The sequence below is a fragment of the Sceloporus occidentalis genome, unplaced genomic scaffold (assembly GCF_023333645.1).
Source record: "Sceloporus occidentalis isolate IW3139 unplaced genomic scaffold, rSceOcc1.0.p SCAF_68, whole genome shotgun sequence".
NCBI lineage: Eukaryota > Metazoa > Chordata > Lepidosauria > Squamata > Phrynosomatidae > Sceloporus > Sceloporus occidentalis.
The window spans coordinates 2,605,378-2,677,466 of NW_028317048.1; the positions used below are offsets into that span (position 1 = coordinate 2,605,378).

Genomic DNA, 72,089 nt, shown 5'->3' on the forward strand with positions numbered 1-72,089 from the left:
TGTCGCTTATAAATGATCAGGCAGTCAAAACTCCATGTTTAAAAGCTGTTAACACGCGTGTTCCTATTCGGACTGCAATGTTTGGCACAGACTGGCGCTAAAATGGTTAAATAAAATGTATTAAAATGCCTTAGTAAATCTATACTTTTGTTCAGCATGTTTGGGTTTTGTGGCGACTATGGGGTTAACATTTCAAAGATCCAGTTTGGAAACAGCGATGCGCATCTTAGCCTCAAAACTACCGGGACAGACACCAGCGTACATTTTCCATTTGTACCGGCTGCAGGGTTTTATTTGGTTCCCAATTTTTTTGCACACTAACTGATGATTTATATATTTATTATCACATCTATATTATCTTTATATATTACATATGTATTTAAATATATATATGTATCACTCTTTAAGGCAGGCATATCCAAAGTCCGGCCCGCGGGCCAATTGTGGCCCGCAATCCGGACTGATAAGGCCCCACAGATAAGTTGCCCAAATATAGATCTTACGGATCCCCCCCCAACACACTGACGGGCAGACAGGGCCACAGATTCCTATATGCTCCCTTGTCTGCTTTATACATGTATCCTGAGACAAGGGAGCATATAGGAATCTGTGGTAGCAAGCTGTCATACACTTCATTAACCCCTGACTGTCCGTGACTGTGCTATAATTCCATTATCTGATGACCTAGTCTATGTGCCGCAGTCCAGATCTCAGTTTTGCCCTTCACATTAGTGCAGGCAAGTTTTTTTTTCAATTGAGATGAATACACTGTAAAACCTCAGTTAATGTCAGTTGGTCTAAATCAGTTCTAAATATATTTGAACACATGTATACTTGGTGTTATGTTCCTGTTCACATTTTTTGAACTTAAAAGTTGACAGACAGGCTTTATTACTTTGTGTAATGTACTTTACAATGTTCCTGACATATTTCAGCTTCCTTTTTTTTTAAATATATATATATTAAAGGCAGAGTGATTTCACACCTGTTTAGATTTGTCATCCAAGTCACAAAATGAAAACTATGCCGTTTTCAATAAACTTTGCATAAAATAGTTAATTTGCGTTTAATTTTAATGGTTCAAAGAACGTCAGGCAAAATGGTCGACCCTCCGACTTCATCAAATCTGACACTCTTCGAAAAAAGTTTGGACATGCCTGCTTTAAGGAAAGCCCGACTTGTCCTGAACTAAACCCGATATATAACTTGTAGGGGGAACTAAACGAGTTAGCGAGAAATCGCAGCTGAATAAAGATATAGCAAATACACGAACATTGCTCTGGTCCTTAAGGGGTTAATATGCATTTTTTTCCCTTTTAAGAATGCATTTTGAATGGTTCTCCTTTCTGCTGCAGGTCCTCCCTTTGACCTGTGTTTTCCAGTCAGTCCTGTCACGGAACTCAAAGAGCACTTAGTGAAATGAACTCTTGCGGTGGAGCTCAAGCAAACTCCGGGTAAACAAGCACCCGGCTCCCCCGCCCACCAGCAATCGCTCTTAACACTAGTCCTCCACATCCTGGACCCAAGAACAACATCTCGGCTTGTTTAAGTCTCCCGTTTCGCCGTTTCCTTTATCTCCAGGTACCATGTGACCTCCTGAGTCATATGACCCGCTGACGTCGGGACGCTTTTCCGCAGGTTAGCACTGGCTACTGGCAAGTACAAACACACACTCCCTTCCACCTTCCCTGCTCGTGACGTCACGAGTCCCGCCCCGCCCCTCTCCTCCTCCTCGAGCCGAGCGCGCGCAGGGTGGGGGAGTGCGGCTTGCGCGGTCCTTGTGTTGTCGCAGCCGGTAACGGAAAAGAAAGACAGAGGCGCCATGGCGGAAAACGCCGGCCTAGAGAACCACCGTATCAAGAGTTTCAAGAACAAAGGGCGCGATGTGGAGGTGAGCTTAACGAGTGGCTTCCAGTGCTGGAGAAGCCGGCGGTGCACTGCTACGTTACGTACCAAAGGGCCCTCACTGTGACTGATTGGGAGCTACACTGACATGTGGGGCCTCGGTCGGGATGACACCGTGGTAGCGGGAGGAGGATGAAGCCGCTGCTCTAGTGGGTCACACAAGGCCTGGGATACGAAGATCCACCCTATCCCTTATGTGTGCGCTTGTATTTGTGCCACCTGCCCGGACAGGGCGGCTCTCTGCCTCCCAGGCCCACTCCTCCATCTATCCCGTGTGTGATGCCGGTGGGGCGAGCTCTGCCCGGGAATGAGTTACGCCTTTTCACAGCAGTGTTTTTCGGTGACCGCTTTACCCGTGTAAGCGGCGGTACTCTGGATACCTACTGACGGTATCACCAGCCCTGGGAATGGGGAAACTCTGAGGTCCATCGCACGCCCGGCCGCTCGGAGGAAGCCTGCGGGGACGTGCCCGTACGGTGCTCCTCTTGTTACCGGTGTAGAATGCGGGTTCATACGTGTATTTGCAGCGGGTAGACTCGCATGCCGTGTTTGGCCCCCGTGCATCAGTATCTATGGCCCTTTACATGGTGGCGTCTGCTGCCGTTACTCTGCATTGCAGGCCCCTGGATGCCCGCAGAGGTGAAAGTGGGTTTCCGGAGGTACCCGTGAAGTTATCATCCCGTAGATGGCAGCTCTACGGGGAATGCAGCCCCCCTGACCCGCAGCATATAACGGCTGCACACCCTAGACAGGAAGACGGCGATCATGGATCCGCAGTAATGCCCCGTGTTAACTCTCTCCATGCCACTCTCTGAAAGGACACTTGTGGTTTAATCCTCTTACTTCGCTGTTCATTATGTAGGGGCAGCGCTGGCCTGTATAATACATTATTCCATGTGTCCGGAGCCTGGTAAACTCGCTGATTTAACTATATATAACACAGGGCCCTACAAGCACTGTCTGCAGCAGAAGCTCACAGTGGGCTTGGGCCTCTATCCTGTATAATGAAGTCTCCTGTTAAACCTCGCTTTAGTGAATAGTCCTGGTAGATGACTGACTTGGCTCATACTGTTAATATTTTAATTAATGACATCATATAATCTCTGCATCATGTAGATGACTGACATCACGTTGTAGTCTGTCGGCTGCTGTCTCCAGCTCGTTGAAGTGTTGGGCTTCTGTGTAAGGCAGCGTATTAAGTTTCCTCCTCTGCTTTGAGTCACCATGCTGTCCCAACACCCCGCGCTGCTTCTGTCACCTGACGTTCAGCTTCATGATGTTGTACGCAAGATATTATACCCAGAAGTCTGCCGCGAAGCCTCGGGCGTTACATGCATCTAAAAATCAGGCAAAATAGCAGGATCTGCTTGTAATGCAAGAAATCGAACGGGCAGCCCTGTTATCCCATCTCGGTGTCATGGAGTCCACTTCTTTAGTTGAGTGAACTGGTGTCTAAGTGGTGGAGCGTGGCAGTTTAAGAATGCCCGTTCCCCTCTGTCTGTGGGTCCTCATGCCCATCTATGAGGACGCTCGTTAAGTGCCCAGGTTTTCGGAGACAGCGTTTACCTCTGCAGCCAGGCTCTGGCAAAGGCCCTTTTTCCTCCCCTGTGAAGTATGTACCGTGATCTAGGTAAGACATGTAAACCGGGATCAGTGGTGTAGCCACAAGACTTGTTCGGGTTACTGATGTGGTATTGCAAATATCCCAGAGGAACGACTTATTTCGTAGCCCGGCTTAATTCTTGAGAAGGCAGCAAAGCTGTTTTTGCTTGCTGACTTTAAAGGGCCATTGTTTGTGTTACTCAGATAAGCCACATGGTTAATTTGTTGGTGTTTGTTATTTGATGGTATATTTGTGGTGTTATAGAGAATATTATAACAGACAGTGTCTATTGGCTTGAAAGTGACTGAAGTGTGACATTTCATATAGTTTCTGTGAAATCCTCCCAGTCGCGTGCCGTTTACAAAGCGTATTGCTGATCTCGGTAAGCACCAGTGTGCTGAAGTAGTGTGTACAGGGCTTTGTGAAACAGTGTAGACACTAGTCTGCTCACTGAACCCTGCACCTAAAGAGGCAGCTCCTACAACATTGCTTCAATTACTAATATCAGATTGAAAATAACTTTAAAAAAAAACTAATATTTTCATGCAGCAGCATATTAGTCATTTGTGTTATATAAGCCCGGGATAGGAGGCAAATGCCCTACCTGTTCGATGGCATACAATAGAATATCACATGACAGCAATGGCCGCCTCCAGACCTGCAGAGAAAGTGAGATTACTGGAACACAATGAGTTGTATTTGAGAAATATTTCCCAAATTCACGGTGCTTTCACCACAATCTTGCTGATCATTAGCTGCAATTGTGTAAACCAGCCTAGTCCGTTGGATAACACTGGTGCTCAGGTCGGGGGTACGCGGGATAGGGTTACATGTGTTTTTAGTTGGGCAATACAAAAGTAACCACGACTATATGAACACATTCACCTGTTGTATTTTGTGGTAGGGGTGCGAGGTGTCGGTACGTGCTTTTTATTTGTTTTTCTCCAATATTTCATTGTTACATTTTTAACTTGGCATGTTCTGGTTTACTTTACTGAGGGTGTGGTGAGCTGGTAGACATCAGTACAGAGGGAGAGTAGACCTGCATGGCTGTCCTGAATACAAGAGAAGAGGACCGAATGAGGTTGGCTTTGGCCCTTTACAGTAGAAATGAGCAAACCAGATGTCCTGAATGGGTTTTTATCTGCTGTCAAATTCTGTTTCTAAAACAAGGGGTTCTACTTGGAGATCTTTCTTGTATCAGAGGGCATTTTGGCTGATAGCCAACCTAATCTCCCGGCTCGTGCAAAAAACAAACTGGGCAGAATCTGTCAGTGGCCGTTTCATGATCAGAAATGGAATATACTATGTAGCTTGTCAGAAGTTCTTGAGACCTTTCCTTTTAGTCACTCGGAATGTTTTTTGTTATAAAGAAGTGTTTAGAGCTGGAGGTTCAGTTTCATCTCAAGGGTTAAGCGATCCTGCAAGTTACTTGATTTTTTTCTCACCATCCCGGCTGTCGTTCAGTCTGGTGTTGGGAATGTGCTAGTTGACATTGGTTGGGCTTCAATGAAACCTATGAGTTGGCTTCTGAAAATATATTGTGATCTTATATATTATATGCTGTGCCCTACCCTTCACATGCTGCAAGCAGTCAGCTTTTAAGAGGACGTTTACAGTCCAGCCTTGTCAGCATGAGATGGGATGATCATTCAGAGGTCTATTCTTGTTCCTCCAAATGTCAGCTATTCCTCAATGACCATGACTACAGACTCTAAAGTTACCTTTATAGCTCTACTTCTAGAAGAGCCTCTACATTGGTCTGGTTTACCTGGAATACTGAACGCGTCGTTATGGTTTCAGATGGTTTATATAAAAAATAAAAAAAAAACTTATCTGAAACTCGCAAATCATTTAGGTGCTTCCCAATCACTAATGATCCTGAGTCTTTGTTAAAGTGACAAACCATGTCTTGCTAATCAAGTTTAGGAGGTTCAGGAGTTAGTTTGATGCCCTATTACTGATAGTTACATCTGAGTTCTGAGAACTTGAAACACTGGACTGCTTTAAAACTCCTTCGTTAACACCTCTTAATGGTGCTGCTTTTCTTTTGTAGACTATGAGAAGACACCGGAATGAAGTGACCATTGAGCTGCGAAAGGTAAAGAACCTGACATTTTGTTATTGGTGATGGGATATGATTCTTGTATATTTCACTATTTTCAGATAACCTGTAGCCATCTAAACACAAGCCTGTTGTGCACATCCATACAATTATACCAAACAGTACCTGAAGTGTGATTGTAGGAGCTATTCCCATTTATCATACAAATAACACTAGGGCTGCAACTAACGATTTTTTTAATCAATTAGTTGGCTGATGGTTTTGTCGATTAATCGGATAAAAAAATATGTACATTTATCTAAAATTAAAACGGTGAACGTCTGGGCAATGCGCGCAGACAACCTCTGCTGCTGGTCGGCACTTTCACTGGAGCTTCTATGAATGAGCACCGGGAGGTAAAGTGATGCCAGTGCTTCATCATAGAAGCCCCAGCAGAAGTGCCTACAGTAGCAGAGGATGTCTGCGCGCATCGCACAGATGCGCCAGGTCCCCTGCAGCGCTGCGGGGGATCCACCTCTCTGGCAGCCAGCAAACGTTGCGCAATGCACGCAGACAACCTCCGCTACTGCTGGCCAGTACTTCCGACAGGGTTTCTATGGTGGAGCACCGGAAGGTCACGTCACGCTGGTGCTCCAACATAGAAGCCCCGGTGGAAATGGAGGACAGTAGCGGAGGATGTCTGCGTGCATCCCACAGACGCCTGCCGGCTGTCAGAGAGGAGGATCCGGGTCCCCTGCAGCGCTGCGAGGGAATCTGGATCTTAGTGTTATAGCCTCTTTTAAAAAAAAAAACAAAAAAAACTCTTATAATTGATTCAACTAATCGATAATGAAATTCGTTGGCAACTGTTTTATTTTATCGATTAGTAGTTGCAGCCCTAAATAACACACATATGTATTTAGGTACGTGTGTGAAATGATGTAGTGGTCCCACTGCTGTTGTAGACTTATCTCGGTTGTGGTCCCACCAGAGAAAAGCTTGGTTTGGTGCTGTGTATGGTGACATGAAGCACTGACTAAAGTGTTCATATTGTGTTTTATTGGGGGAGTTGAAACCAGATACCTCTACGATAAAATTATCATGGGTTATATTTAGATCGGAAAACAGAACAGCAAACAAACTTACAAAGCAAGAAAATGTGCAACAAATGCCCAAAGCAGGTGATCCACAGTCTAACAGGTCTCGCCGTTAATAGAAGAGTGCGATGGTAACGGCCATTATCGAATGGCAGATGATGACAATATAACCAGATGTTAACGGAAACCGGCAGGGGAACGCCTTACTGACTTTTACCATGTCCAGTGGCTGATTTCCCTCTAGCCTGCTATACACAGTCTGACACGGAAGAGATAATACTTTAGTAATGTGTCTAAACGTTTCACCCCGCATCAAATGCAGCCCTTACCTCTTGGGTTTCTTTACATAGTGCCCCTGGGCCGGTGTTTTCACCCCCCAGCGGTGAATGTAGAGACAGTATTGACATATCTTCGGTGTATATTATGATTTGTATTCATTACTTAAGGCGATTACAGCCTTTGCATCCCTTCCAGCAGTTAATGCTGATGTAAGAGACCCTGGCAGGTTAATGCAAGAATTGGAGGTATGCTAATTAACACTTCCTACCAAGAAAATATTTGAAATCCAATCTATAGACTGCATATTGGCCAAATAACAGGACCAGCTGACCGTGTGAGATGTACGTTAAAGCAATATGAATACACAAAGTTTCAGAGATAAAAAGGAAATGAAATGCCTGATATGTTCCAAACTCAGACTGAACAAAACCCAATCATCTAAAACGGTAGTACTGGTGCCAAACTCTGTAATACATATTGATTTATATCCCTTCCTGGTCCTTCCCAATAAAAAGTTCTATTTATAAATGCCATCTGAAGCTAGAATGCAAAGGCCCCTCCATGATTTCCCTAAGCTAGATGCTGATAGGAAATCATTGAGCTTGGAGGCGGGAGAAGCACCCCTATGCGTTATTTAAATTGTGTGCGATGTTGGAGGCATACCTGTATGCGGTATCTGTATATAGCTATAGGAACCCCCCCCCCAGGCTACACAATGTTTTCCTGTAAAATAGGACATATATTTGGATCAATAACATTTGTGTATTCCTTTATAATAATGTCTGTATAATTACACTTTTTAACACTAGTCGTTGGCAGATAGTATATGTAGCGGAGTCAGAGGCATATGGCAACAGTATGTTGTGGAAGTGTTTAAAAGGCGACAATCTAATATTCCCAGAGAAGCATATGGTGTTCCTGGGTCTCGCAGCCAAATCTGACATAGTTCTTCCAAGCATCATCAAATATATGCGATAGTTCTACCCAGGATGATTTTATCCAACACGGCATCGAGGCCCTAAAGTGTCTGTCTAAAAGGTTATATTAGCTTCTATATTTTTTTTATACCTTTTATGTTTAATCACTAAACAAACCTGTTCTTCACTAATCTTAACTTCTGTTTCAGAACAAAAGAGACGAGCACCTTTTGAAAAAGAGAAACGTTCCCCAAGAGGAGAGTCTAGAAGATTCTGATGTTGATGGCGATTTCAAATCGGTAAGATTGTTTTAATTATTGGGAGTGATGTGTAACATGATTTGGGTAAGACGTTTTGAAATGTGTTCCCGTGGGAGATTGATAGTTCATTCGTATGATCCGTTTGAATCTTACAGGTTTCAGAAGTGTTATCTATAGATGAGCGCTAGGGAGAGAGGTTGGCACTGTATGTGTTCAGTAACCTGGTGGTTTTCAGATTGTAGTTTTATTGTACCAGGGGGTTCTTTATAGGAAGTAGAATGGAAACGGAGCATTGTTTTTTGGTGAATAATGCATGGATATCACTAGTAGCAAACCTGTGTGTACACACACACACACACACCTACCTCTGTCTATTGACATTTATTTGAATGGATGCCTCTGCAAGAGCTCTGACCAGCTTGCTTTTGCCGCTTGATCTTATCTGTTTCTTCCACTGTTAACATTCTTTTTTCTCTTTTTTTAAGCAAAATGTAACACTAGAAGCAATATTACAGGTATGTATTGCAGCTACAATCTGTTGTATATTAACTGTGATATTTCCTTTATATTATGCCTCCCTTTCTTAATGCATTTTCTTCCTGATTACAGAATGCCACCAGTGATAATCCATCGACCCAGCTGAGTGCCGTACAGGCAGCGAGGTAATGTGTTGGTACTTCTCGGATTATTAATAGGCTTATGTGATATTTGCGATTTTGGCCTTAACCCCTTCAGGACCGGGACGTACCTGGTACTTCCTGGTCATAGGTCACCGGTAGACCAGGACGTACCAGGTACGTCATCCCCAAAAACCGCCCCCACATCGCCACAATCGTGGTGATCGCGGGGGTGCTGCTGCTGCTGCTGCTGTCTGCCCAGGAGTCTGGGCAGACCAGTACAGCCACTCAGAGCCCGCCCCCGAGCCTGAGATCACTCCCACGGAGTGATTCTGTAGGCTGAAACTGCGATTGCAGAAAAACCTGCAATCGCGGTTTCAGCTGCCACAGGCAGCTTCAGGAAAGGGGGTTGAGTGTTGATTGGGTCCCCACACAAGTGTGGGGACCTGACCCAACACCCCCCCTGCTGCCTGATCGCTCCATGAGCGCGTTAGTGCAGCGTTAACCCCTTCAATGGCGCGATCGCAACAGCAAAAACAAGCCCTTTGATCAGTCCTGCAATCTCCAGTCTACGGAGACAGGGTTCTTTGGTCTCCACATGAGTTAGCTGATGATGATCAGATCACTCCTGGCCAATAGGAGTGATCGGATCATTATAGCAGCCCATGGATGACCCTGCCCTACAAAGATAGAGGGGTCATCTAGGGTAATTATGAAAAAACACAAATTATTAATAAATAAAAAAACAAAACAATTACCTGATCACTTGTCGGTGACATTTTAAGTCGCTGATTATTGATCAGTCTCCCTGATTGATGTCAGCAGCCTAAACCTGTCACTTACAAGTAATCTGATAAAAAAAAATATATGTTTAAAAATTGAAATGCGCATGTTCCAGTTTTGCCCTCAGCTTCCTCAAAAAATGCATGAACCATGCATGTGAGGCCTTGTTGGAACCGGTGGATGTTGGTGAACAAAATGTGGTGTTTTCTTCCACTGTTTCACATATGCTGTGCAAGAAATAAATTGCGACATTGAAATGTATTCGTTAAAAACGCAATAAAATAAATTTTCCGTGAACTTTGGCAGACATCAATGAAGAAATGGCTGCCTGAAAACTGTCAAAATTACCCTAGTTGAATACCTTGACTTGTCTGCTGTTCATAAATATATACTTTTATGGGGTAATTTACAGTGGGGGGGCTTCCAAAATCTCCCAAATACCTCAATTTGTCAGCAATTGGCGATAAAATCCCTGTTTGAAAAGTGTCAAAATGACCCAAAATGTACACCTTGACTTATCTACTATTCATAAACATATAATTTTGGGGGGATAATCAGTATCTGTGACAACTATTGCAGTTATTAGCCTACCATGCCAAATTTGAAAAAAATTACATTTTAAAAACGTGATGCGTGCCTTGCAATATTTGCCCTATACTGGTCAAAATCAATGAAAATCCTGGCTATGTTGGGTGGTTTCCAAATCAGGACAAGTTAATGAATATATTTGGGATAATTTTTTCCCATTGGTTCAATGTGTGTACAATTTGTATGTATACAAAACTGTAAAAAAAAAAGTTTTTTTTTATTTTTCCCCACTTTTTCCAGTTTATTTCAAACAAAACAATGTACTACCCAGCTTAATATGGTTTCAAATGAAAGCCCTACTTGTGCTGAAAAAAACAATATATGATTTTTTTGGGTGCACTAATCGATAAGAGAAATTACAGTTGAAGAAAGACATGGCAAAAACACAAAACCGGCTCCGGTCCTTTGGCGACACCTTTGTATCAAAATCCCGGTCCTGAAGGGGTTAAATAATGCTGCCTGTTTGTTCCCGTCAACAAACTGTCCAGAACTCCTTTTGTTTGATATTTTGTTGGTCTTTTCTGCAGGAAACTATTATCCAGTGACAGAAATCCACCCATTGATGACTTAATAAAATCAGGAATTCTCCCAATCCTGGTGAAATGCTTAGAGGCGGATGATAAGTGAGTGATATTTCAATTCTATTTCTGTTACCCAACAGGCACTTTGTTTTGATTAAAGCCTCCCTTTTCTATCGTGGAGTAGATATAATCTATCGTGTTTATTGCCAATACCAAATAAGATAGTGTTAGGATTAGGGCTGAAACAACGAATCGATAAAATCGATAATAATCGATAACGGAAATCGTTGTCGACGATTTCCGTTATCGATTAATCGAGTGATCGATTCGTTGTTGGAGCACTCGGCTCCTTTTACTTACCTCTGCGAGCGTTCCCCGCTTCCGCTGCACTCTCCGCCTTCTTTTAGTTGCGTGTGGCTCCGTTCGCACAGAGCGGTTCGCGGGGGTGGGGGTGGGGTTTCAGGGGATGCAGGGCAGAGTGGGGGTGTGGGGGCAGGGCAGGAGACTGGGTGCAGGGCAGAGTGTGAGTGTGGGGGCAGGGCAGAATGTGGGGGCAGGGCTGGGTGCAGGGCAGAGTTGGAGACTGGGTGCAGGGGCACAGTGCCAGGGCTGGGTGCAAAGTGCCAGGGCTGGGTGCAAAGTGCCAGGGCGCAAATTTCTGGGTGCAAAGTGCCAGGGCTGGGTGCTGGGTGCCGGGTGCCGGGTGCTGAGTGCCGGGTGCTGAGTGCCGGGTGCTGAGTGCCGGGTGCCGAGTGCCGGGTGCCGAGTGCCGGGTGCCGAGTGCCGGGTGCCGAGTGCCGGGTGCCGAGTGCCGGGTGCTGAGTGCAAAGTGCCAGGGCTGGGTGCAAAGTGCCAGGGCTGGGTGCAAAGTGCCAGGGCTGGGTGCAAAGTGCCAGGGCTGGGTGCAAAGTGCCAGGGCTGGGTGCAAAGTGCCAGGGCTGGGTGCAAAGTGCCAGGGCTGGGGCAAAGTGCCAGGGGTGGGGCAAAGTGCTGGGTGCAAAGTGCTGGGTGCAAAGTGCCAGGGCTGGGGCAAAGTTTCTTGAACAGTAATAGTCCACCTCTTTTCAGAATGTTTGGGGTTATTTTGTTTCATAAATATTGTGTTTGGGTTTTTGTACTTTGAAAATATTGTTTTTTTATTACATCATAACAAAATAAGAATGTTAATGTAAATTTTAAGTTGTTTTTTAACATCCAGTTCATTAAATTATTTTAAATAAACTAAAAATTTGCATATTGTTTTTTTTATCCGATTAATCGATTAATCGAAAAAATAATCGGCCAACTAATCGATTATTAAAATAATCGTTAGTTGCAGCCCTAGTTAGGATGTTTTTGTGCCAATAATTCTTAGTTTAGTCCATTTGTTGCCGGGTTTCTTGTTGGTGTGTCTGTATATTTGCATTCATGTTTCATGTATGTTTCAATTCTTAGCCCATCTTTGCAATTTGAAGCCGCGTGGGCATTGACCAACATAGCATCAGGAACATCTGCGCAGACGCAAGCCGTGGTCCAGTCCAGTAAGTGACTTATGAATCCGTGTTCTTTTTGTGCTTCTGATCGGCAACGGTACTGCAAGTGATAAGGTGTTGATACCTTGATGGATTTCACAGAGAAGCCATTTAAAATGACTTCCGCCGTAGATCTATTTACCTAACCAATAGGAGTAACAGCTTTGATGTATAAAACTAATGAAAACAAGAAATAATGCCCGTTTTCATATTGAATTTTAATCTACAGATTTGGTACCCTTATATTGCCTTTTATTTATGTAGCGCCAACAGTTTATGCAGCACTTCCTTTTGAGTACACACACATTCAAAAGGCTCTGACACAATTAGAACAAATATGTTAGGGAGGGCCCTGCTTACAAGCTGACATTTAGGCTACCTTATATTGGTTTCAAGCTTTTTTTATTTTTTTATATTTGTCCAAAGTTTAATATTTTTCATCTAATATCAGATTATTTGTGGTGCCCATTAGCTTTGCCGTAGATCCTAGGATAATGTAGGTATTTCGGACCTTTTCGACCACCTCTGGTAATCCTTGCTTTGTCTACTTAGATGCCGTACCTCTCTTTCTGAGACTTCTCCATTCCCTGCATCAAAATGTTTGTGAACAAGCAGTTTGGGCTCTCGGAAACATTATTGGTAAGTATGACCGTGTTTAAGAGGACCATAACGAGAACTATTCTCATAATTCTATGCATTGTGATAAAGCAGAGTATGCTAGGTACATTTTCCATATTTGTAGTTCTCTCTATGCTGTTGGCCACAATGTAACTGAATGTAAGCTATCAGTTTAATCGCGCTAATGTAGTCTGTGTGTGTGCGCCACTTTAATTGCATGATCTTGAGCAAAGTTGGGCAGGTTAGCAATACATCATTTTAGGTGTTTTTTTCATAGTGGTAAAGTTAATATTCTTGTGAAAGCGACTGTTTCTATCTAAACTTAATAGTTCATTTTTTTTTTATCCATTTGGTATGCATTTAAAAATCAGGTACCCATTCATTTATGCTTCTGTCCTTGGTTCGTCATAATTTGATATTAAATAGTTCCACCAGTAGCTTGGTGTTTTATAGTTAAACTTGTAAAAATGTGTCACCATTCTTCATGTGACATCAAGTTATTAGTATCCTGAAAACGGCTGTTTGCATACGGATAAGGATGACTTGGTGCCGTTGATCCATTTTAAACAGTCTTTCAGCAGCGCTTGCGTATGACACGCAATAGCGTTTCCGTAAATTGCTGGGTTTTTCATTCTGTTTTATTTTTGTTTTGTTTTATTCCTGGTTTAGTGCTATCTGTAATAAGTCTTTCAAGTCTTAGAAATTGTATTAGATACAGTGCTCTATATAGCGCTTCATTTTTCTCCAGGCCTGGTGATGAATGGACGTTGAATCATTTCATCCATAGACTTTTAAAGTTTAGTGTCCTTCTGTGTGATTAAGACTGAGACATTCTGTTTGTAGATGCTTATGTTAAAAGTAGAATGCTTTTTTTTATGTGATACTAGTAAAGAAATAATTTTAGGCTTTCCCCTTTAAGAGCTTTGGCTTTAATAGCCTGACAATGGTAAAGGGTTATCTAGTAAGTTACGGTCACTCAGTTGAAAGTATTGGTGGTTATATGGGGCTGCCATCAAACTGTAAATAGCTCTGTTTGTATGTAGTATTTCCAGCTTTCTTATGTCAAACCCCATGCTTTATGTACTGGCTTCTACTAGGATTGCAATGGATGACAGACCAGCTTCCAGAACGATGGCTATGAAATAAATCATCAATGCAAAGCAAAATGGTTGGGGTGGATATGTGAATTTGTTCCCTGAATGACATGATCATTGCATACATTTCAAATACCTTTTATTTTCTATACCACCAGCATCCTTGATGTAAGCCTTTTTGTTTTAAACACTTCTCATTTCTGTAGGTGATGGTCCTCAGTGTAGAGATTATGTCATCTCACTTGGAGTTGTCAAACCGCTCCTGTCCTTCATCAACCCCTCCATCCCCATCACCTTCCTCCGGAACGTTACATGGGTCATTGTCAATCTCTGCAGGAATAAGGATCCCCCGCCACCAATGGAGACTGTCCACGAGGTAATTTTTAAAATATCACCATAGAGGACTGCCTTTGATTCCGTTTACTTCTCAAGCAGCTTTTGTCATTACATTAAAGCCAGCACGTCGGTGATTTAGCGCTGTAGCTTTGTCAGGACGAAGTAAAACTGCTTACTTGCTGAGTAGTTAAAGTGGGGTAAAATTAATGGTATTCATGATTGCGCAAATATTAACATTTTCCATAATTGCCCTTTATTCCTAAGCCCTGCGTATCACTGAACTCTGCCACTGATTTCCCGAGCACACAGTCTGTATATGGTTGTAAATGGCTGGAGTTGGACAAGCTTTAAATTATAGACTAATGGTTTGTCCTTAAACCTTCTGAAAATGCCTCTTCTGTGAAATTTTCAGTAATGATATTTATTTTTATTTTTTTGTGTTTTTTGCTTCCGTTCGTTGAGGTTTGCGGCCATTTGTTTATGTACAGCTCTCTTAAGGTCCCACCACAGCATTTCAATCAGGTAGAGGTCTGGACTTTGACTGGGCCACTGCAACACCTTGATTCTTTTCTTTTTCAGCCATTCTGTTGTAGATTTGCTGGTATGCTTGGGATCACTGTCCTGTATGCAACAGGATGCAGGATGAATAAAATCTGGGCTCTGCCATGGCTCACCCATAAGGAACAGGAGATAAAACTTCTGCTTTTATAAGACTGGTCACACTTGCTGATTATCAGTTAATCAGGGCATGGGCATTGGATTAGCAGCACCTGACTGGTACTTAGCACCTTAATTACTATGGAAGAAGTAAAGGTGTACTTAATGTTTCATATATAGCAAAGGATCACCGGAGCTGCTAATAACATGGACTCCACTCTGTAGGTAGCAACAATGAATATACAAAAAAGCTCTGTGAGAGAGACAGGAGAAAAAGAGGTGTAGGTACTCACTGGATACAAATGTATCACTACATTTGTATCTAGTGAATACCTACTCTGTTTCCCCTGTCTCACTGAGAGCTTTTTTTTGTATATTTATTGTTCTTAATTGTTCCCACATGGCTTCTCCACTTTGGCTTTATTTATTTTTTAATAAATCATGACAAGTTGTAATGTCATATTGTGTTAATGAGGTTGTGTTTACCTAATTTCTAGACCTACTAAGGAACAGATGATTATCTCTTGATATGTAAAACCATAAAAAGTACACCCTTGTTGAGTTCTTTTTTTTTTCCACACAACTGTATAAAACGTCAGTAATCTACTAGTCTAATTTCTGCAGCTTGGTTTTAAACATTTTCTAAAACAGCATCAACCTAAGTTTTTTTTTTTTACTACTAAGGCCTGGCTGAACTTGTTTAAAAAGAGGCTTTGCAGTAACACTATCCATTTTAAATTGTTCTCCAAGGTCTAAAGTACATTGTCTCCTACTGTAACAAAAATGAATCAAGTTTCAAAAGCAGCATCAGAGGTTCGGATGTCCGGCAGCCTGTGTTCATTCATGGGACCTGGGAAAGTGCTCACATAGAATTAATTCAATGAACTCCGGAAAAGGAAAGGAGCTTAAAAAGTTACAAGAGCTATGTCAGCAAAGCTTAATTAGGCAAACAGGTTGAGCGGCATTGTGGGTGTGATATTTGAGGTCATTCATCTCTGGGGAGTACATGGCAATGTGATGGTATCACATACTGTTTAGGTGTCGTGTAGATCCCTCTGAAGTATGATCGTCGTAATCCTTTACAGGAATAATCTATATTTATATTTCACCTCATTACTCTGATGTTTCGTACGGTTTTACAGTTAATCCCAAAGTGAGCAATGTCGGAGGAATCCTGGTGCAGGAGCTAAAATGCATTGTCCACTGTTAGAAACTTTGGGGTTTTTTTGGGGGTCAAATGCATTTTCTAGTTTATAAATACACCCATTTTTTTATTATTTTCTATTGCCTCACTAGTGTATTCTAAACATATACCCATCTTCCCCTCTTACAAAACAGTTTACAGTCTATTGTTAGCCACTTTCAGGTTGAATGCCTTAGTAAGATAATGGGGTTCAGATAGTTTGAATATGTTGTAACCTAGTAAGACGCGGGTCCATCAAGTTAAGTCTTCCTGTCAATCAAAACATTTTCACTTAAAGTATGACTTTTTTTGTCCTTTCTTCTTAATGGACATGTCATCGAAGAGCGGCTGGTATTGTCCTCATGTATTTGTATAATGATATTGTATCTTCTGTAAAAGATCTTTTTTCAACTTCTCCACCCTTTGTATCTAGCCTGATAGCAATAAATACATGCAGTTAGTGAATTTTAAAATATATTTGTGAAAAAAAATAAAATCTCACTTGCTTTAAGCTAAAGACTTATTTTTTTTTATTTTTCAGATATTGCCTGCCCTGTGCGTTCTCATATATCACACAGATATTAATGTAAGTATCTTACTGCTGTGCTTTCATTTTTTTCCCAAATATTTGATTTCCGTTTTTTAAACTTTGTAATTTAAAAAAAAAAAAGGTAGTGTGCATGGGTTGTTGTTAGATTTTATTTTTCTGAAAGATACGTTTTTAAAAATGGTGGGTGCCATCGGAATAAGACGGTTTTCAAATGAATTGTGCCGTTTTCTATTTCTGTTAAAAAGAAAAAACAAATTGATTTTATGCTCAAGTCACCGTCTAGTAAGGAGCCTTATTAAGCTCTCCTTTATAAGTATGTATACGTAAGGGATCTGTTTCCTTTTGTTCGGATGTCCTTGACATCGAAGTGTTACAGCTCCCATGCCAAATATATAGTCAAGATTTCTCCCAAACGTATACACTCGCTGGATTTCCATACTTATCGCAAGCCTGTGAATTCAAAGTATATTATTCCCTGCTTCTCAGTATTTTATACAGTTTATCACTAGACTTTTAAGTGGTTTTTATACTTTGCATTAGTAATACCCATTTATCCACTTCCATTTCTCTAGATTCTGGTGGACACAGTGTGGGCTTTGTCTTACTTAACTGATGGCGGTAATGAACAAATACAGATGGTCATTGATTCTGGAGTTGTACCATTCTTGGTACCTCTTCTGAGTCACCAGGAAGTAAAAGTACAGGTAAGATCAAGAGTCACTAATTACAAATTACCGTATTGTCTTGATTTATAAGACAAGGTTTTTTTCAGAGCAAATGCTCTGAAAAATACCCCTCCTCTTGTATTCGAGGTCGTCTTCAAATCAGACCTCAAATAGAGGGTCTGACTACAAGACTAAGATCCAGACACCCCCCCCCCCCCGCAACGCTCCACGCTACCCGGATACATCTCTCTGGCAGCCTATGCTGCTGCCGGCACTTCCTCTGGGCGGCTTCTATGCTGGAGCACCGGAAGGTCATGTAATCCTGGCGCTCAGTCATAGAAGCCCCGGCGGAAGTACTGGCCAGCAGCAGCAGAGGCCTGCATCGCACAGACCTTCACCGGCTGCACCACTAGACACCATGGAGTCTGCAGCATGGGTCACAAGTAAAGGGATGCACTGGGGGGAGGTAGTAGCAAATAGGGGGTTAAAAGGCATATCTGGCTTATCAGGGAGGCAGAGTGGCATATAGGTGTAGTATAAGGCATATCGGGGGGGGGGGCAGATGTGCATAACTGGGGCAGAGTGGCAAATAAAAGGAAATAAAAACAATCTTTTTTCAATCATAGTTTTATTAGATATGAAAAAATAGTTTACACATCAATATTTACTAGTAAAACTTTCTCCTATAGGGTCATCTTTTATTCAGGCTTTTTCTTTTTTTTTCCTGAATTAATATTCAAGTTTTGGGGGGGTCGTCTTATAATCGAGCAAATACGGTATCTGAAATGGATCCAAATAAGGATGTACCCTAGATGTTTTATAATACACAGCTTGCCATAAATGTTATATTACAGCAATACTGGCTTCTCCAACAATCGCGTACGTTTACAAAATACAGCTGTGTGGGCTATTGTTCCTTGAATATATGTGCATTATGTTCTGAGGCGAATGTCTGGATAGTGATGTAAAATCTGGCAATTTAATATCAATTAGTATCCGTGTATCGGCACTTTGTGTGTACACTGGCAGAAGTGATGGTTCCTCTGAGAGATAAACAAACTTTTATGATGCTAAAAGCTGTCTGATGAATTGTCTTATTGTTTTCAGACTGCGGCCCTGAGGGCAGTGGGGAACATCGTGACCGGCACCGATGAACAAACTCAAGTGGTTTTAAACTGTGATGTGCTTTCACACTTTCAAAATTTGCTGACCCACCCTAAAGAAAAGATTAACAAGGTATGGGCAACTTGTATCATAGAATCACAAAACCTAGTTGTGCTGGCCTAAAATAAGCATTCAGATAAGTGTCCTTTTTTATGTTCCCCTGAAGCAGGAGTTGGTTCGTCCCTAGATTGTAAGCATGTGAACCGGCCCATTTTAACCTAATATATCCGTATGTGTTAGTCGCTCAGTTCTACATTTGTCGTACCCTATGAATGTATGTATTGTAAGAAGAGCTGCATAAATTGTCGGTCCTGTTAATTTTCATTGAGAGGTTTAGAGATTTATGCTCCCTCTAGCTGCAGCATGGAATATCGGTCCTCAAAAGCACTTGGTTCTAATTTACTTAAACGATTTGGTTTATTACACCCAAAAAGTATATTCTATTGCAAAAACGTGGGTGATCAAATGAACTTGGTTAGTTTGTCAAGATCTCCCTGCAGTAACCCTGTTCTTTTGCATGCCGTATACTTCCAGATATATATTTAAGGTGTTTTGTTTTTTGGGGTTTTTTTTTTCTTATAGGAAGCGGTGTGGTTCTTATCCAACATCACTGCAGGGAATCAACAGCAAGTTCAGGCAGTCATTGATGCAGGGCTTATCCCAATGATCATACACCAGCTAGCAAAGGTAAGTTCAGGGCTCATGAGATCTGACTTGGCTTCAGTTGTGGTTATATTGACAGCAGAATATGCTACAAAGAAATGTATGATCTTCTTTTATTACAGGGTGACTTTGGAACACAGAAAGAAGCTGCGTGGGCAATCAGCAACTTGACAATAAGTGGGAGGAAAGATCAGGTAGGTTGATGAATAAATTACTCTTGATGTAACCTGTTGCACGTTGTGTGTGTTTGACTTGTGTATTTTGTTACTCGGTCTAATCCTGTTTCCCACTGGAAACCAAGGTGTCTGTTTTTGAAGTCTAAATGCGGTTATCCATGTTCAGGTTTTTATTCACCCATCTGCCAATACATTTTAACATGTATCAAGACAGGTGGGGGGAAAAGTGTATACTAAAGCGCCCCCCCCCCCCTATTTTCTTTCATTCTTAAATGAAAAAATATTAAGCAACCTTTTTTGCCCCTGAATGCCTATAACATACTGTCTGAAGTGATGAATAATTGTGAATTACCTGTGTTTGACGTTGACAGCCGATGCAGTGAGAACATGTCAAGGAAGCACCTCATTCTTTATCCTAATCGCTAAATGTTGCTCTCATGCGTGACTCTTGTAGCATATACGCTTACCTACATGCCTTAAGCTGGGCTTCCTATAAGCTTTGGTGTGATTGTACAGTATGTGACTTTTCTTTTTTTTTAGGTTGAATACCTTGTGCAGCAAAATGTGATTCCACCGTTTTGCAACTTGCTGTCCGTCAAAGATTCCCAAGTCGTGCAGGTGGTTTTGGATGGTTTAAAGAATATTCTTATAATGGCTGGAGAAGAGGCTAGCACAATAGCGGAGATCATAGAGGAATGTGCAGGTGAGCATGGCTCTCCAGATTTCTTAAATCTGTACTTTATTAAACGCTGGTGTATTTTAACTAGGTTTGCCACCAAATATGAGCATTTTACCCCCTGATTGTTAAGTATATTACTGTCTCAATTCTGCAGCTGTTTATTGAAATTTGTCCTTGAAATGTACTCGGTCATAAACAAAAAAACTAAAAAGTTTTCTGAAGTGTACATTTTTACAAACAAGGGAATCTAGTTACCTGTTAGGAAACTTCTACTGGTTGTTGGCACCTTGCCATTTTAGATCTCTTTAGTCAACTTATGTGGCCTGATAAGTTACCATTTTATTGGGCCAACATACAAAAATATGGGGTCACAAAAGTCTTGAGTGGAAGAAAATATCAGAGTTCCTGAAAACGTATGACTCTACATCTATTTCTCTGTTGATTGGCTGATAAAAAAACATCAAGCCATTTCTCCTACCTTAGACTCCAACCCTAATCGGGCTCATCTTAGATGTAGGATGTCCATACGCCTATCCCATTCATGTATAAACTCTCTCACTGTATTAGCCTCTGTCACTTCCACTTTACCCACCCTCTGGGTAAAGTAAAAAGACCCCATCTTCTCTTGGCCCTTTTTCATGTAAATGTTCAACGTATGTGTTTTCTTTCTAGGTTTGGAGAAGATAGAAGCACTGCAGCAGCATGAGAATGAGGAGATATATAAGCTCGCTTTTGAAATCATAGACCAGTATTTCTCTGGGGATGATGTAAGTACTCCTGTATTGTAATGTTTCTCATGTTCGTGTTGCCTCTGTGGAAAGCAGCTATGTACGAGTCTGTTTAGCACTGCTTTTAATTTGCTTCGGCTCCTACGGGGTGGCTGAGTAATGCACACAGAAAATGTATATTGTTCATGTGCAGCATGCTTTCTCTATGAAAGGGGCATTATTATATATTCAGCCATTAAATGCCCTTACAATAGTCACACACTCACACACCCTTGATGCATAAATCAATTGCATTTGCCACCCCTTGGCTTCTTTGGCTTGCAGGAGATGTTTGGCCAAACACATCTTCTGCTTATGAGTGCGCACGCTGTAGTTAATGTTTTATTTGTTGTTGGGACAGTTGGGGACATTATATTTTTATAATAGATGCATTTTAACGTTTATCGCTTGTGTCGTCTTATGACAGATTGATGAAGATCAGAGCCTCCTTCCCGAAGCCACCCAGGGAGGTACTTACAGTTTTGAGCCGGCATCCAATCTTCCAACAAAAGAGTTTAACTTCTGAGTGTTGCAGAGCAGCTTTTCTCTGTCCTATGAGATATATCGCATCACCAGACATCCACCAGTTGAAGAAACCCCAAGGCTTCAAGACTCACATGCCTCTTCGTTTTGATGCTTCTAAAGCAAAAACCATATTATCTGTCACTTTGCAGTTGCCAAATGTCACACTCTCACATGGACTGTAATTGCATATGCATGATCTCGGTTTCCTTTGAAAATTCTAACAATCCCAACTATATTTTTACTTTTTTTTTTTTCCCATTTGGCACCATGTGCTGACAGCCACAACATTTGACCTTTAAGATTATTCCATAGTGGTGGAAAATCAGCTTACTGTGGGAAAAAGTAGCTTCTGTTAAATTTGGTGCACTGTACATCAAGACTTTGGTATAATACATATTTTCTTTATCTTTTCTTTTTTTTTGGAAGACTTTTCAGGAGTACAGTCTGCTCTGAGCCTCCATCTAACTACATGGACTCTTTCATATTTGTGGAATTATAAATTTGATGGGGGAAAAAAAGAGAACAGGAAAGCCAAAAAAAAGTTTCATGAACCTGTATAAGAGTTTAATCTGGGTGATACAGCGAAACAAGTTATATTTAGGAGAAAGAAGACTACTTCTGTCTCTCTCATTGATGTTTGCTAAACTGCCTCAAAAGTCAGGATTGCGAAATGGAACTGATTAAGGAAAAGGGCAAAAATGCTTTGCAATCTATCGAACGTCGCGCTCTGACCACTTCAACCTATGTTCTGCTGTCCTGAAGTAACCAAAAGCTGTGTATGGAGTTAACCCCGAGCTGTAGAACTTTATTCATTTATAGAGTTGATCTCAAGCTGAAAGCAAGAGTCTCTTTAAAATAAAAAAGAATATTTTGTGAATAGAGAACTCAAAACACCTATCGTGGGGGAGGGACATGAACCTTGCTTTCAACTTTCCATGGACAATGGTAAATTTTTCTGTTTTTATCTAGGCGGATAAAGATCATTTTTATTGGGTCAGACTGTGGAGCTTTTCATGTTTACTGTAACTTAGTCTTAAAACGACGTATACTTCGTAACCAGCGCTTTTGCAAAATGACAACAGAACAAGAGCTATGTAGAAAAATCCTCGCGATTTTATCACTTGTAAAGCAGGGGTCTATTCCAGAACCTAGAAATAAAAACCATAGTCTCAACAACAAAACAAATAACCCGGTCTCCTGAATTGGTTACTTCTAGGTTTTTGATTGGTAATGGCGCAATGCGCTTGCTTTTCAGCTGTACAGTGCTGTGTTCTACCCCTACATGCTAAAGAAAACAACCAAAATCAGGTTCATGTCAATGAAGTTGTTGACAATTTGGCAAGATGGTGAAATTATGTTATATTTGAATATTTCTTGCTTTCTGGAACTCGAAATATTATGTATTGGATAGATGGATATCTAATATAATATTTTGTTCCACTGAGGCCTATAAAGAGCGTTTTGCAACTGTAACATCATGGCGCAGTTTTACGTGCGTGGGATATTCTATATATAATCCATGTGACGGGTTAGATAACATTACAATACTTTAGTGGACTTGGGTCGTGTTTACTATGCCTGATGCCATCCAAGCTTTGTGGATCAGCTTCCCTTTCCCCAAACACAGCAGATGTGCATTCATTACAATATGTATCTGCCACGGTGGAGCCACTTTAAAGAGGGGGTGGTGGGGATTGTCTTGTATCTCAAATTGGATACAAGCGTATAATTAAACTGCAAGATTTTTACTTGCTAGAGAATCTGTTTTAATAATGGTTTGGCCTCTGAATATTTATAGGTTTTATAAATTTTAGAAGAAATTTCTCTTTAAGGTGGCTCAAAACTTTTTTCAACTCTCATGCACATAGAAAAAAAAGAGTTGAAAGTCATTGTGCCTTTTTTCTTTCCCCCATTCCTAGAGTTTTAGAGTCGAAACTTCATATCGTAACCGCATCCCGTTCACACTCTAGTTTAAAAAAACAAATTAAAATGTGGTGTTTTACTTTCAAAAGAAGTTTGGCGGAACTTGATATGGTCACATTTGTGATGAAGCCTCGCTTGATTTAGACTTTTTTTTTTTTTCTTTTTTACTGTTTAACCTCCGAAACGTGTGCGATGATATATCCCGTATCAGCCTAGAGGTTTCTTTTTTTTTTTTCTTTCGGTAAGGAACATTTCTTTCAAGGATAGTTTTAGTACCCCTACAAAACCCATTTAATGTTCCTACAAAATAATTCTTCTGTTTCTAGTTGGGGGTCCCAAAGTCTCTAAAATGCTTATGGCTCCAATAATAACCGAGTATCTGGTTAGTTTTTGATTAATGTGTCCATATCAAGTTTTTTTTGGTGGGATTTGCATCAGTTTGTAGTTATAAGGAAAAAAAAAATAACCAATATTGCTGCACTTTGTTTTCAAAACAGTGTTTGAAAAAATGCATTTTTTTTTCTCTTTTTATTAACTCTGTTTAAATAGACTTAAAATGTTCTTTCAAAAGAGGCATCAAAATGTGTTCCTAGTTTTGTATATGGGCTTAGGTTTTGTAACCAATAAAAAGCTGCTATCGAATACTATATACTATTCCGTTGTGTTATGTGCTTTTGTGCAGTTTCACATCTTTGGAGTGCAGAAAGTCTTAATGGTTTGCAGTGTGCAGCACACCCCTTGCATTGAAATAATTAAAGGGAAACTAGAGATCAGTCCATGGTGTGTGTCTACTTTTCTTGATGAAAACTGTGACACTTTTATTTATTTGTTTTTGTGCTGCAAAATATATTGGCGATGGCTTTTAGAAGGCTTAGTCTATGCGTCGCGGGTCTGCGAGAGCTTAGTGTTCCAAAATTCTTCAAATCCCATCGTAGGGATGCATGCGCTAGAACAGGGCTGCACAGATCCAGTCCTCGAGCTGCCAATGAGTTATTTAGTCAATGTTGGAAATTTCAGAGCTCAGGCTGAGCTATCTGAAAACTGAAGCTCTCAAGGACTGGGGCTGTGCGCCGCTGTTCAGGATTATACACGTATAGATTGCGTGTGAAAGAAATGGTCTGCAAAACACTTTCACCTATACATCATGGTAGCTGTTTTACCATTCATTCAGTGTGAAGAGATGCTGTAGAATTAAGACTCAGATATATGGAACAGCTCCCAGCTGAAGTGGTAGAGTTTAATACAGTAGGGGAAGTTAAGGATGGCATAGACCTACAGCCCCTGAATGTAAGATGTGTGCAAGGACTGATTAAGGTCTGAGTCTTTATTGCCAGACTCGATGCACCGAATAGCTATGATTCACGGTTAATCGGTTTCTATCGTGGGAGTGAAATTAGGAAACATAACCAGAGCAGAGTGCCCCTCTCTCAGCGTTCTACCTCTGCCCCTAGAATTTAATCCCATCGATCCCTTTATTCTTTCGCCATCAAACTTTATCTTCTCTTTCCCCATAAAACCTCCACGCTCACCCCTTTGTAGCCGTCCTTCCAGCCTATGAGATTGGTTATAACCGGCTTAGTGATTGTGTCTACAGTAAGAAACATACATATGAAAGAACCGTAGTCTGCATAAAATGTTCTTATGACATCACATCGTAATTAGGGGTCGCATTAGTACCTCGCTGCCAAACTCATTGGTTTATAAAAGAATATAACAGACTTTTGTAGATCAGTAATGATAGACAGTAAGAGAAAAATGTAACACATTGGAATAAATACATTTTTGGTCATTTTTGTTTAATATAACTTTTTGGTTTGGGAACAGGATAATGGGGGGGGCGGGGGGTCACAGGGAAGAATCTAAAAGGTTCCACTTCTCCCAGGTCTTTAAAGGAATATTACTCCACTTCACAAACGCAAATGCATATGAGTTTAGCCTTGCATCTCCGTGGCTTGAACAGCCTCCTGAAGAAACTGGCCCATTTCTCCTTTGCTGTCACTTTAGCTGGAGGCTTTTCAGAATGTTCGTTCATATCCAGGCTCAGCTCTGACAGGGTCAGCATATGGATGTCGCCCTCTCGGTCGTATAGAGGCTCATGAGGAGTTGGAGGGATCACAGCAAATGAGTTCATCTCCAAGCTCCATTCTGACACGGTCTTCATGTGTATATCGCCATCTCGGTCGTATAGAGGCGTTGGAGGCATCTCTGGAAATACATCCATCTCCAAACTCAGCTCTGACAGAGTCATCATGTGTATATCGCCATCCCGATCGTATAGAGGCAGAGAAGGAGGCTCGTTGTCAAATTCTCCTTCGGCCATTGTCGATCGCGGTTTGTCAATACCAAAATGCCCAGACTATAACAAGCACTCCAACTGGTAGCAAGTCAACTGAATGTACCGTGCCTTGCATGCACTGCCTGCTATGCTTCAGTATCTATGATGTAATAAAGCCCTAGAACTGAGAAGAATTCACCATAACAACACAATGTATCCAAAGTAAACAAAGTGAAATATGTGCAACAATATTAGCCAATAATCAGCAAACTGCTATATGGGCTTTCCTATCTAATCACTGGTTGTTGAGCCAACATGATCTACATTTTCACAAAAATTTATCCTAATTCATTAAATGATACAGTCTAATGTAAATCCTGGGACTAAATGAAGACTTTGAATGACACCTGTTCCATTACATTCTTAGATACCCCTCTTTGTTTGTATCTTTATATCACCCAGAATCTCCACATACAAAATGTAAATACTTTGAACCATGCGCATAGGTTTGGAAACACTTTTTATTTACTAAATAGCACCAACATTATCTTATTCAATTTACAGCGTACCTAATCACTATTAAACCACTATCCTGGGGTGACAGTGAACTTCAAATGTGCAACTTCATTGATACATTTACTCTATGGAAAGAAAGGACACATCTTCATGGTAACAAAACCTTTCTCTTTCAATTTAAAACAAAAAACTGCCATCTACTGAGTCTATTGATAGTAGCTGGTGAAAAAAAAACAGCTACATTTTAATGAAACACACAACATAAATTGACTTTATTAATTTAATTTAGAAATATGTTTTAATGTTGAATTTGACACAACAATTGTAAATAACCGAACAGTAAAATGTAATCACATGCAACTTTCCGTTGATAAAATCAATTAAAACTGAAGTAAACACAAACATAATGAACTATCATAAGGCCTGACATTCCCTTTGATCTTAATCCTTACCGTTTCCTTTTTTCCTTTTATTCTTTTTTCTATCTATCCACACAAATAAGTTTTACTCCATACATTGACCCTTCTAATGAAACCGAATGGAGAAACACATTAGGGTATCTGAATATACCTGAATTTGCTTGATTATAAGATAACCCAGGTTATAATACGACACCCCCCAAATTTGAATATTAATTTAGAAAAAAATAGAAAAAGCCTTAATATTAGACTACCCTATAAGAAATGTTTTTATAAGTAAATATTAATTTTACACCTAAACTATTTTTTCATATTTAAAAAAATATATGATTCAGAGAAATGCATTATTTGCCAACCTGCCCCCCCCCGTTATGCACATCTGACACATGGCTTGCTACTCTGCCCCCCTATACGCCACTCTGCCCCCCATGAAATGCCTTATACTGCTTATATGCCACTCTGCCCCAGATATGCCTTATTCCTCCCTATTTACCGATCTGCCCCCTGATATGCCTTATACTCCCTATATGCCCCACCCCAAATTGCTGATTAACACTATTAACACTAAAGCAGCGCCCAACGCCTTTCACGTTATTAGCAATTACATTAGCAATTCTCTCTCTCTCTCTCTCTCTCTCTCTATATGTATATATATATATATATTATTATTATCTTTTATTTATATAGCGCCAACAGTTTACGCAGCGCTTAATACAATACATAAATTCAAGGGGTATGACAAGACAAGAATTGACAGACTAAGACAAACCGATACATTTGGTGGAGAGAGCCCTGCTCGCGAGTTTACAATCTAGAGGGAATGGGGTGACAAACATAAGGCATAGAGAAAGGGTGAGAGGTAGTGTGGTGGTTGTATCGATGACAAGGAAGTTCTAACAGCTAAGATGGTTTTTAGATGTTTCATGAATGTTGGGATGGAGGGTGGGTAAATGCTGAAGGTTCAGTGGAAGTAGATTTCAGAGATATGGGGCAGCTCGAGTGAAATCTTGTAGACGGAAAAAGGAAGAGGTGATAAGTGAGGAGGGGAGCCTTAGCCCATGGGAGGAACAAAGGGATCGAGTAGGAGAGTATTTGCTAATGAGGTCAGAAATATATGGAGGAGCAGTATTATGGAGGGCCTTATATGTCAGTACCAGGATTTTACATTTAATTCTAAAGGTAATTGGGAGCCAGAGGGGGGAAGCAGAAGAGGAGCGACGTGCAAGGAAGATGAGCCTAGCAGCGGCATTTAGGATAGACTGTAAAGGAGAGAGTCGAGACAGTGGAGTGCCAACCAGAGTGTTGCAGTAGTCAAGACGGGAAATGATAAGTGAATGAACCAGAGTTTTTGTGGATTCTTGGGTGAGGAATGGGTGGATACGAGAGATGTTTTTTAGGTGCAAGCGGCAAGATCTGGCGAGGGACTGAATGTGAGGGATGAAGGAGAGGTTTGAGTCAAGGATGACCCCAAGGCATCGGGCCTGGTTAGTAGGAGAGATAGTCGTGTTGTTAATGGTGATAGAGAATTCAGGTAGTGGAGTGGAGATGGAGGGAGGGAAGATAATGAGTTCCGTTTTAGAAAGATTAAGTTTCAGGTAGTGTTGTGACATCCATGAAGAAATAGCAGACAAGCAGTTGGTAATACGGGACAGGAGAGATGGAGAGAGATCAGGAGAAGACAGGTAGATTTGGGTATCATCTGCATATAGATGATACTGGAGACCAAATAAGTTGATTAGTTTGCCAGTAGATGAAGTATAAAGAGAGAACAGCAGAGGGCCAAGGACTGAGCCTTGGGGGACACCAACCGAAAGTGGAAGGGGCGATGATGTCTTGCCAGAGAAGTTGACAGAGAAGGAACGGTTAGACAGATATGAGGAGATCCAGGAGAGAGCTGTATCTCGAATGCCTATAGAAGCAAGTGAGTCTAGAAGAAGGTGGTGATCAACAGTATCGAAAGCAGCAGAGAGATCCAGTAGAATTAGAATAGAGTAGTGACCTTTAGCTTTGGCAGAGAGCAAGTCATTGGAGACTTTTGTTAGAGCTGTTTCAGTAGAGTGAAGGGGTTTGAAACCAGACTGTAGAGGGTCAAGGAGGGAATTAGAGGAGAGGAAGTTAATGAGGCGGTTGTACACAATCCGTTCAAGCAGCTTAGAGGTAAAAGGAAGGAGAGAGATGGGGCGGTAGTTAGTCAAACAGACGGGATCTGAAGAAGGATTCTTTAGAATTGGTGTAATTAGCGTATTCTTGAAGGCAGATGGAACAGTTCCAGATGATAGAGAAAGATTAAATAGGTGGGTAAGTGATGGACCAAGGGATGGATATAGAGACTTTGTGAGGTGTGAAGGGATGGGGTCGAGGGGACAGGTTGTTGGGTGAGAGGAAGAAAGAAGAGTGGCTATCTCTTCTTCGGTTGTAGGGGAAAAGGCAGTTAGTATAGTAGGAGTGGAGAGAGTGGTGGTGAGTGGTGTAGGAGGGAGTTGTAAGGAAGAGAGGTCTTTTCTAATAGTCTCGATCTTCTCTTTGAAGTGGGTAGCAAGATCTTGGGCAGTGAGAGAGGTTTGTGGTGTGGGTGTGGAGGGACATATACCGGTATATAATATTGTTATTGAATTTTTTGTCCAATTTTGGTGTGTTAACCACACTTTTATTAAAAGTTGGTAACACAACAATATTGCACAGAAAAAATCAATAACAATGTTTATATATATATGATTGGTAACAGAAATCACACTCCTATCATGCCAAGTCAGCTAGTACATGCTGGAATCTGGGTATGCCTTGGCGTAATAGGATTGTGATTGCTATTAACAATTATATATATATATATATATATTGTCCAATTTTGGTGTGTTACTTGCTTTTAATAAAACTGTGATTTAAAAAAAATAAATTTGTAAAGGTGGGTGGGTCATTTTCGGTTTTGGATTCGGCCAAGTGAATGCTGAATTTTCGGTTTCGGTCCAGAATTTTCATTTTGGTGCATCCCTATTAAGCCAGACACTGAAGTGGTAGGCCTACACCACATCAATGTTTGCATCAGTATATAATGATAACGGTTATGCTGTACCAGCGTCAATGTGTGCCTCAGTATATAGTGATAGGTGTTATGCTGTACCACCGTTGGTGCGTACCTAAGTAGATAATTATAGCAGTTATCCTGTGCCACCATCAGAAGCGTCGCTACAGGGGGCATGTGGGGGCAATTGCCCCCCCCAAGTTATCCCTGTTGCCCCCACGCTGAATTTGGAACCACATTAGGTGACCAAACATCCCGGATTCCCCCGGACAGTCCCGGAATGGGACTACATATCCTGGGCAGTTTCAATCTGGGACAATGAGAGCTCTCCTTTAGACATGGATCTCCGCCAAACTTGCTCCACCCACCTCACTGAATGAGCTGGCATCGCCCACGAAGGTTATTGAGCCGTGCTGGCCAGCTGACTCAATTCTATTTCGGAACGACGGGGGCGGCTTCTTATAATGCCACCCCCGTCGATTCGAAATTGAATTGAGTCAGCCGGCGCCCCCCACAAATGTAATCGAGTGGTGCTGGCTGACTTAATTCAATTTCAAATTTCAGTGACCTTTGTGGGCTTTGCCAGCCCCGTTCAGTGAGGTGGGTGGAGCAAGTTTGGCAGCGGGAACCCAGCAGAGTGCACTGTTAGGGCGCATGTCTTCAGGTAAGCTGACAAACTGGGGGCATGGTTGGCAGTGAGAGGCTGGGACAAAGATGCCTATGGGAAACTGGTGAGGAATTATTTAGTCACAAAGATGCCTATAGAAATATAGGCATCTTTGTCACTAAATAGCTTCCCATAGTCCCATGTTTAGTAACAAAGATGCCTCCGTTTTTTCCGCGGCACCCACTCAAAAATATCAATATCAAAAATAGAGGTTTTTTATAACATTTGTAACAAATTAAGCCTCTATTATTAATTAAGCCTCTATGGTTTGAGATACTATGGGGCATGTATAATGGTGCCAAAGGTAATGGAATTCAAAAAAATACATTAGAAGTCTCCAAAGAAGTGGAGGTCAGTCTCCGCCCCCTCCTGGGTTGCCCTGATTTAAAGTTCTTGGACCTATCTATTCCTTGGCTGGATCCTTTCTGTGCCATTTCTATAACTGGCAGACTGTGCACACTGGGCTGATTTATTACTGGGGCATAAGCCAGCATTCCCCTGCCTGAAAGCTTATGTGACTTTCTCTTGGATGGTATAGAAGTTCTCTGACAACCACTGAAGGGAAATAAGCTCATGTTTATTTGCTATAAAATATAAAACGAATTATTTGTTAGTAAATACATGTAGTCCAGCCTTTTCTATCCGGTGACCGGGAGGTATTTACACGGCTGGCGGGCAGCGGGGTGGGGAGTCGGGTTTGGGGCTGGTTTTTGTATGGGAACATCCCGAGCACAGCCACTGAGCGCGGGTAGGAGGAGGGCTTTCTGTGTGACACCACTCCGCGCCTCCCTCGGCGCTTCTGGCATTCTCTCTCCTCACAGGGCTGCAGACATGGCTGGGGGTCCCGCGATTTCGGAGGCGGCGGCTGCAGAGCCTGCCCTGGTCAGCTCCGTCACTGTGTACTCCCTGGCGGCCTGCGCTGCCCAGCTGGCCGTGGGCTATGTGCTGGCACAGCGTCTGGGCACGAAGTGCTCTGGCATTGACAGGTGGGCGCTGGTCTGGCTCTTCTATGACGCGATTGTGCATTTCACCCTGGTGAGTTATTCACGTCATCGGGGTTATGGGACAGGAGATCTGACTGCCCCATATATATATATATATATATATATATATATATATATATATATATATATATATATATATAAAATCAAGGCTACTACACATGAATGCCTGGACAAATGAATGAATAAAGTGCTGAAAGATGAACCATCTGCATATGTATGTAATCTTTCTGGATAGCCTTGATGTGCATTCTTTATATATTCTCTTATATGACATTGTACAGCACTGCGGAATATGATGCTGCTATATAAATCAATATGTAATAATAATAATACTCTTTGGGCGGTATGATGTGATTATTATCTTTATGTTCCAAATGCCTCCGCAGTAAACACACATCTGCTTATCTGACATTGAACCCTGTCCTGCTTCAGGCTGACCGCGGGGAAAGCGGTTTAAAGCAGTTTTTAACATATATATATATATATATATATATATATATACATTTATTTTAATTAGTACACAGAACTGTGAAGGTATTTGGAATGCTATTAAAGGTGCTGTTCCATCTGGTGACCGTTGCAGCACTATTAAATTCCCAGGCTCTTTCCATATTGTGCAACAGCTTTTAGTTTTATGCAAGTTTAAACCATCGGCGGAAAGAATAAAATGTAAGACCCCGCTAAGTTTTATTTGCACAACATATTTGCAATTAATTTTGTATATCTTGGAAAACAGCACCTTTTACACCAAACATCTTTTGCCAAAATTTGGCCTTGGTTAAGGAAGCCTGGATGCTGTCAAAGGAATGACATCACTAATGACATCACCTAATATAGAACACCGAACTGAGCCTGGCTGCAAGCTCGGAATATATGCATGCCACAAATATCCGTGCACGCAATGGCTCACCGTGGGCCGAGAACCAGCTCAGGAGGTCAGATGTAAGGCAGCATTTATTTACTAACATGTCATTCCTGTAAGGTTCCTTCACAGATTCTAGAGCCAAAAAGCATGGCTACCCTTCTAGCCAACACTATGTATTAGACCAGTTTGATCTCTCCATCATCATGTAAAAAGAAATATGTCTGCAGAGACTGGCACGGAATGTCCCTGAATATTACTGATAATCTTTTTTTCCGTTTGTTGTTACGGGAAAACACCGCCTCATTGTTAATCCATTATGTAATAAGTGGCCATATATTGAGGGAATACGTTTTGTTTTTCAGGAAGGTCCTTTTGTCTACCTGTCTTTAGTAGGAACAGTGGCGACATCTGACAGTACTTTGGCTTCGTTGTGTAAGTATAGACGTGTCTTCCTTTATAAGGAAGTTATCACACGTTCTGTCCACCTTGTTTATCAATGACAAGCATGGGGAGTTATTACCGCTCGCTATTTAATTATAAATGGTGAGTGGACCTCTAGATCTCCCAATCCTGTCATAGAATGGTCCATCCTGTTTATGAACGACAAACCCTTGTAGATCTCTGAACTGATGCTCCGAGATATTGTGGTGTCAGGGTGGAGATAGGTTGCTGGCTTTCCTTTGACAGCTTTTGTTATTCAATAAAAACTCTGCAATCTCCAACTGGGTCTGTTCACTGAAGCAATGGCTTCTCTATGCGTTATTAGGGACATCCCCAGTGAGCATCTGTTGCAGGACGATCTTGGTGGGCCTGTGTATTGTGTAGTTGAACCAGTCATGTTTCTTCAAAACCTCCTCCCAGATTAATTTATACATTACACATACATTATACAGGGCTCAGCTCTTGTTGCAGGAGGAACTTACCCTCTTGACCCTTCATAATAAATAGTAAAGCGAGTGAGTTGAATGCACTTTTCTCCTGAAAGCTCTCTTGCCAGCTCTCTCTTTAGTGAATATCCAAATGTAGTTAACCCACTGTGTTCCTTTACATAAGCTGTGTTATTCACGAAACCATGAGTCTCATTGAGTGTCTCATTGACCAAGTAAACACACATCCGCTTTCTGGCATTGAACCCTGCCCTGCTAAGCACTTGTTCATGGCTGTTAGGGCATATTTATACATTATGTACATTTTCAACCCTGATACCCCTTTTCCATGTTTAGACAAATTATGCAGTTTTCTTTCAAGTAGGGTTCTTTGGAAGGCGTGTTAATAAGTACAATGCAATATTTATTAGTGTTAATATGTAAAAACAGCCTCATAAAAAAAAAAAAAAAAACATTTACTGAGGATTTCATCCACTATATAGGTGCCGCTGCTGAAAATCCCCATTTAATCTTCCCTGCCCCCAGGATTTAGATTCCCCTTAGTTTGCCCCCTTTACCTCTAACTGCACTTTAAGTTAACCTAATTAAATTAACTCTCAGTCCTCAGCATTAACTTAACCCTAAACACCCCATTAACCATAACTGCCCCTAAATAAACCCTAAACACTCCATTTACCCTAACGTCCCCTAAAGTAACCCCCACTTCCCCTAACTTTCAGTAGCCCAAATATTAATTTTATACTTACCATTATAGATGAGTTGCTGAGCAGTGTGGATGCTATAAGGAAATGGGCGGGGCCAATCATCAGTGTGACCGCAGGGAGGGACTGGGGAGCAGAAAGGGGCGGGGCCAATCATCAGTGTGACCGCAAGGAGGGACTGGTAAGCAGAAAGGGGCAGGGCCAATCATCAGTGTGACCGCAGGGAGGGACTGGGAAGCAGAAAGGGGCAGGGACAATCATCAGTGTGACCGCAAGGAGGGACTGGGAAGCAGAAAGGGGCGGGGCCAATCATCAGTGTGACTGCAGGGAGGGACTGGTAAGTAGTAACTGCTGTAAGTGACACTGAATGAACCGGATTATAAAACAAGGGGTATTTTTCAGAGCATCTTATAACCGATAAAATCGATTCAACTAATCGTTGCCAACGAATTTCATTATCGATTTTATCGATTAGTTGTTCCAGCCCTAGTTGGCACAGACAGGCTGTTTCAGGTGCAGCGGCGGCACAGGGAGGCTGCTTCAGGGGCAGCGATGGCACAGGCAGCCTGTTTTGTGGCAGAGGCCTACCACGTCAATGTCTGGCTTAGTGTCTAATAATAGGGGTTATGCTGCACTACCGTCAATGTCTAGGTCAGTGTATAGTGGTGGGAATTACGTTGTACCATATCTGTTATATCTGAAAATGTTATATATTTAAACTTATTTAATTTATTTATGAGCTAATTTATTAATGTTTTCCAGATTTCTATTTTTTTCCCGTGTTCTAGGGGCCCCATGATGAATCACATTGTTGCCAGCAATGTGATTCACCCCAAAGCCCCTAAATAAACAGTAGTGATTCCATAGGGGAGGAGGCTAGCAGAGAGGCCGCCTCCGCTGGGCCAGTCTTCAGGGGAGTGCGGAGGCAGCTGCAAGATTGTGATCTCCCCAACCAGCCCTGCTCATCGGGCACCCCTGTAACCATGAGTGCTGGTCTGAGTAGGTGGTGTCCAATGAGCAGGGCTGGTTGGAGAGATCACAATCCCATCTAATTGGCCCAATGTTAGGGACCGCGAGGTCTGGCACTTCAGACCTCGGCATCCATGCTCCCTAATCACTATGTGTCGGCAAATTATGCTGGACACCGGGATATAACGTCGTACTCACATGCTCTGCTACAATAGCCAATGCATAGTGATTAGGGAGCACTAAAGCAGAGGCCTGGAATGACAGACCTCACACTCGTATGACAGGATGGAGGATGAAAAAGGTGAGAAGATGGTGAGAAAGGGGTGTAATATACACACACATATGTATATAAATGTGTGTGTGTTTGTAAGCTTGTGTGTGTGTAAGGGCACTGTAAGTATTTGTGTGTTTGTAAGCTGGTGTGTGTATGTGCATATGTGTGTGTAAAGGCAAGGACAGTGTACATGTATATGTGTGTTTATGGGTAGGTGTGTGTAAAGGCGGTGTGTGTAAGGGCATTGTATGTGTATATGCGTGTTATGTGTGTTAATGAGCAGGTGTGTTTGTAAAGGCAGCGTGCATGGGCAGGTGTGTGTGTGAGGGCAGTGTATGTGTATTTATGGGCAGGTATGTGTAAATGCAGCGTATGTGTATATGTGTGTTAATGGGCAGGTGTGGGTAAAGGCAGCATGTATGGGCAGTGTAAATAAAATAACATTGTAAAAAAGTAGCTGGGGCACAATTTTCCATGTTTGCCTCGGTTGAAAAAGGAGCTAGCTACGGCTCTGGCCAGTTTATGTTATATACTACTTGTCATGTCCTGCTTACCCGTTGCACAGTGCTGTGGGATCTGATAGTGCTATATAAAACAATAAATAATAATTTCCATTAGGTTTGACACCATACTGATGTTTCTGTATACCATATGGAAGTGGCAGTGCTCATTGATGTTGGTGATTGCACAGTGAGGTCGCTGCCTCCAGGACAAAGCAGAGCATAACTGTACTATGGAAAAACAAAACGGGCCCATCTATAAGGTGATAGGCACTGCCCAGGCCACCAAGCAAAAGCAGTACATTTTGGAGACTTTATACCAAATACAAGGCGATACAGGGCTCCAATAACTTTGTGTAGAGCATCAACAGTCCAAGAACTGGTATTGAGAAGTAAAAAATACAATTATGACCCAACTTCCATTTATCATAATTTTTATTTATTTTTCTTGCTTCCTAGGGAAAGAATATGGAAAAGCAGATGCTCGGTGGCTCCACTCAGACCCAACAATTGTGTCCCTTGAAATCCTTACTGTTGTCTTGGATGGGCTTTTAGCTGTAGTCCTAATTTATGCCATCATTAAAGATAAATACTACAGGTGAGGATAATTTATCAGCTGAATGGCCAAAAAAGAGCTGTTCCACGTTTTAAGTGAAATATTCACCGTGATGGAGTCTTTAGCATATATAAAGGGCTTGTGTAATGTGAACATTGCCTTTATCATTCAAAACCATAAGTCCCATATATAAAGATTATGGGAAAAGACTATTTCAGCACTTCCCATAATGTGTCACTTGGGTGCACGGTGTGTGTTTTTATATCTATCAGACTGAGATCGTAATGTCTACTGATTTGGCTGTTTCAGTTATATATTCTAAACACATTCTATGATATAGGAGAAGGTGTTTTAGATGCATATCTACAATCTCTGCTGCCTCGCACAATAATAATTATTGATAATTATCTAGTATTTGGAAATGTAACAAATTCTGGGACGGAGAATACATTATATAACCATTATATTTTTTCCCGCTTCTTTTTCAGACACTTTGTACAAATAACATTGTGTGTATGTGAATTATATGGAGGATGGATGACATTCTGTCCAGACTGGCTAATTGGTAGCCCCAACCTAAATACCGCCAATTGGCTTTATATGTGGGTGTACCTGGTGTTCTTTAATGGCATATGGGTCATTATCCCCGCTCTCTTACTGTGGCAGTCCTGGCTTGAGCTTGAAAAAATGCATCTTGGCAAGAGAAACCCCGGAAAGAAGATAAGATGAACAAATGAAAGCCACTTACATGCGTGCGGAGAGTGACATCCAATAAAAGTTCTGTCAGCCACATTGCAGCCAGATGCACTCCCCGTCTGCATCAGAAAATGGCTATTTTTATAATAATGGAGAATGCATTTTAGAGCTGTTTATTGGGGAAAGTACATTTTAATAATCTAAATCTGTTTTGATGTGTATGTCATTAGGGCATGTTTAATATGTGCAAAATCATGGTTTCAGCTACCACCCCCTTCTGGGAAATATTTGCCAATTAACGTAATTGATATAATTTATATTTTTATAAAGTGTTCACAATTTGCTGGTGACTAGTCTGTTATTAATTGCCTAAATATTTTTCTTGTGTGTGCACATTACCGGGGAATGTGTATAGATATTCATTTTGAAATCCATGTGATCGTTGCTCCTGAAAGCAAATGACTTCCCATAAAGAACTCTTAAATCCCAGGACCCAGCTCAAAAGTATTTAAACATTCTCTGCCTTCCCGATAGCTGTTTAGGCCTTGCTCTCATTTTTGATTCAGGATAGCTTTATGCTCTCGCTGTATTGGCCTCTACCACTTCTGCTGGAAGGCTGTTCCACTTATCCATCAGACTCAAAATCTACCTTACTATTTTTTTTAAACATTTTTTAACTTTTTTTTTTTTTTTTTTAGTAACTAAAACCACAATGGATGGTGGATAATAAATATTAATGGGTAAATTAAATGCCAACATAATAGCCCAATTCAGCAATTCACATCCAGGCTTGTTTTGCCATTTGGTAATTGTGTCTGGTAGTTTGTTGCAAAAAAAAATATTTAATGTGCTAGAAGTAAGGTAGGGCTACATCAGATATTATTGTCTGTATCCACAACAAATCGTATCTTCTGGGGACCATCCGCATGTCAGTAGAAATGCTGCAGGTTATTTCGAACCCCAGTTTAAGGGGAACTACCACCAAGTTTGCATCTATAACAAGTATCGGTTTCAAAATGTTGTGTGCCTTTTGTTTTGTTTTTTTCTCTTTATGGTTACACAATGTTACACATAGTTGCACAATGTTTGCAAGCAGCTCTGTTATCTTGGCCCAAATTATGACACAAACACCTGGGCTCTTTATCATACACCCGGTGGTAGACAGTAGAATGGCTCAGTCTTTGTCACTGAAGCTCTGACACTGACTAATGAAAGTCTGTGGAGTAACAGACTTCATTGTCACTGGCATGTACAATCTTCTAAATGTGCTTAGCAAAGAAAGACTTTTTACTGAAGCACCAGGATGAGTTTTTTTTTGGAGAAAGAAGAAACACATTGTCAGTGTTAACATACACTATCATAGACACTGATTACCCATAACATTATGACCACTGACAGTAACACTGATAATTATGGGTGGGATATATTAGGCAGCAATTGAACATTTCATCCTCAAAGTTGATGTGTTAGGAGCAGGAAAAATGGGGAAGAGTAAGGATCTGAGTGACTTTGACAAGGGCCATATTGTGATGGCTAGATGACTGGGTCAGAGCATCTCCAAAACTGCAGCTCAGTACCTATCAAAAGTGGTCCAAGGAAGGAAAAGCGGTGAATCAGCAACATCCTGGGCGGCCAAGGCTCATTGATGCACATGGTGGGTGAAGGCTGGCTCGGGTGGTCAAATCCAGCTACTGTAGCTCAAATTGCTAAAAAAAAGTTAATGCTGGTTCTGATAGAAAGCTGTCAGAACACACAGTGCATCGCAGTTTATGGGGCTGTGTAGCCGCAGACCAGTCAGGGTGCCCATGCTGAACCCCTTCGTCTGCCGAAAGTGCCTACAATGGGCATGTGAGCATAAGAACTGGACCACGGAGGAATGGTAGAAGGTGGCCTGGTCTGATGAATCATGTTGGCCTGGTGCGTGCGTTGCTTACCTGGAGAGCACAAGGCACCAGGATGCATCCATGGAGGCCCCACCTTGCAACGTACAGGACTTAAAGGACCTGCTGCTGGTGCCAGATACCACAGCACACCATCAGAGGTCTAGTGGAGTCCGTGCCTCAACGGGTCAGGGCTGTTCTGGTGGAAAAGGGGGACCTACACAATATTAGGCAGGTGGTCATAACATTTTGGCTGATGGGTGTATAAGATTCCCAGTTGGTGCTTTTGCTTCCAGTATGTTATGGCTGATATTCTATTTGGTGATTAGACCCCCTGTGACCCCAATTACTCCAACACACTAATTACTCAATGGTCCAGTTAGGAGGGTGATCATTGTTTTCCCCCACATAACATTACCAATATGGAGCGCTATGCTGAGTCAGCACATTCCTCCATAGTTTCCTTCTGCCCCTCGCTTCCTTTAAAAGTGGAGCATTAAGATGTGATGTCAGCAAGAAGGGGCAACAGGCAGCCGGTGTTGGTATCTCTAATCGAATGCAGTTTAAATGATGGCAAGTCAAGATTTCCATCAGCATAGCTATGAGAGCAATTTGGTTAACATATTTGGCAAGTCACTACACAAGTCATGATACTACAATCTTTATGATGGACTGTTAGGGGGTTAATATTTGAAGCGTCCCAGGGGCAGCTTCTTTAGAAAGTTCCTGTCTGTATACAGAATTTTATTCATTTTAAGTAATCTAAGTAGTGGATGTGGGTGATAGAACACAAACATAGTAGCAAAGTTACCAGCAGTAGGGGTCTGTAGGGGTCTGTAGGGGTCTGTAGCAGTAATCAGGGATCCGTGGTTGCAGGTACTACAACTAACAAGGAACAGAGCAACGGCGGGGTTAGAGCTCGGGACAAGATGATGGGTTGCAGGGAGCCTGGGGTGAGGTAGAGGGAGGCAAAGCGCCATCTAACTACTGGATTGCTAAAACAAGAAGAAACGCGTGAGGTCTTGAAATCTTATGCTGCGTTACATTTTACTCCATGATTCTGGTCAACTAACAGGAATCACAGATTTTACGAGATAAGATTACCACCTATTGAAACAATAGCAGGATCAACTGACTGATCCTTCTTGCTAGGGGAAGTAAGACCTGATTGTGTTTTGTTATTTACCTCTCTTATAACTAATTCAAACACTATGAAATATATCACATCGGGTGTTATTATTATTATAAGGTACAGTTGCTGACATTTGTAAGTGTTTTATTTTTCCCCCCATTACTGCCATATTCCAATAATGGGTTACATTTCAAACATTACCGTAACACAGTTATTGTTACATACATCCAAGCACCGCTGGTTTCTCAACAAGATTTTGAATGCAGGACTTATCATCACAAGTTGACCACTTCCTGCATATTTCTTCATCCTGGATAAGCTGTACCATTAGATCCAGCCTAGGATACAGTTGTGATAAATTTGGGGGAACATCACCTTACGTTGCTATATCTCTAGCCAAAACAAAGTTTTAAGCATAAAATAAATCAAGGACGTTTATTGTGCACATTTATCTATTTAGAACTTGTGACATTCCAGCCATGTGGACTACAACTCCCATCATGCCAAGCGAACAGGTTGTAAGCTTTTTACACGTACATCTTTGAGATTCTGGCACTTCAGATGCGCCTTTGTAGAGCAGCTTGTAAAGGTAAACTATTTTTTTTACTAAAAAAATATCTGGATCTAAAATTATTTTGTCCTTAGTCTCCAGGTAACGCATACATCTCTAACACGACAAACATCTTATCATCGCCATGTAAATGACCTGTACATAATATCAAGTATGTAGCAACTACTACACCAACCCGATGCACTTATCTCCATTTTAACATACATATAGACTATAAGACATTCAGTGAAAACATTAACCTCTAGATTGTAAGCTTGTTTGAGCGGGGCCCTTCTTTACATTTTGTTCAACTTGTTATGCACTTTTGTTATGTCCTGTTTAGTCATTATACAGCACTGTGGAATATGATGGCGCTATATAAATAACTGTATGTGCTTTTACATGAGATTATAATAAATAGAATAAAAGCTGCATACGAAGAAATTCAAGTCCCGCACTTTCGAAAGTTGCTCAATTCGGAATCTTATTCTTTATATAAAGTGCCAGTGAATCTGAAGGAAAGGTTTAATCTTTTAACGCGTTTCACCCTCCACTAGAGTGAAACGCGTTAAAAGATTAAACCTTTCCTTCAGATTCACAGGCACTTTATATAAATAATTACATTTATAATTGCTACATCAGCCCGTGATCATAAACACCTGTTTATAAGCATTTTAAGTCTATATTTCTGCTTCTTAATGCATACCTTGGCAGTCTGGAAATTTCTTCACGATGCCGGGCCTTGGCCTCATTATCTGTAAGTACAAAGGTCAGTATGTTGTCTTATGCCGAGACCGTTTCCCAATAGGCATAGGAAGCACCATCATGTTTAAGGGACACTCCAGTCATCATATGCACTTTAATGCATCTGATAGCTTCATGTGTGTGGTCCCTTTAATTTTTTTGCAAGTAGATGGGGGATTCTGCACAATTCCCCCATATGCCTCTTTCCTGGCCCACCCAGCTAAATGCCGCGCAGGAGGAACATTCTAATTCACCGACGGTCCGCTCCGGTGCAGGCGCGGAGAACACTGCCGTTGGGTGGTTTCAATTGAAATACTTTCCTGCCACTGATTGACAGCTTCAAGTGGCCAATCAATGGCAAGAATCATCCCGCAGAGGAAGCGTGCAGGATAAAGACTACTTCAGGTAAGTGCTCTTTTTTTGTAAAAAATCCTTATGTTATCAAATATATGAACAATTCCATTTCAATAACTAGAGCAAAACCGATGATTTAAAGTATACAAATCACAAAATCTGATTCATTACATGATTTGTATATCCAAAATTTATTATGAAACATCAAATCTATAAAACAGTAAATTACTTAATTTCAATGACAAAAAAATCAAATTATTTAAAGCGAAAGGAACCATTATCATAAGATCGCTCAATAGAGTATACATATATATTTTGGATCCTATATGAAAATAACAGAAAAAATAAAGTTAGATGAATTCCAGATAAAATAACCAATGGATAACGAGTATTTACACAAGACAACCAATGAACAGCTGGGAGGTTTTATCCCCCAAAGCCACGAGGCGAGGATAAGTGAGCCAATGGGGAACCCACTTACTTTCAATGGCGACCAATCAGCTTGGTTTAACCTTTATTGTATGACAATTCCTAATGCCAATCATAGGGGCATCCTTCCCCAACTGGACAGACTCACTCCCATCACCCCTGTCCTGTCTCACACACACCCATTATGTTTAAATAAGAATTATTCTACTTGGGGCACAATTTAAATCCGGGCCTGTTTGTAAACATATTGAAATAATTTTTTTTGTTTTTTTTTTACCTGGTATAATTTGGGATCTACATGGCCTACATGACCCTTATATATCACACACCTCTGATATGACTGCACTGCAAGCTTGTAAGAAGAGGCATAGAGAGTAGAGACAGGCATTTGGGGGAGGAAATACAGTATATCCTAAATTCCATGCCATGCCCCATGCTGAACCCGCAGTTTACACTAACACTCTATGCTTCCATTACCCCGGGACAGAGATGGATGCACCCAAACTGTATATTTCTGATGTAACGCATCGTTGTCAGGTTACACAACAGTAAAATTTCCTCCTGACGTGTAAGGTTTGATGTTTGATAGTTATTACACACGTACACAATTACATAAACTAGAACTGCAGCTGCAATGCTAATCCACCCAACTGTCAGACATGTGACCGTGAAATAATATGTTCCATGTGATTCTGCAACACCTAATAAAAAGTTATTATTAGCTTTTGAACATAACCTGCCACATTCAGGTGCTTTATTTAGGGACAATTAAAACCTTTCTCAGCCCTGATTATAAAAATATATATTTATAATTTTTAAGGCTAAATAAATTTTTATTCATTTTTGTTATTGTTTTAGCAATATTGTTATTTAAGCTTTAAATATTTTATTTTGTTATTAGTTTACCAGTATTCCAACCAATGGACTATCCCTGCTGATCAGATCATTCCATTGGAAATAAAAAATTTTTGGATCTTTGCATCAGAAACACTTTTATACAGAACCCTGTCTTTCCACATTTCCTATTCTGTGAAATGTACCAAGAAATTATTGAAGAGGGCACGGCAAATGGGAATTTAAAGGGTCTGACAAAACGAGAACTGATAGACAAGCCGATTAGGTAAAGAGGTCCTGCTTGCACTTCAGAGGGGACAGGGGATAGAAAAACATGACGTATGGAGATAGAGGGACTGTCTGCGCCATAGGTGACAGTGAGAGTTGTATTGGTGGCAGATAATGTTGTAGCTGAAATGAACCATGTCTCTGAAAAAGTGGGTTTTGAGCTTTTTCTTGAACTTTGAGATAGAGTGAAAGCAGGCGGTTATGTGGAAGTGAGCTCCAGCAGTATTATAACCTCAAATAATCTACTGTTGTGTAAGAAGTCACTTGTGTAAGACCATGTCTGCCTACCCAGACATTTCCCCCACTTCCTCTTGTTGACCTCTAATGAGATTTTCTGATCTGACATTATGCGTCTCTCTTGTGTTCCTAAGCACCGTGTGTGGACAAGGTCTAGGGGTTGCCATTAAATGATGCCCAATGGGCGTACGATGATGAGTAGATGAGTCCTTGTTTAACTCTACTATCTGGGGTGGGATATACAGGATATGTGGGGGCGGTTGTTCTCCCACACACGCTAACCTCTTTTAAGTTCCACTTATGTGAAAACTACCATTACCACAAGGGCATTGCTTTGATAGAAACCCCTTACTTTAGCATTGTTTAAAATGTGATCTGGGATTATCTAGACCAGCTAAAGAAAAAAAAATGAAACCATAAGGAAAATCAAGAAAAAAAGGAAAATCACTAAGAGATTTATTTTGTTTAATATGAACCTGCCTGCTTAGCTAAGATGTAGTTCTAGGACTAAATGTTAAAAGGGGAAGTATCATTAAATATGTGAAAGGATGCAAGAACATGTATATCATTTCCTGCCTTCATTACTGACAGTACACATTTATATTTTGCTCATACAGTTGGTTACTCTGCAAATGTTTAACATCCATATGAGTCAAAATATGATATGATACTCAACAATTTAAACAAAATTAAATTCTGTTTTAGGTCAATTCACCCAATTCATAACTTAACTACAGCAATTTTTTGTGATATGAATATCAATAGGGTAGTAGAAAAAGCATTTGGGGAATTTCAGAACCCCAATTGAAATCCCTATACATTTGGGGATATTGAAGTTCTCATAATGCCACCAGGGCTGGGATAAAAAGGCCACTTTAAGGCCAGTGGACACCTAACGACATAAATGCTCATATAGCATACGGCCAGGCATATCCAGCCAGCGGCAGCAGGCACCTTGGGTGAGTATGGGGCTCTATGGTCCAGTGGCCCATCGAGCATTTGCCTGGTGTGCCAGATATCCAGTCTGGACATGGATTCCACTGTTTGTGTTCGGGTATTCATTAGCAATAAAACAGTAATTTGTGACCTAAAGGTAACAGAACCCAATCTGTTATGAACTGGAAACAAATGTATATGTAATTCTTCCAATATACTGTTTGGGGTCATTTTTCTACTCCATCAATGTACGTCTCTCATGAGGCAAAGAGGCAATCATCTGATACAAACATACAGAGCAGATCTGTCATTTTGTATTTTACAGTTTAGCACACTAAAGAAAATCGCATACTGGTGTTTATAAACCCCTTTAGTCTTCCCCTTAATATTATTTCTCAGCTTTTGCTACTGTACAAAATACATTTTAAACCAAGTATATCCAAAACAATGGCACTGATTGAGGATCAAAAAGGACAAACCATAGGGAGCTTTTAATAACTACATTTATGGTAAATGGTATGGAGGTGACAGTTCCCTTAAAATACGGCAGCGGAATTAGATTAGCGGAGAACATTGTATAATAAAACATGATAGAAGATAAATAATGTATATAATACATAATAATATGAATAAAATAATAAAACAAACTATGACTCTAGAATGACTGTGTGACACGTGCTCCATCTCAGCGTGATTAGTAGAGAAATTCAGCACTCTGTGACTAATGTGTAAATGTGACCAAAGCTTACACATGTAATTATACTCACTCATACTTTCAGCATTACTAATCAACAAAGTAGCATTTAGAACAAGCTGTGACTACAGGTTCCATTGAAATAAATACATAACTTACAGATGAATGCAATTTAAAGTATGTGGCTAATTAAAGAATCTGGTCTGGGTAACAATCCAAAATGCTAAGTATTAAAATCAGTTTAACAAAAAGGTTTCTCTAACATTGTAATGGGTTCCGCAGCCTTATTTGCCCTATTTTTTATCTCAAAGAGAGCTTTATCCTTGAAGCTCCAGGTACTTGTCAAGGTAGGACCACAGTGGAAACCAGGTCCCCAATCTTCTGCTCTCCTAATAGAGGAATATGCAGGCCCTACCATCCCTCCCTGATTCGGAGGGCCTGATCCTCTCATAACCCAGAAGAGGTAGCCCACAGTAACTAAAGGGGGAAATAATGTAAAAGGAAAGACTAAAATAAAGTGGTTTTCCAATATGTACCGTATGTATTGCTTAATCTATAAACACCAGTACGTGGGTTTCTTTAGTGTGCTGAATTGTAACATAAGATTTCAGAAATATGAGAGATCTGCTCTGTATGTTTGTATCATAACAGATTAGTCAAAAAGTCAAAAGGTACAACTCACCCCTCACCACCGCCATCAAAAGTACAGTCTTCATGGACCCGGATTCACTGTGGAATTTTTTAGTGGTAAAAAGTTACAGATAAAGTTACACAAGTACTAAACAAAACCCTAAAAAGTGTGCAGAGTGAATCGTGTGAGAGTCCCGTATCCGGGCCATGCCCATGGCTAGAATTACCCCCCACCCACCAGCCGTAAGCTAGGACATTTTAGTGAGAGGATGAAATAAGAGTGCAGGTGGAAGAGTGTGTCCTGTTTCTGGTATATTAGATGCATGCTGTTTAAGAGTGATGGGGGTTGTAGTTCAGGAGCCGCTGTATTTAGTATAGCATGATCTCTGGTTACTAAGAAATCTGAGTTTGTCTCTATGAGAAAGGTTAATAGGGAAGGGAAACTGTAGTTAACAACAAAAATGATTGACTTGCTCCAACATTTTGTTCTCTTATACGAGACTAAGAAGAGAAACGTTGTTATTACTTCACTTGAGGTTTTACAGTTTTGGAAGTTTATATTTTGGAAGCCGACTTCTACAGGCTTTGCCAATGAAGCATTGCTGTCAATAAGCAACTCTACCCTCCTGTTGTTTAAAATGATTACTGGCAATTATGGACCTAAAGTACACGAAAGTTCTAGTTCAATAATACATTCATGAAATAACGCTTGATATAATGGAACACACGCTGTCTGCACTGGAACACGCGCTGAACTCAAACCCAGCTGGAATAACTGGTTGGCAAGCCCTGCCATAATATATTCAAGTTAAATATTAACTCTTACTGGAAATCCAGTTCAGCCAAGACCAGGTTGACAGTTTCTATAGCCTGCTTTTGATTCAAGTTAGTTTTCAGTTAGGCCTACATGCAGGACCATTTCTACCAGGAGGCAAGAGGAGCAGCTGCCCCAGGCACCACCAATGCCCTTGCCCTATCAGCCAATTCCGGAAGTGGATGTGGCATCATCATGTGACGGAATCTCTGCCCTAGGTGCCAAAAGCCTTGGATATGGCGCTCTCTTTATGCATAGGCTGAATGCTTTCTGTGTTCTGTCAAGTTGGTGTTGAATGTGGAAGGATTTGGTTACTGGATTTCCCAAAGTGCAGTGGAATGCGTGTATACCCTATGTGCTGTTGTTAGTGGGCTGTTTGGGCCTGCTGATAGATGTCATCCCTCATTTTGGAAAACATCCCTTACGCTAATCAATGTCATGTTCTGAACACGAGTAAACATAACTAAATGCAATTTTAATTACTCATTATTAACTCATTAACAAAAATTATGTATACCACAGTATGACACATAATGTTGACATCATATAGCAGAAGTGTAAACAAACTCACTGGAGTTTAGATCGTCTTTTTTCTGTATCATTATATAACACATGGCTTATTCAAGTAAAATCCATGTAAATAATTATACGATGAAATGTATAAAACTCCCAGAGTCTCAAACCTGTAACATCTACTGGCTTGTAAACCATGATTAAATAAGATATTAAGATGGAAATTTTACATATATGAAAGAGCCACAAATAAAATTAAACAGCCATTTGGAGTTTTATGCCCTTTTTAGTAGACGTGACACTGCACTCATGGCTTCAGCAAGACCTTCTCCCGTGTATGCGCTACAGCCTTGAATCTCCCAACTTCTGTCTTCATAGCTTCCCAGCTTTAGACCTTGTAACAGTTCATTTGTAGACAAAGCACCAGGCACATCCTGTTTGTTGGCTAGAATTAAGAATGGAACTCCAGACATATTCTCATCCTTCAGGACAGTCTGTAGCTCTGCTCTAGCATCTGGTAGTCTGCTTGTATCTGAACTATCAACCACAAAGATCAGGGCATCTGTGTCTTCGAGATATTCTTTCCAATTCGATCTAAGTTTGTCTTGGCCACCAACGTCCCAAATGGTTACTGACATATTTTTAGCCATTTCTAAGGATTCCACGTTAAACCCCACAGTAGGAAAAGTCTCCATCGTACGATTCATTTTAAGTTTATATAAAATAGTTGATTTTCCAGAAAGGTCCAGACCCATCATCACAACTCTTGCTTGCTTCTTGTGTGTTGAATTTTGACCTCCCATGATGACGTCTTTAAAAAGAAAAGAAGGACAAAAAAAATAGTTAATCCTTTCAAGCAAGTGATTGCTAGCTTGTCTAATGGGGATTTGATTCATAAATAGAACATTACATATACTACATAAACATGTATTTTGCCTAAGTGTTCTAAAAACTAAAATCTTCCTAAATGTTTGTCCTTCTCTTATATCCTGGATAGCCATACACCTGCCTCATGCATACTTAAATTACCATCTACCACTTCTGCTACTTGACCACCACAAAACACCTGCTGATGTTCAATATATAAAGAGTTGTCAACAGTAGCTCTTCAGATGTTAACTTATTGAATGTCCCATAATTTGCAAACATCCTTCTTATATTCTCCAAATTATCTCCAATAGCTAAGTGAAATTTTTGAGAGATGTAGTTCAGCCTCGTCCGAAGGGTTGCCTATTGTGTAACACTTTGTAGGATGAAAAAGCCTCTTCTTAACTGTGCAAGTTAGTAACACATGATAAGTTCATCAATCAGCGAGGTATATAAATAGCATGTGATAATTGTTATAACAGGGAATACGGAACTAAAAATACATGTGGGATCATGCTTCGGAACCCGTGTGTCCATTTGTGGTCTGATACCCTGTTACAGTCCAAGTTATTATAGTGCTAGCCATGTAATAACCTTATAGATTTTATAAAAGTCTCCATGGTTTGATAACTGAGGGAGTTGTTTTATATTGAACAAAATGTTTGGCTGATATTATTACTTACATATAAAATTTAATTTAATTCACAGATATATTTCGGCTTAAATGTCGGTACCTAAAAATCGGCTGCAAAATTAAACACTAAGAACAGATTTGACCAACAGCACTTCAGCCTTTCGCAAAAGGTTCTGAGTTTCAATGAATGTAGTAGACTTGCAGGTGAGCGGAAAGTTCTACAGAATGTAGATCCAAAGGAGAACGGGCAGTGGTGTGCTTCCACTGTCATGCCTTTGTAGACACACTAGGAGGATAACTATTTGCTCTACCAGATGGGAACAAGGCCAACGATAATCCAGTAGTTACTTACACCACTTTTTTCAGAATTAAAGCACAAGGATGTCTATGTCCATGCTGGTGGTAATCTACTGCTGAACGAATCTTCACAACACAAGATGAAGATTCTTTTTGAAATTTACTAACACGAAGAATGACTTATTTGTACATAAGCTATTATTCCTTATAATTTTACTTTTGAAAAGTCTTAAATGAACCAAATACAGTTAAAAAGGCATTGATTGCTTACCTTGATTAATTCCTATGCTCCTTTGCTTTGAAAGACCAGTGTTTCTGTGCTCTGTCTTTCATCCTGTCTTTAAGAAGAGTTTCCCAGAAAGCAGAAGTTCGGTGACTACAGGATAAAGTAATGCAGTCCAGCTCAGGAAGTGCTATTTATTCCGTGTCCAATACGATCACCTCCCAGAGTTTACTATTTGCATATTGTGTCAGCTCAATAGATTTTTCAGAACGCATGTGTCAGACTTCTCCAAACAGGTTTTTCAAATGAAATAACAATGACATAGAAAGGTAAACAGTATCTAGGCTATAGTTGAGAACAATATTCCTGTTTGGTTTCTCAGCTTCTGTAACTATGGATCAAATATTGTAGTTTTGACTCAGGTAACAAATGCTGCTTTCTGATTGTGGACCCATTAATCATAAATGGGTGAAAAGGGGACGCTGTTTGTTTTAGGACTTCAACAGCTATGAGAGTCAGAAGACAAAATATTGTAACTGGTTTGAGATTCTGATACTTGACTACGACATTTGATCACTGACCAAGTCAGCATCATTCTCCATTCTAAAATAGCATCTGGCTTCTGACTTTGACTTTGTTTGACTCTGAGTCAGGAATCAGTCAGATACCATTTTGGAACTGAGAGTAAGTCTGATGTTAATTGCTGACTGGTCAGATGTTATGGGCATCATGAACACTATATAGTCTCTTTTTATATTGTTTGGCTCTGGCTTCTGACGTTCATAGGTGATGTCCTGAGTCGACATTGCTCCAGCTTGTACTCCTTCTTTCTTGATAAGGACTTGGGCCAACACTGGCTTAACCTGAGGAACCCCTGGCAAGCAGACTTCCACTGGCTGTCACATTTTGTGGGGCTAGATACATTGCAACAGAGTTTCAACACAGCTTGTGGAGCGGGCCGACATTTTACTGTACAGCACTGCTCCTCTTCAATGTAAATCTCAGAAAAGCATGGGACGTAGTTATAGTGCTTGGCTTTCGGATAACTTGATCCCAAGTTGCTTCATGAAACAATTTAACGTGTGCACTGTCAATATGGTCATTAAGCTGTATTGAAACTTTCTAATGTTCTAAGCTGATGACGGTGTGGCATAGTGCTGACACAGACATTGTGGACACACTACTTTCCACTCAGCAGGAACCCTGCCCATGTCAAGTTCTGCACTTGGCTGCATGTGTTAATGCCACCCAAATAATTAGCTGTACCTCAGCCAACAAACCAACAAACCAATGCTAATCATCTTAATCTGAAACAAAGAAAAATGTGGGAGGCCAGGAGAAAAATCTTTCTGGCAGATTTATCCACATAGGCCCGATGGCCTACTTCTATAGCATCCCATGATGCTTGCTTACAAGAGACTATATCACTCGTCTCATGCTCAATCTATACTAACCTGAATATTGTATACATTTGTGATATTTCATGCCCAGTCAAGCAGCTCTACCTAAACTCAACATCCTAAGCATCCCTACCCTAAATCCATAACTCTGTATCTTCATGAATTATTGTGTATTTCCCAAGGATTTGTGCCCTTTAACAAATTACCAGCTCTTAGATTAATGCTTAATTCCGTGTCTTATACTTTTACATAAATGCAAAGTTTACTTCCTCTTTTATTCATTTCACTTTTTCAAATATTGTAATACCTTGGACTCCTCATTGTATCATTGTGTCGTGCTTGTGTCTCATATCATGTTTGTACTTCATAGGCATCGTATTTTGATGAATGTAATATTAAAACCGGCATTCGGTTGCTGTGGAAACGATAAAAGCGTCTTAGAGTGTCTGCAATGTGTTTAAGCAATCAAACATCCAAGGGAATGAATAAATGTTCTACTAGTTAGTATAATTAATGTTTTGCCAGCACCATTAATAAGTAACACATTACCTAAGTTAATTTGATTATCCCCAGCCATATCTTTTGACTGTTATCTATTATACTTTTCTTATTTACAATGTAAATTCATACATCCTTTTAACCCTTGTAGGACAGCACAACTAGAGGTGGAGTCTTCAAAGACAGCTATCATCTCAAATTGTATTTTGGATTATTGACTTAGAAAATAATTGTTAATAATGTATTTAAGAGATACCGCATTACACCTCTACATATATCATGTCTATATGGTCTTTGAACTTCAAAACACTTTAAATCTTTTAAAACCTTTATCTTTAAATCTTTCAACCTTGTAATATTGCAGCCACATTTGACACGGTTAGGTCTAATCAAAGAAAGACAATGATAAAGAGGGCAGTTGGGTATCACATTGGACATCATATACTTCTGATGTTGTATCATGTTAGTCATGGAAAAAAACCAGCACATTTGGTAAATATGATACTTTCTCTATATGCAGTATAATAGATTGCAAGCTTTCATGACTAATATGCCTGAGGAAGACCCCAGGTAGTATCTAGAGCTTGGAATCTATTAGACTTCAATTAAAGGCATGATCTTTACTAAATTCCCTGAACTTCTTATGGTCCGTGTGATTTTTTTCAGTACACACTATTCTCAGCAACAAATATGGATATCACTGTCCTCAAATGTGTTTTCCTATATTTAACTCTTCGTCACTAACGTCTGCCAAAGACAAAAACACAAGGCAGTCAATGGAAGATGTTCCCCAACTCACAGCTTACAGCTTTTTTTCTGATAATAAGAGATACAGAGTGGGTTTAAGAGCTACATACCTGATGGAGACGTCTGATCCATTCCCCAACAACTAATCAGCAGATTCCCTTACAGTGTAGCTCCTAACACGACAGGTGAGCTCTTTTGGGCTAAAACACAAATGTGAGTGCGCCAGTCACACAAAAAGGGTGCAATAACTGGAAGACATCTATACTGTACTTTATTGTATTATATTGTATAATTATGGCTTATAAACCCATTTTTTCATATCTACCATCCAATATGTTGTATAGATAAACATACATGGCTTTGCGTGCAATCTACATTTATCTACAAATATACCGTATATATATATATATATATATATATATATATATATATATATATACATATTTCATACCTTTTTTGTATTGGAAGATGTGTGAGAATAATTGTATCACTGTGTCATGTGTTCTATGCATTATGTCATCTGATATTTTTGCCTAAAACTATACATTTAAGAAAAAAATCGTATTTCCCTAGATAAAGCTTAAACTATTTATATTGTTGTTACCTAAATATGTCAAAACTATTAGAATTCGCCAGTCCTCCAAGGGGGGAAATGTGCCCTGTCCCCTGGCATTCATCGGGTTAATTTGAGTAAATATTTAAATACCAGTGTGCTAACAAGGACTAATAATAATAGTGTACAGCAATGACTTGGTGTCAGATTCTGTACATCTAGTCGTGTAGAATGCATTCTGAAAGGTATGCGACAGGATAGGCACAGTTATTGGGAAATGAGTCACGTAAGAACACACACGCTACTGGCGTGAACTCGTGTCATGCAATGAGTTCTGAGTGCGACTTGTCAACCCAAGGATTGTCACATCAGCCACCTTACCAATACTATACTAATTTCCACCTGTAATACAGTGTATTTAACTTCTCTGCAGCCTTGACATTGTACTAGGAGTGGAGAATTAATGCTATTATGACTACTTAAGGAATAATTAAGAGCTTGATTAAGGAATTGGCCACCTATTATTTTAAAGATCACAGAGTGCACCTGTTCATGCCTCCCAACAGTCCTGTTTTTTTGTTGGACAGTCCCAATTTTCAGTCTTGGGCAGCCCATTTTAGAGCATTTCTGATCTGCCTGAGGCTAGGGATGTGAAAAAGCAATGGAGGTCTCTGCATCGTAGACCTCTACTGCAGATATCTCTTTGCCTCCTTGTGGCAGTGCCGCCAATTTGGACACCTGAAATGTTGTGGGATATGACTATATACGCTGCAATAAACAGGAGCGTCCATATCTTATACGAAGCATATAAAAGGCATGCTGTGCAGCAGTGCAGAACACAAACAGCCTAACCAAGTATATTGAGAGATTATATACATTATATGGACAGTATTGGGAACCTGACCATTACACCAACAGGGACATCGCATTCTAAATACATAGACATAGACATTAATATGTAGTTTCCAGCTTCCACTCTTCTGGGGAGGCTTTCCACAGGATTTTGGAGAGTTTCCAGTAGAGCATTTGTGAGGTCAGGCACTGATGTTGGATGAGAAGGCCTGACTCACAATTTCCGTTCCATTTAATCCCAAAGGTGTTTGATGGGGTTGAGGTCAGGGCTTTGTGCGGCCAGTCAAATTCTTCCATCCCAAACTCATACAACCGTGTCTTTATGGACTTTATGGACTGCTCCCGCAAAGTTGGAGGCATAGCATTGTCTTGGTGTGCTGAAGTTCCTGTTGGTGTAATGGTCAGGTCTCCCAATACTTTTTTCCATATAGTGTATGTACAATTAATAACATTAACTTACACCTTACACATCATATGTTGTAAGTACTAAATTGTTTTACACCACAGCAAAGCCTGATATTCCCCTTTTGCCGTTTAGATTATATTTAGTTTATAAAGTACCTGGTGATTCTGTAATGCTATCAATATAGTAGAGAGGGAAAGGAATAGTTACATTAAAGTTAACTTAAAACACTAAAAAACTGTCAATAACATTAACACATGTTAAGAAACGCTGGCGCAGTCGGAGGAGAGTTTGCAATCCATTAGAAGCTGGCATTGCTTACAGTTACAATGTAACAGAGTTTGCTGCTTCCTGGTCGGTGTTTGAATCTGAGAGGGAAGAAGGGGGACAAAATAATATTTTTTTTTAATTGGGGGAACCACTGGTGATGTCACTATGACATAGTCAGGGTTACCTTTTAGTTTTAAGAGAGATCCCTATTTGTTGTTTGCTAAAGTACATGGCATTCTAGTTTAAGAATAGGCTATTTCAACAGGGAAGCACAATAGCCAAGGGATCATCCAAACACCCATTTCTCATACTAGTCCATTGTTCCAAACCTCTGTATGAGACAATGTCCACTCATCCAGACTCTAATAATCATTACAAACTACTCGCTTACCTACAAACTCCTTCCTATATCAAACATGAAGCTACGAAGCACTCATTACACAAGATCGTCATGACATGTTGCCATATATGAAACAATGGGAGAAGGAACTAAATAGAGAATTTTTGTAGCAAGCTTGGACAAAATCTATTACTAACTGTTTGGGGGTCTCTAGATGCTGTAACCATTTTGAGGCAGACCGCAAAGTTCAGTTCAGATGGTATACAGTCAAGACTAGGATGGTGGCTGCTTTTCTGACGTGTAGCAAAACCTGTTGGAGGTGTCTTGGGGCTCCTGGAACTATGAGCCACATCTGGTGGCATTTCCCTCTTCTACACAATTTCTAGAGGAGTACGTTTGCTCTTATCCCGGATTTGGATTTTCCCGGATTTGGAGTTGGTCAGGGGCTGGTCGTCAAACAAAGCAGACAAATGCCTGGTGGCCACCTCCAAAGTACCTTTATTGCCTCTTATGGAGCACATCACATCATTTAATGTGTGGCCATAAGCTGCGAATACACGACCACATTTCGTAAAAGCATAAGAGTGCATTGTGTGGGCTGCATGAACATCATTTATCGTCCACTTGCCTTTAATTGCCAGGGCCATTTTTAATCCCAGTCTATCACTGCTGCGACCATCTGCTCCTTCGATTGAAGATAGTTGCTGTGACAGTGCTGGAAAGAGGATCTAGCCAAATCCAACCTAATGTTTTAGGGAAAAGATTGGACTAGAGCTACGTATTGAAGAGACAGCAGTCAATAACCAATCACCGATACCAGTTAGACATACCTATTGTGTTCAGATCTTAATGTCTGTTTAACTACTGTAGTTAATATATTACTGGACCTGTTGTACCTCCTCTTTATTATATAGCGCCATACGTACGGTATATACATTACCAAGGAGTTTCCTAAAAATATAAAATAAAAATGAAGATTGTCTACTGGAATCTGCTGGAATCTCATGTTTCAGTGAAGTGTGGAGTGGAAACTGAATCCTGTTCTGTAGCGTGGATTAAACACACACACGGTATAAAACTCCTTATCTACTAGGTGTGCCAGGCATCCCTCCCTTTTGCGTTGACAGGTTTGTCATAAAAAAGCTCTACTGACATGATAATACTGCTACATAAATAATGACAAGCAAGGGATATAAATCTAAAAAATGTATTTCGGACTTAGCTGGCAGGATCTGAGCATGAGTTAAGCATCATGAATGCTGCTGATATATATATATATAATATATGAATTTCAAATATATATGAAATTATATTTTTTATTATTATTATTTTAAATTTTTTTTATTTTATTTTTTCCCCTGTTGGTTTTACAACTAAAACCAACAACTATCTTTTTTTTCCTACATTCCTATAGGGCTTGTACTTCTTTGTTTAGTTGCTTCCCAGGTAGCCAAAAATAGCTACTCCCCAGAAAAAGGAGCGCTTTGGGTAACCTATCCTGGAAAGTTGCCAGGTATTGTCAGAAGGAGTTGGAGAGGATGCCATAATAAAGTAAATTGTATCTGTTTGCTTATGTTTCGTTTTCAACAACTGAATAAGCACACATAGTGTAACCTTACTGCATTTATTAATAATAATAGACATTACAGGAAAATACATGAATAGATTTTGTAAAAACAACTTGCCAATGTGCACTACAATTTAATTATTGATTTTTGTGAGTGATATACTTTTATACATTGTTACCCTATTACTATGTTCTGTCCCCTAATAATTTCATTTTCAGCAACCCATTTGGTTACTTTTGTTGTATTAAGGATATATTTACGATCTTTGTGATTCACAGTTGAGTTTACTCAAAAGTAAATGTACGGTAAATAGAAATCAAATACAGTAATTTAGGATAATTCTTACAAAGTGATTCATTTATATCGAAAGGATAAAATGAATAAAAAGCAGCTTTGGTAAACTACTTTACCAAAAATACCATTTCTTCTGTTTCTTCATTTGCAGCTCTTCATCAATTTTTTTCCTTCCCTCTTCTCTAACCTTTTCTATCTCCCTCTCATTTGCCAGACTGAGTAACAACTTCATACGGTCATTGTGGTCCGCTTCAGGATCACTTAAGGTCTGAATCCTAAAATCTACAAGCCTCAGCGCCTCTGTTAATACTGAAAGTAACTTTGTGTCCTTTCCAGGTGTTCTTATGTTGTTCTCAGGAATGTAGTTTTCGATCGCAATTATACTCTCCATTCCCATATCTTGGAATTGCTTACAGACACCCGCCAGTTTACTACTCGTGCTTTTTGTAAGAACAATAATTGGAAGGATTCCTGCATAATGGGAGAAAGAGTAGAAAGAAATAATAATTTAGAACAGTATATTCCAAGTTTTTAATATGCACTTCAAGAACGACTGGCTAGGTGCCAACCCTTTTAATTGAAGTACTTTATTTAATAAGGAAATACAAACTCTAGGCTCTAAATCAACTAGACACATAGAAACATAGAATTTGAAGGTAGATAAAGATCATACCACCCATCTAGTCTGTCCACCTTTCTTATCTGATGACTGAAACCTAAATCAGTGTTTGGTCTTGTCTTCAATATAGCCATATGTGTATCCCATGTCTGACCTTCAAGTTTTAGATTATTACTGTTTTAGTTTATGGCTTTGTGTTATTTTCTAACCCACTCATTATTTACATTTGCCATTTCTCGTGGTGAAAGATGTCTTTAGCCAGGTGTGCCATATTTGTTTAGTCGCTATTGGCTGAGAAAGATAGACCTGGTTTCCCTAAAAAGCTCAGCGTCTGCTCTATCGCAAGTGTCCCCTGTTCCGTTCATTCATTGCTTTGGGTTCCATATGTCTTATCTTTCTGCTTCATGGAACATGTCTTGACATTTTTGCCGTCTGTTTTTTGTTTTTTTTTAAACTGTTTTTCCCTGCCTGGTTCAATCCGGAGGTTGCGCCTGTGTTACCACTGGTATCCATCAGGTGGATTGTGCAGTTATTATAGGGCTGTGTTGGGCATTCTGTGTATTGTAGCCTTGTTTGTTCGCCGGATGTGATGTAAATTGTAATTGGGAGGCATGGGCTTCAAGACTCATTTTTGTGCCGCAACCTTGAAGTAGACCTGGAAGAATCACTGTTGCGATTCAGCGTTTCTCTTAAGAGGCTTCTTTGATTTGACGCACTATTTGTATATTTATTTCATGCAGGTATGTCAGTCCCTGAAAATCCTGAAACACCTTTTGTTGAGGCTAAGAAAATTGAAAAATTATGCTCTTCATGTTTAAAAGTGGTTTCAGATTCCCAACACTCTGGTGGAAGAGAATTCATCTCCTGGTTAAAGAACGAGATGCAGTCTGCATTTGATATGTTTAAGCAAGAGGCCACACTCTTCTTCATCAGTTCTGGACCCGGCTTTCATCATGCATCAGACTCCTCTAGCCCCTGATTCTATGGTGATGCTGGTGACTCCGACAGCACCTAACTTTTTCCAGTTAAAAAGATGGATACCTTGATTTCTGTTGTCAGATCAGCCATGCATTTAGAGGTTAAGCCAAAAGAAAAGGTTTTTTTCTGGATTTACTAAGAAAAATTCCCCTCTTCCAGTTCACAATGTCTTGTCCGACATTATTAAGCAGGAATGGAATCATCCTGAGAAAAGAATCAATCTATCTAGAAAGACCAGACGTCTCCTCTCATTTGACAAAGAGCTCACCCAGTCATGGAAAACCCCGAAAGTAGATTGGAATTTGAACTCAATCCACTTTAGACAATCACATAATTAAATCTTAGCTTATTTTTGGCTTGTGAAAAAATAATTTTCATGTTTATTACATAGGTGATTAAGTTAAAAAATGACGCAAAGCCTATCAAGTTCCTGCATATTAAAGTCTCTGAAGATCACACAAGCCTATTAAAAAGGCTAGCGTGCCAATAGCATGGAACTTGGGCCAATCCAAAGTCAGCTACAAGCAAGGACTGTATTGGGAGTGAGTGGACACTAGGTGGCATCTCATGAATGCTGTCTAACTCAAGTTTAGTCACAATCCTGGAATGTTTGCTTCACTGAGTCCTGAATAAAGAAAAGGCTGGAACTGCTCCTTTAACCGGTATGTCTTTCATTGCGAGAGATCAAATAAAATATACAAGGTACACAGTTTACCTGTCATTTTCTGACAATTCTGAAGGAATGTTTTGATGTCATTTGGTTTACTTGAACATCCTTGTTCAACGCTGAAAAGATACAATATAATGGAACCGTAAATGTCTTGTTATAACAAATGAAAGGCGTGTTCAGTGTATTAAAAACAGAGACTTTTAATGATGGTCTTTTGGTCATTTTTGGTAACTCATCCCATATTATCTCACATGTTTGCCTTCATGCTAAGTGGTATGAGCGTAAAAAGAGACAGAAATTTGACAGCATGATGGATATCTCACCTGTAGATGTAAAGTGGCACAAGAAGATCTTTCCTCTTCTCCACTGACCCCTGGACTTTTATAACTGTATCCATAAAAGACTTTTCCCAAATAACCTCTTCATTCAGAGGCAAGATGTTAGCTGAAAATACAGAAGACATAACTAAAGAAAATATTTAATTTCCAGCTACAGTACATGCAGGCTGTGATGAATTATTATCCATCATAAACTGATGACATATAACCCCTGTCAAGGAAAACCCCCAATCAGCCTATTAACACATCACCTTCTTATTAATATATTTTTAATTTTTATATTTATTTGTGGACCAGGTGCTGCTTGTAGCTAAACTCTCCTTGTATGTTTAACATTATCTCTCTCACACACAGATCATAGCTCAGTAAATTCGTAGACCAATAAAACATTTATTAAGCTGGCAAAAAACTTCTGTAGACGACTATGATTAAACCCTTATGGGTGAAATGCGAGAGACGGCCTGGGATGTGTTATAGGTGGTCGTGTAGGTCCATGTGAAACTTTGTTTGGGGTCTAATTTATCCCTTGTAGAATACCCCCGCGTATATAGCCTTCCAGTCCAATGGGCATTAGATAATGTGGATGCATCAGTTAATAGTGCTATAGACGTTACTTTGGATCTATGTTACATAGCTTTAGTCACTAGATACATCGCATTACATGGTCACGCTTGTTGTGTAGCAGTATATTTCTGTGTGTGAATATATTTTCTATATTAGTGACTGTAGTGATAATAAACAACATTTATATGTGATACTGGTAATGGGAATTTGTAAGGAAATATCCCCATATTTGTTTCTGTTACCATATGTTACTACCTTGGTAACATTACCCATTCATGGTTGTGGTGTATCCTGGTATTATATTATTATTGCATTAAGAGACAAAACATAGTAATCATAGTAACCCAAACAGAGAAATCTGAACAACCAAACCTACTGCTTAACATCATTTATTTTATCAAAGGAGTAACTAAAATAATAGACCGGGGAGGGCAGCAGATCTAGTTTATCAATACCTTTAAATACAATGAAGTGTTAAGACTTGGATGTTAAAATAGTTAAATGGATAAGGCAATGGCTGAATCACAGGAGACAGAAGGTTGTAGTTAATGGTGACTATTTAGAGGAAGGCCTACCATTACGATACCTCAGGTTCAGTTCTTGGGGCAATTTTTTTAGACAATGGTCTGCAACAGGGTAGACAATCCTATATAACCCAAAATAGAGGGCTGGTACCTTCTGGCCCGGGGGGGCGGGGGAGTGCATGTAAAGCCAAGTGGCCCACAGACACACACTCTAAGTGCCTACCTACCCCAAAAGTTGCCTGGTTCTGTGTTCTGAGCAGCTCACACTCCATTCAGTCCAGCTTCCTTGAACGGCCAGCCTGAACTGTGCCTTAGACACAACTGGAGAACTAAGCTTGCCAATGGGGCACTTGCCCTTCTGTCCACAGGACCAGCTTGCCCCAGATTTATTTAAATCAGACAAAGGTCCAAGAGTGTGATAGCTGAAGATAAATGTTAAATTAATGCCCTTGGGATGTAAAGGTCCAAAAGCAATGTATAGTATTGGGCGTTGTTACAACAAAGGAGATTGAAGTAGAAGTTAGTATTTTTACTATGTATAGGTAGGCAGGCCTTATAACAAAGCAGCAAAACATGCATTCTAGGTCCTGGGTTGTAAGTTTAGCTTACCAAGTTGGGCATAAATTTCCTGTTCTTCATAACTGTCCATTGGTCCAAACCCTCGATTGTCTACCAGAGTGATGGTATCTGTCAGTGGGTAGGATGTTCTATGTGTAGTCAATGCACCATTCTTTTCATGTCCAGTTGCTACAGGTGCTAGTGTTCCATACCTCTCTTCTTTCACAATGTACATCAGAGAGTTGATCAGGGAGGATTTCCCATTTCCCATATATCCAAATATCTGCATCATGATGTGATTATAACCTTTTCCCTCGCCATTATTTTCAAAGCGATAATCCAAGATCTTCTTTGTGAGTCCTCTCACTTCCTCCATGTTCTTATGAAGCAGAGTTAAGTTTTATTTCAAGATTGTGACGTATTGTTTAACAGAAAGTGAAAGTAGTTGTACTGACTGATGAGTCATAGTTTGCAAAAGCGGAGAAAACAATAGATAATTATTCTGTCTATGCTCTCTTCCAATAGTGGAAGAACGAACGTGGAAGATTGAATAGATTAGTGTTGGATCAGTTCTAAGGATTTTTCAAACATTGGGGAAATTAAGTCCAGCATTAAGGTGCTGCATGTGCCTATCACCTGCCAGTGCATGTCCAGGCCACATGCCTTACAACTGCCACTGGTGCTGCTCTTCTGTCTCCTTCCTTTCTCCTTCCTTCGTTTTTTATATTTTTTTCAAATATCGGGAAAATTCAGTCCTGTATTCAAGTGGATGGATGTGTCTGTCTGCCAGTGCTTTCCCCAGCCCAGTTCCCTACTGCTGTTCCTCTGTCACCTTCCTAATTCTGTGGGATCGTTTTATTCTCAAATATTGTGATAATTCAGTCCTGCACCAAGGGGCTGCATGTGTCGGCCAGTGTCTGCCCAGGCCACATATCCTACCACTGCTGCTGCTCCTCCTTAATCTCTTACCTTAATCTGAGGGATCAGGGACATTTTATTGGGAAAATGCTTCAATACGCTGTATGTGTCTGTGTGCCAGTGCCTGCCCTTTGCCCTGCCTCCTTTTGCTGCTGCGGCTCAATCTCCGAGGGAACAATTCTTTAGATATTTCTCAAATTTTGAGGGAAATTCAGTGCCCTCTGTACCGTGGGTCTGGATGTGTTTACCTGCCAGTGAATTCCGAGTGCCCTACTGTTACTGCTGCTGCCATATCACCTTCCTTACTCTGAAGGATCAATTCCACGAAATGGTCCAATTGTTGAAGAAATGAATTCTCATAGCATGCTGCTGGACAGGGGCGTAACTAGAAGCCTCAGGGCCCCGGTGCGAGAATCTGTTAAGGGCCCCCCCACCCCAACCCATCTACCCCCTTCTCAGGCTATCTACCCTCTCCCTAGCCCCCCTTCTCACTATCTACCCTCCCCTTCTCACTAGGTCACTTACCGTGTAGTCCTGGTGAGGACGGAAGGCCTCTGTCTCGCTGCTCTGCCGTGGTGTGCACGGCTTCACTGCGCCTGCACCCGAGACAGACGCCTCACGCTCCCACCACTGCAGTGGGGGCAGCGCTGAGGCAGGCGGCGGTGGCAGGGAGCAGATGAGACAGAAGCAGTGGCGACTCTAGAAACAATATATAGGGGGGGCACACAAGATACCACAGTCAAACTGGGGGGGCATTCATAATTTCCAAAAGTAATGTGCTATGGAATTATACTTTTGTTATTGGGCTAAAATAATACTTGATCATTGGAAGCCTGAAGCCATAATTGAGTGCGACTAATCCTTGAAATAAATATTATAACACAATAACTAACTTTTCCACTAAATGATTTCAGGGCCTTGAACGTTTTGTCCCCTGAAGTCACTACAACTTCAGGAGGGCACTTTATCGCTGGATAATTATAAATTAAATAATTCCTACTGTAAGTTAAGTGCCAGGAAACAGATGAACAAACACACACACCAACATAGGCTCTGTCACACCAACACCCAGACACACACACACACCAGGACAGGCTCTGCCACACCCACAACCAAACACACACACACACCAGGACAGGCTCTGCCACACAGACACACACACACACCAGGACAGGCTCTGACACACCCACATCCAAACACACACACACACACCAGGACAGGCTCTGACACACTGACAACCAAACACACACCCTAGGACAGGCTCTGCCACACCAACACCCAAACACACACCAAGACAGGCTCTGCCACACCAACACCTATACACACACACCCGGGGACAGGCTCTGCTACACTGATAACCAAAAATACACAAATAGCAGGACACAATCTACGTCACAGACGTCTACATCAGGATGGATTTTTCGCACTGCATTGTCGTTTATACCCCCCTTAGTGTTTTTGCCCCTTGTGTATTGATGCCCCTGCTGCCCATATATATTAATATTAGCCCCAGTTGCCGATAGCAGGTATAGATCAACACATTTACACACAAACCAAGCCTTGCATGTATAGATCAACTGAAATTTACTTGTGATCTCAGCACTGAAGGTATATATCAAAAAACAGAATCAGACATACAAATCCTGTATTTGCAAGTATACAATAGTATATGAAAAGTAGCATTGCAGGTATAGATCAAATAAATACATGGAAACAGCATTGCAGGTATTAATCAACTGTGAATGAGCGAATGAATGAGCATCTGTGAATCAATAAGTACCTGTGAATGAGTGAATAAATGGGTATCTGTGAATGAGTGGATGAATGAGTCTGTGTGTAATAGTATGGCTGTGTAAACAGGGGATACAAAATAGACTTCTGTCTAGGGGCGCTTAAAACCACGATCACGAATAGCTCATATACCGATGTAAAAAAGAAAAAAGGAAAAAGAAAAAATATATAGTGTAATAAAGTAAAAACAATATGACTCCCGCACAAAGCTTCAATGAATGCACTCACAATGTGGATAAGCTTTTGGCGCGTATATCACAACCACTCCTCGGTATATATGTTGTTCCTTTGGCTCCACATATATGCAAGAAAAGAAAATCTAATAGGGTGATATCTTTACCATCAATATGTGTGCTATGCAGTAATGCACTCACATTTAGTAGAGGAATATCAAGCTCATCTGGTTTCTTGTCCTGCAGTGGAGCTGATCCTTTGATGAGGTTCCTGAGAAGTTATGTTGGTTTCCACAAGAAGATTTCTTCAGTATTCCGGTATAAGAATGAATAAAGTGCAAGTGCTTATGTATATAATAAATAATATATATTCTTAAAATATATGCCCAAAAAATAGATCCAAAGAAGCGGGATGAAGTAAATAAGTAAATAATTTAATCTGGGACTAAGCCCTTACCACACGCTCGTCGGCAACTACACCATATAGGTGTTAACAAAGTTGTCCCGACGTGTTAAAAAAGTACTTGAACCATTAAAAATATCATAAATAAAAAATATATATAAAAATATAATAAAAAAGACGAATCAAGTCCAAAATAAACGATCCTGTGTAAACAGGGGCAAAGATGGCACAGACATGCTGTTCGGGGACAAAGCTGACAAGTCCTATGCGTCCAATCTGGGTGCTGGGCAGATCCTGTGGTTGCAGTCTGGGCCCTGGGACAAGTCTTATGTGTACAATATTGGTGCCAGGGTTGGCCTTTGGGGTGTGTAACCTGTGATCTAGGTCTGGGATTTAGGGTTCCCATGAAATATTCATTTGATCAATACAGTTTTTTTTAGTTTCTCACCGCCAAAGCTATGTTTCATGTGTAATTTATTAACACCTGCAAATGTAGGGTTTGTATGTCTTATTCAGTTGATCTATACCCGCAATGCTTTATTTTCATTAATTTTTTATTTGATTTACACCTGAGCTACACGAGGGAGGAAAAGAGAGGTGCGGCACAGTAAAGGAGGGGGCAAACATACTCTGGGGGTGATGACAGGGGAGGGGGCACCACAGGGTGCCCCGCACAGGGTGCCTGAACACCTAAAGCGAGCCACAATCATGACTCACACTCCATTTCAGGTCACTCACCTGATCTGCACCATTCATTTGCTATGCGATAGACACAGTATTGGGCTCCTGCCCTGCCTTCTGTCTATATGGCACGAGGACTTCTCATGCAGAGTCACATTAGGTGACTGACAGCCAGTGTTCCCTTTAAGCTGTGCGCTTGTGCGCGCGCACATAACTTTTCAAGAGCGCGCACACGTCGTAAAATTGTGCGCACAGTACCTAACGGGGAGCTGGGGGGGCGGGCAGTCCGTCCAGGGTGACGCTGGCACTCCTCCAGAGACGGACAGTAATCAAGGATCTCCCTCCAACCGGATTAAAATCAAACAAGGGAGCGGGAGGTCTGTTAATGCAGACCTCCGTTCCTGCTCCCTTGCGATGCGCGCGGCAACTGATGCTGTGCGTCGGGATTTGATGTCAGATCCCGGCGCACAGCACTGAAGCCACGCCCACCGCCTTCACTGCACCGGAAGGACAGGACACAGAAGAACGAAGAGGAGTCAAGAGGAAGAACGAAGAGGAGGAGGAAAAGTAACTAACAGAGGAAAGGTAGGAAAACATTAAGTGAGAGTGGATTAGTAAGTGTGTGAGAGTGATGGGTGTTATGCTGTAGTTTATGCTGAATGTTTGTGAATGAGTGTATGTGTGATAGCATGGATGTGTAAGTGGGGGGGGATAGCATGGCTGCCTCGACATGATAGGAGTGTGATTGCTGCAATCATAAAGATATATACTGTATATATATATATATATATATATATATATATATATATATAAAACACTTTCAAAAAGATGGTCAGCACTCCAGGTCTTTAAATAGACAATTTCATTTTATTCAAAGTCAAGTCGACGTTTCAGTCATTACTGACTTTCATCAGGACATACATTTGAACTAAAACAAACTCATATTTATAATAAAATAGCTTGAGAACTCACCAATCTGAAGTGAGTAGGTGTGTGCTGAAATCGGCGTGTCAATGCCATTAGTGAACATGTGTGTAATAACACTGCTCATACCCGGAAGTGCAGTGTAACATTATTGTGTTCCTGTTACTATAGTAAAACAGTTTATTCCGTTTGTGCACAATCAGAAATGTTTTAAAATGATGTGAAATATGTTCTGAGGCCCCTAAGAGCTCATTATGTTAAATTTAAGTGCTTATAATGTGCAAACATGATTGGGGATTAACTTTAAATGTTAAATATATCTACAATATGTCATATAGTGAATATAGGTATTTACTAGACATACTGACAAAGAGTATCAATAATGTGCAATGAATTGTGCAAACTCGTAAGCTTCCCTCTAGATTGTAAGCTTGCGAGCAGGGCTCTCTCCACCAAATGTATCGGTTTGTCTTAGTCTGTCAATTCTTGTCTTGTCATATCCCTTGAATTTATGTATTGTATTAAGCGCTGCGTAAACTGTTAGCGCTATATAAATAAAGGATAATAATAATAATAATAAAAACTGCAAATAGCACAAAAGGTGCAAATAACAAATGTGCAAAATTGAAACTAATCCAAAATTTAAAGTGACAGTGCAAGTATGTTCCTAAATGTTAACCCCTGACATAAGCATTATATACTTTTATTATTAAAATACAAAGATACATCACATTAAAAACCATGCATGTCGGTAGTTGCAGCACTAAAAAAATGCCTGCAAATGCAACATGCAATACCAACTCACCTTAAATCACCATTATTATTAAATGGACAAATCAGTGGAATTTGAATCTACCAAAATCCCTAATTCAAATATGTATAGATATAGGGCATGTTTAATATTTTGGTGTGTCCATTATTATTGAACACAGTTCCTTATTCATGTATACATCTAGATTCAACATAAAGACACTATAATAGACAATTTAACTCATGGATATCTATTGTCTAATGTAGTACCAAATACCACAATTAAATCAAGAAGATCTCTACTGGTATAACTCCATCCATATACCACAAAACATTACACTATATGATTTTGCACAGTATCCACTAATACGTTCTAAGCTTAATAAAAGGGTTACATATCAGTCACATACAGTGTTCTACTCCCCAAGTAAATATATATATATATATGTGAGTAAATATATATATATATATATATATATATAAACAAATACAAAAAGGAAGCACTCACTTGAACTAGCATTAATTATAAGGGGGTGCTGCTGAAGACCAAAGTCATACACAATCTCTAAATCAGCGCATTCACATCAAATAGGTTATAAACTCTCATGACTGTAGTTAAAGCTACTTAAAAACACCTTTCTAAGATGACAAAATTGGAGTTTTAGTCACATTATATGGCCATATTATGCTAAGACCACCACTACAGTATTTAGTGTTAGGACCCACCTACATTGGAGTACTTTGGCGTAGTGGTGCGCTTAGCATAATATGGCCATATAATGTGACTAAAACTCCAATTTTGTCATCTTAGAAAGGTGTTTTTAAGTAGCTTTAACTACATGAGAGTTTATAACCTATCTGATGTGAGTGCGCTGATTTAGAGATTGTATATATATATATATATATATATATATATATAATGTTGTTGTTTTTTTGTCCAATTTTGGTGTGTTATTTTTAATAAAGTGTTTTTTTTTTTAATGGGGGGTCATTTTCGGTTTCGGTCAAGTTAATGCTGAATTTTCGGTTTCGGTCCAGAATTTTCATTTCGGTGCACCAGTGATAGGTGTTATGCTGTACCACCGTCAGTGCGTGCCTCAGTATATAGTGATAGGTGTTATGCTGCCCCACCGTCAATGTTTGCCTCAGTATATAATGATAGCAGTTATGCTGTACCACCGTCAATGAGTGCCTCAGTATATACGGTATTTGCTCGATTATAAGACGAGGTTTTTTTCAGAGCAAATGCTCTGAAAAATACCCCTCGTTTTATAATCGGGGTCGTCTTATAATCAGACCTCAAATAGGTCTGACTATGAGACGACTAAGATCCAGATCCCCCGCAGCTGCAGGGGACCTGGATCCTCCTGTCTCCCCCCCCCCCCGCCCCACTTACCGGTGCTTCTGAGTCCCCGGTGTGTAGCTGGGGCAGCAAGGAGGTGTGGCTAGCAGCGGGGGTTGTCTGCGTCCTTCGCGCAGACCTTCCCCGACTGTCAGAGATCGGTGCGGGGAACTCCGATCTCTGACAGTCGGGGAAGGTCTGCGTGATGGACACAGACAACCCCGCTGCTAGCCACGCCTCCTTCCGGGTGCAGCGTAAGTGCGTGGGATCTACACGCTGCCCAGGCTACATGACAGGGAAGTCAGAGGCACCAGTAAGTTTGGGGGGGGCGGGGGAGTGTTAAATGGGGGGCATAAGGCTTTTCTGGAGGCAGAGTGCTCTGTGAAATGCCTTTTAACCCCCCTTAATGCCACTGTGCCTCCAGAAATGCCTTTTTAACCCTCTATACGCCACTCTGCCTCCTGAATGCCTTAAACCTCCCTATATGCCACTCTTCCCCATAATATGCATTTTAACCCTCTAAATGCCAGAGTGGCATATAGGGGTATAAGGCATTTCTGGAGGCAGAGTGGCACATAGGGGGTCAAAAGGCATATCATGGAGCACAGTGGCATTTAGGGTTAAAAGGCATGTCATGGGGCACAGTGGCATTTAGAGGGTTAAAAGGCATATAGGGGGTATAAGGCATTTCTGGGGCAGATGTGCATAACTGGGGGGCAGGTTGGAAAATAGAAGGAAATAAAACCAAAATATTTTTCTCAATCATAGCTTTTATTAAAAAAAAAATAGTTTAGATGAATTAACATTTACTGGTAAAACTACTGGTAAAACTTTTTTCCTATAGGGTCGTCTTATATTCAGGCTTTTTCTTTTTTTCCTAAATTAATATTCAGATTTGGGGGGGGTCGTCAAATACGGTAATAACAGTTATGCTGCACCACTGTCAGTATTTGCCTCAGTATATAATGATAGCAGTTATGCTGCAACACCGTCAATGTGTGCCTCAGTATATAGTGTTATGCTGTACCCCTGTCCATGGTTGACTAACGACAGAAGCTATGCAGTTTTTCCCCATAAAAAAAATAAAATTATATATATATATTTATATATATATATATATATATATATACACACACACATATATATATTGATCCTTTATGCAGCCCGGAGCCCCCGCTGTGATTCGCTCATAATTAACTTTTGCAGTGAGAATTTCACCTTTAAAATAGACCATGGAGTCAAAAGGGTTGGAAATATATAGCTCTGCCCCACTTGCAATGTGATTTTTTTCAGCTCCACCAACTTCGCTTTATATGGACTGTAGAAGCATATTGTGCGCACAAAATTTTGACTCTGGGAAAAATTTTGCACAACAGAAATTTTCTGCGCACACCACCCAAGAAAAATTAGAGGGAACATTGCTGACAGCCTCCTCCTAAGCTGTAGAGTCAGTGCAGGAAGTACTTTTTTCGGAGTTTTTTTGGTGCTGGAGTGCCAAGGAGTGGGGGGGGCAGGGTCCAATCAATATTAAAGTCTGCACTCAGATGCCCAAAATGGCATACGTTGGTCTATCACATATCCCTAACACGACATTCATCCTACAGGTACCATTGATACAGAAAACAGTACCGCCTGTTTTTTATCTATAAATAGTAATTTGGGATTTAACGGTTTTTATTGTCTTATTACCGTTGGAACAAAAGCAATTGCCACATTAGCAAGACTATTCCGCTGGTTGCCAAGGTGATAGCACCATTTTTCAAACTGTTTATCAGTATCACTTAGTACTAGTGATGTCCGGATCATGAACGAATCGTTCATTTGATCCGGTTCTTTTTAGTGATCCGGATGAATCGGTTCACTAGACTGAACGATTCATTTGTAGCGGTTCAGTCTGTGAATCATGCAGCTGTAACCTGATCCTAGAGCTGTGAGTCATCTGCAGAGCACTCAGACACAGACTCTGGGGTCAGGTTACAGCTCATTAATTCACACAGGAACGATGACTCTTAGAGTCAGAGAGTCGTTCAAAGAGTCGAATGATCCGAAGAGTCGAATGATCCGAAGAGTCGAATGATCCGAAGAGTCGAATGATCCGAAGAGTCGAATGATTCGAATCTTACAGGGATCCGGATCTTACAAGGATCCGAATCTTACAGAGATTCGAATCATTCAGAGAATATCACTGATACCATACTTTTATAAATAAATACATTAATAATGTTCACACTGGCCCCAGGATTTAGATTCCCCTGAGTTTGCCCCCCTTTACCTATAACTGCACCTACAGTTAACTTTATTAAATTAATTAAATTAACCCTCAGTCATCAGCATAAAATTAACCCTTATACCCCATCAACCATAACTGCCCCTGAAATTAACCGTAAAGATCCCATTAACCATAACGGCCCCTGAAATTAACCCTAAAGACCCCATTAACCATAACGGCCCCTGAAATTAACCCTAAATACTCCATTAACCATGACTGCCCCTAAATTAATTGCATGTACTCCAGATAAATTACCTAATAAATTGGTATGGTTGATGGGGTCTTTAGTGTTAATTTGGGGGCAGTTATGCTTAATTGGGTGTTTAGGGATAATTTAGGGGCAGCTATGCTTAATGGGGTCTTTAGTGTTAATTTAGGGGCAGTTATGCTTAATGAGGTGTTTAGGGTTAATTTGGGGGCAGTTATGCTTAATGGGGTCTTTAGTGTTAATTTAGGGGCAGTTATGCTTAATGAGGTGTTTAGGGTTAATTTGGGGGTAGTTATGCTTAATGGGGTCTTTAGTGTTAATTTAGGGGCAGTTATGCTTAATGAGGTGTTTAGGGTTAATTTGGGGGCAGTTATGCTTAATGGGGTGTTTAGGGTGAATTTGGGGGCAGTTATGGTTAATGGGGTGTTAAGGGTTAATTTTAGGGGCAGTCATGGTTGATGGGGTGTTAAGGGTTAATTTTAGGGGCAGTCATGGTTGATGGGGTGTTTAGGGTTAATTTAATGGTGAGGGTTAATTTAATTAATTTAATAAAGTTAGCTTAAGGTGCAGTTGCAGGTAAAGGGGAATGTAAATCCTGGGGGCAGTGATTATTAATGTATTATTTATAACAGTATGGTGACATTCTCTGAATGATTAGAATGCCAATGAAGGCAGAGAGTCGTTCAAAGATCCGGATCTTACAATGATCCGAATCTTACAATGATCCGGATCTTACAATGATCCGGATCTTACAGTGATCCGGATCACTGTAAGATTCGGATCCCTGTAAGATCCGAATCTTTGAACGACTCTCTGCCTTCATTGACATCACTGGAGGCAGGGGGGAGGATTCATAATGAAAGGGGCGGGGCCAATCGTTAGTGTGCCTGCATGGAGTTACTGGAAAACAGTAACTCCGTGCAGGCACACTGAGTGATCCGAAGATCCGGATCATGAATCGGATCATTTCAGTGAACGAATCGAAATGATCCGATTCACTTTAATGATCCGAACTTCCCATCACTACTTAGTACCAGTATACAAACCCTGGGTTTTATGTGACAGCGCTGAGTAGAGAGGTTCATTCCACTGACGTCACACGAACGGGAACAGACACTGACCAATAACCAGTCTCAGGCCGACCAGGTCCAGCCCTCTATGTATATAAGTTCACAGCTCCAGCTTTCCACAAGCCCCTCCCACTTTCAGAATCAGGCCTTTGGCGCCGCCTTTTGGTGATCACGTGACATGGCTTTTGCTCCCCCGGCGCCCATCTTTCGTCAGCGTATTGGAAACCAGTCGCTGCGCTCGCAGAGACCTTCCCCTCGCAGGGCTTACCCGGAGTCTCGCTGTGACAGCCCCACCGGGGAGGAAGAAGCCGCTGCGACAACGGTGCCTGCGGCCGGAAGCCTGGTAACGGAGGCATTCATTCGTGGGTGACAACTGCTCAATGCGGTGCCTGCTGTCTGCAGCTGTGCCTGGCAGCGGGCTGGGGCCCCGGCATCCTCTTCTGTTCATAATACTTTGTGTTAGGTTGTGTGTTTATGTATAGAGTTAAGTATACATAAGCAACACTACCTATACGTGTGTCCATAACACGGCCCTTATCATACACAGCAGCTTGCGCTTATTTTACTAGAGCAGCTGTTATCTAACCAGAGTGAACAGTGTGTGTGTGTGTGTGTGTGTGTGTGTGTTGAGTTGTTGACTTGTCCCTTAATTAAGTTGTTTGTTTTTTTTTTTTTGTTTGTTTTTTGAGAAATGGAAACTAAAACCTGCTGGCAATTCTTTTCAGACTTTGACAAATGACGATCGTATTCTGGAAAAAAGAAACAAAAAAAAAATAAAATAGAAAACCACACAAAATGCATGAACATCTGTAATGTTTTATAACTTTGACTATTACGATTTGCGGATTGTCCCTTTAAAGGGGAAGAACTATGGGGGGAAAAGTGATCTTCTCTATGGTTATAAAACACTGCGCTTTTATACAGTAATGTGGCTTCAAATAAATGTGCTTTCTATTGTAGACCCAGCGACTGCCATTGTTGTTGGTTGTGATAATTTGGGTGACTTTCACAGCACGATCACCACACTGAGCTGATTCTTTATGGCCGTGCTAATGAAGTCTGCTTCAAGACGTTCGTTAGTCAGTGGGGTCTATCCATCGAAGGAGAATTGTTTCCGCCCTTTGACTTCACCATGTAGTGTATCTATATGTATTGAATGATGCATTATACAGGGCCAGCTCAGACCTGCTTGCTGGATGATCAAGTCTTCCTTCAGTAGATCTTCTACAAAGTGTCTGTTCAGAGAATTGAGACTGAGCCGTTGTATTGTTTTTCCTAACTTTTCATTGGTGTTGTCTGCAGGTATGCGAACCATTTGCACGTCGTAAAAACCATAATAAAGACATGGTTGACTTTGGGAAATGGCCGTTATTTGCTTTGCTCTCCGCCCAAGAGTTGTCCTCCGTCCGACAGGCATGTGTCTTTGGCATATCTGCTAATGAAGCCATATATACCACTCATAATAACGAGGTAAGGCTGAAAGAACACGTGCTACGCTAATTAGTTTGAATATTTAATGGGTAGCAGACTACATACCTCCAACGCCTTTTGTTAAACCGACAATCAGTTGGGGATCTCCGGGGCTGTGAATTAATTGAATCGGACGTCTGTGAGCTTGTCTGTTTTCATGGAAAAAATTGTACTTATTTGTCTATCATAACAGGTGTTTCGGGGCATCAATAGCTAATTGGCTACCAAATGTATAGGTGAAAAGTTTAACTCTATTTAACAAACTGATTCACGACAAATACAACCTTTTACATAGAAACATAGAAAGTGACGCCAGATAAGAACCAGTAGGCCCATCCAGGCTGCCCAATCTCTGAGTACTTTCCTTTAGTACTTGCCCTTATCC

At 40.6% G+C, this 72,089-nt stretch overlaps 4 protein-coding genes across 5 annotated transcripts in view; 3 read left to right on the forward strand and 1 right to left on the reverse strand.

The window, feature by feature from the left end:
- Nucleotides 1-1,822: 1,822 nt before the first annotated feature.
- LOC149286506 (importin subunit alpha-4-like) lies at nt 1,823-21,203 on the forward strand. The gene is made up of 17 exons (XM_089494023.1): nt 1,823-1,891; nt 5,565-5,609; nt 8,055-8,144; nt 8,591-8,620; nt 8,715-8,767; nt 10,621-10,716; nt 12,049-12,134; nt 12,678-12,764; nt 14,044-14,213; nt 16,555-16,599; nt 17,136-17,267; nt 18,336-18,464; nt 18,975-19,079; nt 19,178-19,249; nt 19,772-19,934; nt 20,583-20,677; nt 21,105-21,203. The coding sequence occupies exons 1-17, from the start codon at nt 1,823-1,825 to the stop codon at nt 21,201-21,203; spliced, it is 1,566 nt and encodes a 521-aa protein (XP_089350149.1).
- Nucleotides 21,204-30,852: 9,649 nt separating this feature from the next.
- Nucleotides 30,853-36,506, forward strand: LOC149286507 (emopamil-binding protein-like). Its single transcript, XM_089493926.1, has 4 exons — nt 30,853-31,056; nt 32,253-32,322; nt 35,681-35,819; nt 36,266-36,506. The coding sequence occupies exons 1-4, from the start codon at nt 30,853-30,855 to the stop codon at nt 36,504-36,506; spliced, it is 654 nt and encodes a 217-aa protein (XP_089350052.1).
- A 10,277-nt stretch (nt 36,507-46,783) lies between these two features.
- Nucleotides 46,784-47,311, reverse strand: ARL11 (ARF like GTPase 11). The gene has a single exon (XM_089493927.1). It carries the CDS (start codon nt 47,309-47,311, stop codon nt 46,784-46,786), a length of 528 nt encoding a protein of 175 aa, XP_089350053.1.
- A 24,267-nt stretch (nt 47,312-71,578) lies between these two features.
- Nucleotides 71,579-72,089, forward strand: part of LOC149286509 (RCC1 and BTB domain-containing protein 1-like) — a 14,086-nt gene continuing 13,575 nt past the window's right edge. For both annotated transcript variants that reach the window (XM_089493981.1, XM_089493982.1), the window contains exon 1: nt 71,579-71,704. In XM_089493981.1, coding sequence (XP_089350107.1) covers nt 71,579-71,704 — 126 coding nt within the window. The remainder of the gene's footprint in view (nt 71,705-72,089) is intronic.

Coding starts and splice junctions, on each gene's coding strand:
- LOC149286506 (XM_089494023.1), top strand. CDS start 1,823: ATGGCGGAAAACGCCGGCCTAGAGAACCACCGTATCAAGAGTTTCAAG. Junction 8,145..8,590: donor TTGATGGCGATTTCAAATCG/GTAAGATTGTTT, acceptor TCTTTTTTTAAG/CAAAATGTAACACTAGAAGC. Junction 10,717..12,048: donor TGCTTAGAGGCGGATGATAA/GTGAGTGATATT, acceptor TTCAATTCTTAG/CCCATCTTTGCAATTTGAAG.
- LOC149286507 (XM_089493926.1), top strand. CDS start 30,853: ATGGCTGGGGGTCCCGCGATTTCGGAGGCGGCGGCTGCAGAGCCTGCC. Junction 31,057..32,252: donor CGATTGTGCATTTCACCCTG/GTGAGTTATTCA, acceptor TTTGTTTTTCAG/GAAGGTCCTTTTGTCTACCT. Junction 32,323..35,680: donor CAGTACTTTGGCTTCGTTGT/GTAAGTATAGAC, acceptor CTTGCTTCCTAG/GGAAAGAATATGGAAAAGCA.
- ARL11 (XM_089493927.1), bottom strand. CDS start 47,311: ATGGGAGGTCAAAATTCAACACACAAGAAGCAAGCAAGAGTTGTGATG.